Genomic DNA, 72089 nt, shown 5'->3' with positions numbered 1-72089 from the left:
TATTTCATAATTTAATTTTCATTAATAACAATGATAACACATTCGTTCCCAGTCCTGCTTCCCGAGTCCATATATTAAATTCCTTATTAGTAATTACTAATTATTGAACGGGATTTATTGACAAATATGTTCTGTTCAGTGTTTACCAATTTACCATGTTAATCTGTGTTTATCGAATGATAGATAAAAAGTATTTAGTTCATAGTCATGCCCATGTTATGTAAATTTTGTAATAAAATTGTCAAACTATGCCTAAATAGCTATTAATCAACAAGAAAAAAAATTTTAAAATATTCATAGCTTGCAGAAAAAAAAACCTTACTCATTCTAAGTCTGTACTACAATTTTCAAAAAGAAACATGACGTGATACAACTGATACAAGGTAGTTAAAAATTAAAATCAAATTCCGATACAGAAAGATACATTTTTACTGATATAAGACATAAATAGCTTCAAAAGCTTGTAAATGCTTTATATTGAATCAATATATATTGATACACTTAAATTTCTATTTTACATATCTTGATATTGATACATGGTGAGCATTAGGTATTTAATAAAACATAAATTAATTAACATTTGTTAAACATTTTTAATCATACCAATAAATACAATGTTATTTAATTTGAATAATAGTATAATTATAATATTAATGATGCTGAGTAACTAAAAGTATAAAATATATTAATAGGCGGTAGGACTATTATTTACCTAAATAAAAATTAATAAATAATATACACATAAAATTTTAAAAAATATTACCTATATGTTGAATTCATTATTAATTAACTTTAATAAATATATATTAAACCATACAAATGTTAATTTTTTTTTTTTAATCCTATGAATAAGTTCCATAATTTATTAAGTGTAACTTAAATAATATATTTTGAATAATGTATGTAGTGTGTAAACCTACAACACAAATCCAATCAACAGAATTATAATATTTGTATAAGATTATGTTAACTTTAGAAGTTGATAATAATATGTAAACAATATTTCAGAAACAGTATAATTCGTAAAACTTTATAATTATTTTTAATAACTTGAACATAGCACATTTAGTAGTAACATAGAATTGTGTTCAACTCAATACTTATACGACACTTTTAAGCCTCAAGTATGATAATAAGCTATTTAAATTTAATAGGGCGGAGTTTTTAAAAAAAAAATTGTAGAGACCAAACATTCTATTATTTAAAGTAAATAAATAAATAAATAAATAAATAAATAAATAATAAGAAATTACTTGAGGGAACCATAATTTAAATTATCGAAAACAGATTTTCATAACACATTTAATAGGTGAATCAAAAATAACAAAAAGTTGAATGATTAGGCCAAATTTGATTTAATTTAGGCACAGTACTTTTCTATTTCAATAAAAGTAAGTCCAGTATGTTCATAAAAATATTGGAAGATCTTTTTTAATACAATTATTACTAATTACTAGTCGGATTAGTGGAATCTTTTGCATCAGACTTGGTATGTCGCTTCTGTAAGGCAGCAGTTAAATCTTGTCTCAAGGCTTCTTTATTTTCATCGTCGGCATTCAATGGCACTACACTTCGTAAACCATTCATTATGTCACATGTTTTTCCAAAATAAACTTCATTCAGAGTGTTACGCATTTTATTCTCCATGTCCTCAACCATACGTCCAATATTAGCTATTTGTGGTGAAGAATCCGACACTGGACTGTCCATTTCCGTTTGTCTGGTCAAACTACCTGCCAGGCTCATACTACCTGACACAGCTTTATTAGTTTGTAACCACAGCATAACAGTTGATGTGAGTTTATAATGTGCGTTACGTCCAGTATTTTTTTCTTGTACTTCCACTACATGTATAGAATCCCAAGTACCTCGTACTTTCTTAGATCCATCTCCTACCTTTTTAATCAATATAACACCTAAGAGAAAAAAGTATTAATAAATATTTATGTTTTTGTACAAAAATTAAAATATAGCAAGTTGAATTATCAAAGTCTATATTTTTTTTTTAGATTTTTATAAAATTATATGAAAAAGATTGTTAAGGGAGTAGTAATGGTAACCTAATTTTTATTTTTAACACTTTTTTTTTAATTTCCACTATAATAAGGGAAAAATTAGTGAAAAAAACAATTGAAATTTAATTTTAAATTATTAATTAAAGATGTTGTAAACAATTTAAGAAGCTATAAATTCAATCTTTAAATCAAAGTGCTAAGTGATTCTCAAAATATATTTCAAAAAAATAAAATTGTATATCTTAAAATAAGTAAATTTCAGATAAAATAACTAATACTTAAGTATAAATAATAATTTTCCAAATAAATTATTTCACTTTAAAAAGAAAAAAGTTTAAACATGATATGTAATGTTATGAATATTTTACAATTGAATAAAGACATAAAATCATCAGATTTTCAGATAATTTTGTATAATAAACTGTTAATAACTGTATTCCTATATTATATATTGTAATATTTAAATCACTACTATTCATTAATAGTAATTTGATTAAGTAGTTTAAAATCTACTCTATAACATTATAAAATTAATAATACATTTTTATTACCGGCAAAACCCTGATCTAAATCCCATAGGTAAACAGAAGACACACCACCTTCAAAATACATTTCTCTATATTGATCAAAAGCCATATTAGCATCTATTTCAAGCTTGCGTAATTTTTCAGTTGGGACAGCACCATCATCCAGCGGTGGAAAATATGTATTACTCCAGGGTGATCTAAATAGATGACAGAAAAACAATTTTATTTAGTCACTAAGAATATAATATTTAGAAAGTCAATCAATTCACCTATATGAATCTCCATCTCTGTTATAATCACAAAGTAAAAAATCTTTGCCAACTTGCTTGTCTCTTATGATTTTTAGCGGCTGATCAACAGAAGACAATAGGTCTTCACATAAACTCGGAACTAGGTCGATGAGATCACTCAAGTGCTTTTCAATTTTTTGAGGCGGTAAACGCCGCATAAGATCTAGTGCACAGTCCATTTGGATATCAGACTAATATAATAAAATAATGAAATTTTAACATACAATAATCGTTTTAATAGTATAGAAATTGTTAAGTACATGTATTAGATGTGTATCAAAATGTGTTAGGTGAAGTAAATAGACACTTACCATTTTTAAGCAGTAATACAAACAATCAAATGGTAAGTAATTTAATTGGACTATCGACCAAAACCGATCGCTGAACGGCAAAGATAATTATTAAATATTACTAATAAATAATGATAAATATTTATAATTTTTAACACTAGATAGATACTAATAAAGTATACACATTTTTAATAATACAAAATTCTTCGCTTATCACTCGTGTCTGTCTATTAGTATGGAGTAATTATCATAGTCGTTTATTATCTACAACCGTGGTCCATGGTAACCATCTTCAAGACCATAGTGGTAACTTTCTTATTATATTTTATTGTAGGGTACCTAGCACGGTTTAAGATTAGATAAACCGTGGTACCTAGTTAGCATGAACTAAAATATTTTACATGGAACATAGAATACTACAAAATAAAGATAATATAAATATTATAACATTTATAACGTAATATCTTAAATCTTTAAAGGCTATGGAGTATGGACTGAAACTAATATGACGTGGACAATTTATTAAGCTCAGTTCACAGGAAAAATTAATTTACATGAAATACACATATTAGATTATTCTTTGGTGTTCATTGAATATTTTAGCATAAAAAAAAAAACTATATATTCTCATTAATTATAGAACGTGTATGTTTTTTTGGAGAATTAAATACAAATTTCAATTTTTATGGACTTTAGAAATCTGTACGATAGTTACAACCACAAAATAAATGATTTTATAAGAATTCAATATCTCAGAATACTTTGTCCTGATCAACAAAGTTTTTACATACCCAAGAGATAGTATAAGATCACTTTCACTTCCATTATTAATAGATTTAAAAATGAAATTGGGATTCTAAATTCTTATATCGTGGTCCTAGTATGCTGGGCAACCAAATTACCTTAAAATATGATTCATGCCTTCATGGTATAATGTTGTTTAAGCTCTACAATGTGACCAAAGGTCGTAAACTAGTGTCTTCTCTAAAACGCGCCAAAAATAACGCAAATTCTGTAAAGACAATTTTGATATTATTCGGTAATTTGTTTCAATTTATTATTATCTTATTAATCTTTCATTTTAAAACGTATTATTTATTTTATTTTAAAATCAATAAGGATATTTATATTTATGACTTGATTTAACAGATGGCCATCAAGATCAAGGTTGTGAACAACTATGGTTTGTAATTCACAAAATTTTATTACTCAATGAAACAATAGATAGATTAGTACTTAATTATTGTTTTATAATAAATACATTAATTAAAGAGGTTAATAAAATGAGTTAAAAGATACCTCTTAGTTAACATGAGGTACAATTTATACATATTTATAATAAGTACCAAATAACTTGAATACAATAGTTTTAGATGAGATTAAAAAATTACAGTATTGTTAATATATAACATAATATGTATGCAATTCCTCTTTAAATTATGCAGAACAAAATTTTATGTTTTGTGTAATCTTCCAATATGTTTCTTAAGATCGCTGTTAGTATAGAATGATGACCCACAATTTTCACACGAGTATGGTCTTATACCAGTATGGATTCGATGGTGTACATCTAACCCATATTTTTTTGCAAATGATTTCAAACACACATTACACTCATATGGTTTTTCGCCGGTGTGAGTTCTACGGTGAGTCACCAATGCATTTGAATGCTTAAATGATTTTTTACAAAATTCACACATGAAAAGTTTATTATTAGTGTGCGTTTTTTCATGTGAATTTAAGTTTGATTTTTTTGAAAATGTGAGGCCACAAACATTGCATTTAAAAGGTTTACAACCAAAGTGTATTTTTAAGTGATCATCCAAAGACGATTGTTGAGTAAATGAGCTGGCACAAATTATGCATTCAAATGGTTTTTCATTTGTGTGTTTTAAGTTGTGCCTCAATAATAAAGATTGATACTTAAATGTTTTAGAGCAAGTAGAACATTTAAAATTTGTGTGTGCATTTGTTTGTAGATGATTGGATTCAGTATTGTTGGTGACTAGTTGTGTTTGTTCTGTCACATCTTCTTGTATCAATTTTTTTACTTTATATACAGTCTGAAAAATATTCAAATTAAAAATTATATATTATAATTGTTTATTTTATTTTAACATAATATTTATAAAAAACATAACATATTAGGATCACAATTATTAAGTATATAACATTTAAGTAAATAAATTGTTTAAAATCAGTAAATTTATTTTAGAAAATGATTATAAATATAAAACAATAAATATTTTTTCTATATGTTAGAAACGTATAGCAAGTAATTATATAAGTGGTCTTTTTAAGAGAATTTATACTTTCAGTAGTTAAACCCAAAAGTTTTTGGTGCTGCTCGGATATGCGGTCTACCGACATATTTCTGCCCAGATATGGGTCTACATATTATGTAGACCACACACCTATAATACGCAGTAAATAGTAATAGTAGTATATAAATAAATAACCAAATTATTTAAATATTTAAAAAAAAGCAAAAAATATTACTAAGAAAATTAAAAATTATGTAAAAAATATTAAAAATAATTTTATGTATAAAAACCTTAAAGATAAACTGCTTTAATGTCCCTCAAAAATGCAATAAATAAATCAGGTTCTTCTATTCTAGCAACTTTCCAACAATAGTGGTCGAGATAAGATTGCAAAAGTGCAATAAATATAAGTGGAAAATACAAAACTATATCGTAGGTATACATTATATTACAGCAAATTATATTTGGATCAATTTTATCTTTTAATGTTTTTTTTTTTTTTTTATCGCTGCTCAGATATGCGGTCTACATACATGTTTGTAGACTGCATCCCGTCAGTAGACCGCATATCCGAGCGCCAAGTTTTTAACATACTTAAATGAATAAATGTATTATTTTTTTTTAATTGAAATAATATACAAACCTCATCAGTTATTTTTTTCTTTTTTTTTTTAGTTATTTCCTTTAATCTATTTGATCTATAAAACAGAAACATGTTAAATTCAAAATAATGCTCAATATAAAGACAGTTATTAATACAAATAGGGAGGGACCTAGATTTTAGTTTACTTCAACATCCTGTCAAGACTACAAATAAAAATGTGTCCCATTGGCCATTTGTGGCTTGTCTTTAAATACAAGTGAGCCTTAATACACCTAAGATTAAGGACATTAGGGAAATATCATGAAAAACAATAAAATAAAAAAGTTAGGTCAACCTAAAATAAACTAAAACTTTCACTGGAAACAAAATTCTCTTCAACATATAGACTATTTTCTATTTAGAACCTTACATGAGGTGGACTAGCCATATGTATATCAAACATTCTAAATTAATTATTCAGACCTTATTTAATTTATGATTCCAACAGAACTGGACTAAAATTAAATATACTCTCTAAAATACGTGTAATAATAAATATAACAATAACATAAGATACTTATTACGTTTTTTATGGTTGAGCTTGATATTATATTATTAATTAGGTAAGATTAAGTCATTACATATGTATGCTGAAATAAAATGAATCTGACTGCACCTAACTGCTCAATTAAAATTGTATTCAGGATGGGATTTAAAATATTAGGCCCATACAGAGCTATACTCAATACTTTACTAATTTCCATAATAACATAATACAATGAAAATTCTGAAATTAAGAAATTATATAAATGCAAGTAGTAATTTCAGCAAAACTTTTATAAAGTGGACAGCCGCCATGGGGAATTAAAAATTGTTCACTATATGCAGACATTATAAGGAATTGGTTATACATATAACATATATAATACATTGAAATTGATATATATTAAAATATTAATTTATCATTTATTATATATAAAATATGTATGTAGTAAAATGTGGGTATAAAAATATTTAATGTTCATTTATAATCTTTTTTTGTATACATTTTTTTTGCTCTTCACAATGTATTTGCAAATTTTAATAATATTTATTTTCTCTTCTGAGTTTAATCTTTTTCTTTAATTATCGTTCATTTTAAAATAAGTAGATGTTTATACAAGTGCAGCACACGACTGATGATCGAACACATAACCAAATCATTTGTTATTTTTCGAATAGGAAAACCATTAAGATAAAATATGAATGAAATATAAAAAAAGTTAGATAAAAAGTATTTTTTATATGTACTTGTATTATTTCTATATATGAGAGGTAATTTTTAAGTTTGGTATCAGTTTTTAGTGTCCACAATTAAAGAGTTTGTAACTTCTATTATGTGCATACATTTATGTCATGGAATTTAAAAGTATCTACTTTTGGGAAGGGTCCACTATTGAAAAATATGCATTAATAGAGATTTCACTGTAAGACAAATTATAAGATATAAATTCAATTAGTGTGTGTATATTAAACTTTAATTTTGTGGTGTTTAATTGCTGTTTACAAATTTAAATAAACATAAGTATTATACTATTATTGTAAATCAAAATTAATTAGATTTATAAAAAATAAAATTCTTATTATTAAATCTAATATCAAGCATTAAATTAATATTATAAATGAATAACTATGATTTAATTTTCTGTTTAAATTAACATAGCCTAATATCTTACAAAATTATAGTTTTTATTATAATATTATAATACATTAAGACTTATAAATTATAATTATTATTATAGAGATTAAGGACAAATATAGTTTTATATATTTTAATGTAAATATTTTTTGGAGAATCACTAATCATGAAACAAATACAAAAGTAGATCTTAAATTCTAAAGTAATACTGCTGAAAAAAACTACCAAATATATATAACTTGAGTTATTAAATTCTTTTTCATACTTACTCTGATGAATCAACAGCATCATTTAAAGTTTTGGAAGTAACAATATTTACATAAGTATCAGCATCTAAAATTAAAAATTAAATTTAGTAAAATATTTAATATAAAAAACAGTCAAACTTTAGCTCCAGTATTATTATATATTAATATTGATTTTTTATCAATATTAATTTAAAAAGTTATAATTGAATAAAAAAAACTAATCTACAAAACGAACTGTGAATTATAAAAACGTACACACATCTGTAACAATTATTGTAAACTAGCAAATTTATACTTCCTAATCATAAGAATAATATATCAAGTTAAGATAACATGCCTTCTAATGGCTTATGTTTCCCCAGGTATTTATTTTTTTATTAATAAAAGTTATAATTGGAAAAGCTATAAAACTTTAAAAAAATGTAAATTGTATACAACATTTAATTAAGGAAATTACAGAAGGATTGCAATACGTTCTTAAGCAGAATTCAAGATTAAGTTTTTGATAGTTATTATATCCTTATCGAAAATCTAATCATTAAAAAAAGCCAAGACCATCAAACAAAAAAGTTAGCCTATCAAAATAATAATATCTATTGTGGTTAAGTCTACTCTTATTATTAGTCCTCATTTTATGAGGTTAACTACTTCTATAAGCAACAATACATTTTTATTTGAATTGCTCAACAGAATGTTAAGTTTTGTCTTAATGTAAATAAGTCTCAGAATCCACAATTATTACTTGCTGTTTGGTCTACATTGACACTGAATGAATGAATTATTGAATAAGGAACATTTTTTTAACAGTTTGAAATATTGTTTTATGTTTAAATAAATTTACCTTTGACTGTTTTCTTTTTCTCACAAATCCTTGTTTTATTTGTTGCAATATCGTCTTTAATGGCAGCCATATCTTCTCCAATTGTTATTGAATTAAACCTAAATTTGACAAAAATAACTGTATAAATAAATCTGTGATTGAAATAATTAAACTATAATTGCTTACCTATTGTAGAATATTTTTTTATAATTCGAACTTAGTTCTTTGTTCACTTTGTTGTATCGAATATCGATTATTTGATATTTGCGTCTAAAAATATAAAATGCTTATTATGTAATCAATTATTTTGTATTTTAAAGTTTAAACTATTTAAACATTTTCAACCGTGTTTCATAATGCTTATAGCTGATTAGCTATCTTATCATTAATTATTAAGAAGCATAATATTATGTACCATGAATGGACATCGGGTACTTTTCCCGAAATTATGGAAGAAAAGAAACATGTATCAACTTCCAAACACCAAATCTCCCAATAATTAAAATTTAAAATTGAATTTATGTATTTTACGACAATTATAATTATTTATCTTAATATTTAAAAAATTATTGTACAAGTATTGAGTATAAAATAGCACAGATCGCAGTCATTTCTAATCTAACAGTACACATAAGAGTCATAAGTCATAATCGTGGTCATAACTCTTAGGGTAGAACATTACCTCGACCATGTCATAGCATAAAAATATAACAAAATTAATTGAATTTTTAAATTTATAAAAACTAAACAAACTCAGTTACTCACAATTGTTAACACAAACTTATCATTTTTAAAAATCAACAATTTTAAGTATTTATAATATTTATAATATATATTATCTTATGAGTTATGATATTAATAACAAGGTAATAACTAATATAGGGTTAAGCAATGTGAAAACAGTTCGGCCGGCCCTCATGTAGTGATTTTCAATGAAAAAAAAAAAAAAGGTAATAACTAATAATTAATAGGTAAGTATTGAGTAATAACTATATTGTATTTATTTTTATTAGAAATCTACAATAAGATTATAGGATTTCGATTATCTTTACTTAGAGAGCCTAGATAGTTATTATCTAGGCTCTCTAGTCTCTACCTTTACTTATCTATTCAAGTGTGTAATAACGAATTATGTAAAATATAAACAGTATTTTTAACCTGAAATAAATAGTTCAAACCAGTGGTGAAACCAGGGGGGTCATCCCCCTTGATTTATGTCATGGTATTGATTTTTATTTTTTAAAGTTACCTTGAAATGTTCATAAAATTTTATTGATTAGATTGATTATTAGATTTGGTATTACACGTCGAATTTGATGTATAGATTAAATCAATATTAAAACTAATAACTATACCATAATTTAATTGGCATAATAATAATAATAATAATAATAATAATTAATTGGCATAAATGGTAAATATAAATTTAAAAATGTAAAAATATGTATATTAAATAATATAATTTTGTTTATTAAGCAATAAAATGTATTCATTATTTAAGGGAAAAAAAAAGTTGATAAATACATTTTTTTGGACCTCCCCCTTGAATAAATCCTGGTTGCGACTGGTTCAAACTGCTCGCTATATTGACTCTTGTATTATTTATAATATATATATAGCTTATGCACAATCTTTTTTGGGTAGGTCGTAGGTAAGTCATGTTTAAAAATGTCAACGAAAAGTAAATGCCAAATTCTAATCAAACAAATAAATTTTAATGTAAATCCAAGGGAAAACTTCCCAATTTTAAATATCACTCGAACTCAAATTCTTTCAATAAATAATTGTTTATTTGTACCTATACCTTTTTTAATTTGTGCAATTGTAGCACATTATCTTTGATTAATCCTGGACCGCCTAGCATTTATTTGTTGCTCATTGAACGATTTCTGTACAATTGTTTGACCAATTTCAATAAAAATTACTTCTGATACACATAGTTTAATAATTATACATACTTTAGGCTATAGATACTATTTGTATTAAGTGAACGGAGTAGCTGCAGACAAACACTAATCATACTTAGGTATTTGCAGTAAAATATTACGTGCATGATTATGTAAAATGATCATATTATTTTCTTACCATATTTTCTGCCAACAAATAAATTTTCAGTAATTTTAAAATTGTGGAACAAATTATATTTATTTAATTTACTTAGTACTCACTTGATGAAAACTTTATTTGAAGTCTTGAAGGGCTAAGCTTCTCACTACTATCTGGCTTCTACGTCAATGTATAGTATAAACATAATTAATGTTACATAAATATTGCAGTTTTAAAAAGTACCTATCTTACTATATTTATAATGGTATTAGTATACATTTTTAATTTTAAAGTATCGTAATATAATAATAAAGATTCTTAAAATAACCTATAATAATTTCAATTTATTTATTTTTAATCTTATAATAATTAAAGTGGATTGCAGGATAGTATATAATTATATACTTTATTTTCATTATGACGTAGTCTAAGAATAGTCAAAATTCATATCCTCCCCGGGAGAATTTAAATTCTGTTGTATAAACTCCACACAACAATGAATAAGAAAAACCCTTTTATTGGAAAATGAATTATTCTTAAGAGGGCGTCACAGTAGAAAAAAATCGACCGTAAAACATGCTTTCGTACTTCCAATAGTTCTCAGGCCTCGTTGATCGTAGAAACATGATTTTGGTATCAAAATAATCACGAGAAGTTGTACTAAATATTCTTGGAACAGAATTTTAAAATATTTTTTCTAACCAATTTTATTTGTGTTTGAAATTTGTAAAATTTTCATTTTTTTAAAAAATTATATAAAATCGGCAAATTTAGATATCAAAAATCTGTTCCAAGAATATTTAGTACAACTTCTCGTGATTATTTTGATACCAAAATCATGTTTCTACGATCAACGAGGCCTGAGTACTATTGGAAGTACGAAAGCATGTTTTGGCAAAAAAATTATGAATTTGCCGTCGTCATGTGCTGCTAAAACGATTATAGCGGCAGCGTTCTGAAATAATACTTCTTCCACCACCCCGCTTGCATAAGCAGCCATACCGCATCATAGGTCAAAACTGGTTATTTATCGTAGCCGCGCACGGTTTATAAATAGCCAAATACGTCAATACGAAAATAATAATTTTGTCAAAGAATAATATTATTTTATTTTTCGATGTTATATATCGTATTCTTATTACTATCGTATTTTGCGCAAAATGGAACTACATCATATTATATATTTGTCACACATCAGCTAGAAAACATACGATTTAAACAATTTTTTTTTTTAATCATAGACAATTGTTCCATAAAATTAGCGTATTGATATTCAAGACGAATTTTTTAAAATTTAAATTAGTTGAACTGTATAAGTAAAAAAGGTAGCCAAGTGGGTGTCGCTCTGCTTTACAGTAGATTACAAGTGAGTTACTACATACCTACTGGATTGTGTTAAATTTGAATTTAGTGATATAATATTGTATAAGAAATATATTAAATTATTTAGTTTCTATAAAAATTAATTTTATATGGAACTATAAATATTGTTGCAGATGATTTTTTTTTTATTACAACGCAAAATAAATACATAAAATGTTAATTATATAATGTTATGTATTATATTTCATTTTATTATTGTACACATAACTATGCAAATTTTATATAGATAATTTCACGTACATATTATGACATTTTTAAAATTAAAGTATAGGTGTAATATAATATTATAGTAAGTCAGTTATCCATTATCTATATGACCGCTAGCATTAATTTAAGTTATCAATTATTATAAATTGTCATTAATCCAAATGTTGTGTTTTAATTAATTATTATGTGTAAATAAATGTGTTCTGTACATTTGTAAGTACCTACATAATTTAATTTTAATTTATATATATTACATGAACAATAAAAATGTTTAGTTTATACATATTGTTTTTTTTACATATAGGTACTGCAATTGCAATAATATAAATAATTATATTATTACAGTAGGTATTTATTTAATAAATATTATGTACAACAATCAACTTCATATTTTATGTAGGTATTATGTTTAAAATTAAAATAAGTAAATACATCAATATTTACTAATCAGAATTATTTAAAATGTTATTAATAAATAAAAAATTAAATTATCGAACAAAAATTGCTTCATGTCATTTATAAGTTACAACGTAAAATACGTAACACTTTTACTAAAAAATCTATTTAATCGTAATGAAATTATTATTTTATATGTATTTTAAAAAGTAATTGGGTTAGAAATATAAATCGAGTTCTGGTGTATAATAATTTGTATGCTTAATTTATTGGTTAATATTTTTAAGCAAACAGGAGCTTTAATTAAAAAATAGGTATGCGACTTGCTAGCCAGTAGCGAGTCAGCGCACCGTATAGAATTCACGGGCGACAATTTACGTAACGGCCTGTAATGACGTTTGACGCGAAACGTTCTAAACGACAGTCTGTGAAATAATAATGTACCTCTCCCGCAATAACAACACGCGGACCCCGTCGCGTACACGATAGGCGTGGTTACGGCCTACCGCGACGGCGGCGATATGAAATTCAACGCCATCTCTTGAGCGTTGTATACGTTTCACTTTTACTGTGACGCCCTCTTAAGAGGAGATTTCAGACGTAGTCTCAAAGTCTTCTTTTATGGGCCGCCTTTACTCCTCGCGATCTTATATGAAAAAGCTAAGCTCACCTAAATAGTTATATTTTATGACCGGAATCAATAATCGCCTTGTATAGAACGATGTAGCCATTATCCGGTGTTACCCCTCTTTACCCGCTATAAAAATGTTATGTTTTATCATTTCATTAGTTAATGCAATTAATTATAGTTAAATTTGTATCTATGTATACTTGGATAATAAACACGGGAAATTAATAACCTGACAACGTCTTTTTGTTTTAATTATTGACTCACAGTTTGCGTTAGATATCTAATAACATTTTATCTATCGCCTCGATTATAATATTGTACATCAGTACATGTTATTACGACCGAGCTGAAAATGGACAGAAACTCGAATATTGATGTCAGCGGTCAGTGGATGTCGTCATCGAAAAAGTTATTGCTCATGCTCGTGCAGTCTGTACTCACGGCAGTGTTCGTGTTCCTCCTGATGACTGCCGTGTACTTACTGTACTTGTGGTTCAAGTGCACTGCGGTGGAGGTGCAACCGGTTGCGGGTCACTCCTTTTACGACGACTACGATGGCTTAGCCTCCCGCGAATCGACGCCGGTTGTACAGATCGTCAACATTACCGCAAGAGAGTTTTGTTCGGTCGTATCCAGGGACTTGTACTCGTTGAAGCAGATGGGCTACGTAGACGACGATAGTCGGGTGTCCAAGCTGCTGTCTCTGGACCTCGGCGGTGCCCAAGACGTGCACTACGTGTTTGTCAACACCACGCATGTTCCGTGGACGGTCGCTTGTTCGCTTGAGTCGGTGCTGGGTGCTATTGGCCACGTCGGTCGCGTTAATGTGTTTGTCGTCAACGGAATGGAATTTGATCGAACCGATAACAAGTGCGGTCTGACGCAACCGGTAAGATGTTTCGAAATAAAATCTGCCCGCGATATCATACACATTTCACCAGCAGGGCGCAGATTTAAGTGTTTTAAAAATAACCAAAAATGCCTTTTCAATACTAAGAGACTCTTAAAAAACGAGCAAACATTTCTTTCTTTAAGTACAAAAATACGCAAGCAATAAAAAAACGACGCGGTTTAACTGTTGAAAGTTTTTAACACTTTATCTTAATTAAACTATAGCAATAATAAAAAATAAAATACGCACAGACTTGGGCACGTAAAATAAATAAACAATATGCTAAAAAGTAGAAATAGATAAAATAACGACGTATGTCCAATTGAACATGATTAGTTGTTATTATTGTTTGAGTTCCGGTAGACTGTAGCCGGTATAAAATGCACCTCACATCCGATTAGAAATATAGATACAAAAATGTTATTGTAATCGTGTAAAAAAACTATGTTGACATTTAATACAGTTGAAAAATAGATACCTAAACTATTAAAGCAATTATTAAGGTAACAATATTTCTTGATATTATATTTTGGATTTCCTAATTTACACTAAAAGCTCGTAATTCGTATAATGTATCAATTTAATACACACTAAAATTATTTAAAAATTCAATATTTAAGTTTCATAAGTAAAGTATTTGTTACATGAAAATGAAACGAATTAAGTACCTATACTTGTAATTAAAACGTGTATAGTGTATCTTATTAGAGCATCCAAAAAAATAAACACTTTGTATTGAAATCCAGACCTTATATTAATCAATAATCACCACGGTTAAATAATACATAATAATATAATATAACTGATATACATCTGCAAAACGTGACAGTAAAATTTTTACATTTCTATGAGTGTGATTGGTTCTTTAGTGTGAGAATGTCTGATGTGTGGGTGCTGTCATATAACTCGTAAAAAAAAGCTGTAATTAAAATATATTGATAGGTATATAAAAAAATGCAAAATATTAGTTGATAAAATATCAGTGTTGTGCTAACATAGCTTTTCTATTATTATTTTTTTCGGTATTACACTACTACTAATGTTTTAGATTTCTGATCAATAGATATCAAAATATATCAAAACATACCAGTATATATATTATATATACAGTATAATCTATCTAAAAACCACTTAATATTCTTATCAAGACTCCACCTTTCTCAAAAAATAACATAGATGAATCATGAATCCATTAGTCTTATTGAGTTGATGCGATAAATATGATCTACCCATCGGGCCTTACGGACCACATCTCACGTTACTCGTTAGCGTATGTAAAATTAGTTTCTTCATAGGCTAACTGTTCAAGTTCTCACCTTCACCAAATATATTTTGTTCGTTTATTGCATTACAGTTTTTATTTCAATTGTTTATATTTTTATTTTTTCTGTCTCACCAATTACCTGTATATATATATATATTTTTTTTTTTGATTTAAATAACTTATTTTCTACTTATATCCTACATCCGTATCCTGTAATATTCCTATAAAATAATTTCTGCAGTATAATTGTATTAGTAACAGAAATTTAGAAAATAATCTTAAAGGTGCTGAGTATACTTCTATACGATTTTAACATAAAACGAAGTCTAAATAATTACTTATAAACATTACAAATACATATATTTTAGCGATAGTTCATAAACTCCAGAGAGAGAATAGTCCAATCATAAGATGTGGTATCTGTTTTGTCTATAGATAATAGCGATGAGTGTCCAAAATGTTGCTGGCTTTGTACCTACTCATCGTAGGTAAAAATAAGTAAACCACGCCACTGTCTCTCTAATATAATAACAACGATACGATTGCTGCAGGTGTCGCTGTTGTCGAGCCTCGTCGATCTGACAGCCAAGTACGGCAACCACCGGTTGAACGTGTTGCACGTGAACCTGGACGATTTGCTGGAGTTCTCGCCGTTCCAGTGCATGGGCCTCAACAGGCGTCCCGCGCTCGCCAAGTTCGCGGTGCAGCTAGTGCTGCTCTGGCAATTCGGCGGTACCGTGCTCGACGGCGACGTGGTGGCTATCCGAGGTTCCGTGTACCGAGCGACCGACACGGCGGTCGAGTACGGCGACTGGACCGCCAGTTCACCGGCCACCTGTCACCCGTTCGTGTACGACGCCATGGTGTGTACCAAGAGCTACGCGCTACTTTACAGACCATTCATGGCAGACACCAGTGTCAAGATCTTTGACAAGGCGGTCGAATGGTCGGGACGCGGCGTCAGCGACGTCCGGCGCGTCGACGACAGTGTGACGTGTCGGGACGGCCTGGTCGGCGGCCACTGCTATTACGTAGAACGGGCCGACGTCGATTTCATTCACCGTTACTGCCCCACGGTCTAAAAAATAATTCAAAATGCATTAAATATTCTGTCATTGATCATAAAACGAGGGTAAATATTTAAATAAGTATTTTTATTACGGCGATAAATAATAAATATCATATAGGTATACAACCAACAATATTTCGGTTTAAGATAAAATAAATAATTATTCATTACATACAAATTGATACAATGAATATATATATATATATGAGTATAAATATAATGTTTAGATCTCAAATTCGAATGAATAAGGAACCATGTCTAAATGTCTTTCGATGGCCTATTATAATAGTTAATGGCATTTTTTCTTAAATTAATTTTTTCCAGGCCAAGATTTATGCTTAGAAATATAATGTTATCAAAATAATGGATGGACAATAAACATAAACGATGGACGACAAGTATCTAAAGTAAAATTATATTTCTGAATTTTTCAAGCAGTGCACTAGTGCACACAGAAAGAAAACGAACAACGGCAACAAACAGAAAATAGTTTGTAATACTATTATGAGAAAATCGAAATCGAAAATTATATTAACTGTCTTCAAAATTTGCATTCATATATTTTTCACTACTGTTATTCGTCTTCATATCTCTGGCGGAACATCATTCACCGTTACTACGGTGCCACCGAGCTGCCATATAGCTGCATCAATTACAATGAGAACTTAAATAGTGAACACGAGATACTTGTCCAGAAACGGATTAAACTCCATTAAATCCTTCAGTATGACAGTATGACATATATATTATACTTCAAGATCTACGTTATACAACCGATGATGGTTGCGCCGTAAGTACTTTTCCATTAGGTCGGCTATGCTCTACGAAAGTGATACCCGTGGGTTACTCAGTATAGACGAAAGCTCTCGTCATTAATAACATAGGTCTTTTACCCGATAAAAATTAAATCATATTTTTTTTCTTATCTGAAAATTTATCAAAAAAATGGTTTTCTGATGAATTCTGAGTTTGTTGTTGACGTATTATTTGTACGCCAGTATACATTTTTTTTTTCAGATCATTTGCGAATCGTTTGCTAATAAATTATATTGACCAACATTTATACTTATATAGTTATCTGATATAATTTCTGAAAAAATAATATAATTCTTCATGAAATTTCCTTAAACAAGACTATCTTACATTTTTTTTTAAATGCCTCGATCATTGATACAACTTTTAAAACAATTTTTGAAGTTTATATTATAAAAATTGTATAATTCTTATAGATACTTAGATTGGTTTATTACAATTAAAATGTATTATAAAACCATTTCATTTTTTGTATCACTAAAATAATAATCTAAAAAATTATTAAGAATATATTGGTGTAATGACAGTATGATCTCATTATGTAGTTGAGTAGTTTTAACTTTTAAGATTATACATTGTTAAATCTTAAGGAATTTAATTAAATATTAATAGAGATTAATATTATAATAATTTATATTACTTAATTATTATTATATAATATTATGTGATTCCAGGTAGTAATAGCTTTCTAAAGTATCAAGACAGTGAAAGATGAAACCAAAGCCGAAAATATCAAACTAAGTTTAATTCCTGATACTTGAACATAAAAACCATCAGAAATCTTAAATTACATGAAAAATACGTAGACTATGTATGAAAATATTAGTTTGAGTTGTATTCTTTGGTTTTAAATTTAGGCGAAAAGTTACAAATGAAGATTTATAAGTCATAATTATTATTATATTTACTCAAAAAAAATGTTTGGATTCCTTGTGCTCTTTAAATACTATATATACCTAGTCTGTATACATAAAATAAAGTAATATGATAGATAAAATAGGGAGCAAAAAAAAAAAATATATAAAAAATAGATTAATCTATTTTTCCCTTTAAATATTATTTTCATATATTTTGTGTATAATATAATAAAATGTAGTGTATAAGATACCTTTAGATTATAAATGACTGTGTGTATTTCTTTATTTACTAAATAATTGTATACAATATATGTTTTTGATATTTAAAAGTTGCAAAATAAATAAACTTAGTTTTTTATTTTAATGACCAACGATTTAATTATGTAAATTATTTATTTATAATAAAATCATCGGGCATAAGCTCTTTTACAGAATAAATAATAAAGAAATATTGGCACATTAAAATAAAATACAAAAATATAATAATTAAGATAATCACAGAAAACATATAAAAAAAAAAAAACAAAACAAAACAAAAAATAATATAAATATTTTTACAATATAAATAAGAATTATATGAAAATTAGGTTTTATTTTTTAAAAATAAAAAAGTTTTAGCTTTAAAAATATAGCGAGATAAGACAAAATAGTCTAAGACAGCAGAGACTTTATTGGTATTGAAAATAGCTCTCGAGAAAAATGAATTATTGTCACTGTTAGTTTTGAATTTAGGTATGTCGTATGTAGAACAAATTGGAAATACGAGTAATTCTATTGGGGATTCTTTTTGTTGGAAATGTCGTTTAAACTTACACGTCTTCAGGGTTAACTTTGATAGGGACATACACAATCAATATTATTAACCCATTCAACCGAAACCGATCCTGAAAATGTTTTAAATCAGCGGTTCTTAACTTTTTGTAGAACATGGACCCCCGATAAAATATTTTTAGAAATCGCGGACCCCCTACCAATTTTTTGTCGAATACTTTTTTTACAAAACATATCAAGTTATCATAACCAAAATTATAATAACTATTTTATATTGACCCGCCGTGACAGACAATATAAGATTATGATTTTATATGAAACAAAAATAATAATCCAAAAATATTGTAATAATGCATTCATGACACGTATTAACTTATGTTAGGTGGTAATAGGCTGCCGCGGACCCCCGAAATGAGTATTTATAATATTGACCACAGGTTAAGAACCGCTGTTTTAAACCATTAATATATTATAATAAAATTTAAAACTTAAGGTATAATTTAAAAAGCAACTTACTTTACTGTTCATAATGTTCCGTAGATGTCTTAAATCGTTTAAGAGCTGAGAAAATATGTTCTGGGGCCATTGGTAAATACAGGAAATGCCACAATATACCTATCTATTTAATAATAAATGTTTATTAGAGTGCATCTCAAAACTACGTTATGTCATTATGTGAGACAATCAAGTATCAATCTCTGTTTTAGGTAAAATATTTGTTTTGAGTTTGGCTCACCAACATTTTAATTCAGCCATTTCTTTATTTTTGTTCACTTGACGTGAATAAAATTGAATCATCTTCATAAAATGCAATTTTATAGCTTTGGTAAAATTCTCATCATTTGAATACAAGCATTCAAAACCTGACAATAATAATAACCTAATCCTTAAATAATAATCTGTTTCATCTTTTTCATGTATCATAAGCGATTTTGAAAAAATTGTTAAAAATGGTTTTAGCAAAAATCGTACAATATTTACAATAGGCATCATTTTTGTCTTCTGAGTAAGCTAACCAATTAAATTCCAAAACCATATCGAGGGCACAAACATTCATTTAATTTTTCGTTATATTACGAGCTTTCAAATTGGGAACGACAGTTTTATATGTTATATCGAACTTCGTTATACCGTGAGTACTGAGTTGACTTTATATACTAATTTATACAAGATTTCTTGCTCTATATATTTAAACTGTATAAAGTATATTGTATTTTATTATTTTTTTTTAAAGTAAAAATTAAATTTTTATAGCGTCATTATATTTTATTGTTTTATAGTATTGTATAATATGTATTTTTTTTTTTTTTTTTATTAAACTTACCTAGCCCGGTGACTAGGGCTATTAGCTATTATATAATATGTATTATTATAGGTATATATAATTTACTTTTCTGGTAACAAATCGTATGTTTAATATTTTTACGCAAAATTCAGTTTTAAAAAAATCAATTTTGTTGTACCTTAAAAATAAATAATTGCAGTGATTTTGAATTTTGCACAAAATAGGTATTTATATTAGTATTTTCTAAGTATAATATTTCTAAATATTTCTAGTTATTTGTAGGCTTTTGCAGTTTTTCAATTCTTTTTTAAAGTGTCAATTTAAATCTTAACGATTGTTAAAAAAAAGCCTTAACATTTAATACAAAATAACACCTAAGGACAATTTCATGATCATTTAAAAAAATATATTAAAAATGCATAGCCGATTTTTTTGAAGTGTTCGATATTCAAAAGTTGAGGTACATAATTTCATTTAAATTAAAAAAAAATGATTTTACCAATTTTTTTGTGATTCATTGAATATGATCCATAAGGACTTGACATTTACTATAAAAGCTACTAGTATCATACAAATCAATGCATATTGTATAATAAATAATAATATAATATCATAAATAATGACAAATGACAATAATAAGGGGGTATCTTAAGAAGTATTGTGTACCAAAATGTTTTTTTAAATATTATATTTTATCTAATGGCGGCAATGAATTATGGTACACGACCTAGGTATAAAACAGACAGATATAGTGGTTTTTACCAAAAATCTATGATAATATTAATATTATTGTTTGTTATATTTTTAGATGTTGGTTCCAAACTTCCAACAATCCAATCAATCTAAAATTCCATGTGTCCGTTAGACTACCTATGACTTTTTAATTTTTAATAGTTATTAGAATTTTGTTATTTCCTGCCTATAGTTAATATTTATTATAAAAGAAAATAGTATTAGCATTAATAATTTGCTATTACTACAATTATAGTGATTGTTTTTTTTTTTAACTCACCGTTTCTAGAGTTTAGTTTAATATAACAATGTATATTTATTACTTAATTGCATAACTACAAATCTTTACATTACTGAATGACTGTTTTCATATTATAATAATTAATGAGCCAGGTGAGCAAAATTAAATATTAGTAGATGGTTAACTCTTAACATTTATGATGTAAATTTAACTTCAATGTAAACACTGTGGAACTTTTTTATTGTTTAATATTTAGTAAATTAAAGTACTTACATTATGAGTCAACAAATTGAATGTAATGCTGTAAAGAGATGGTTTGGTTTTAAAAGAAAAACAAACTCGTTTTACTTAAAATATTAATACAAATAATAAAAGTTCAATTAATTATAGCAACTTTCAAAATGTAAGTTTTAATTATGTTAATATCAGTGTTAAAGTAATGCATTTTTAATAATATCTGGAAATTGTGCTTTCGCAAACCTGCTTTCATAAAGTGTGCCTTACAAGACAACTTTGTGATAGACTTGTATAATACATGTCAACTAAATGTTGTATGAGTAGTTAAAATATAAATATATTACAATTTACAACATTTCCCTGTTACACTTAATTCATATAATATACTTAATACTTAAATACAAATAGCAATATATCAACTAGCTAGTTTAAAAAATATACCTACTTATGCCATACATAATAAATCAATGTAGAATGTTTGTATACTCTACTAAATGTTTAAAATCTTACTTTATTTTTTGGACATATATTATAGACAATCAAAATTATGACACCTAAGAAAAAGCCGAGGAAAAATCTTTGTACTAAAACATGTGCTAAGTATTACAAGTTTTTCTATAAGAACAAAACAAAGGATTCCAATTCAAAAAAAGGTTTATTTTTTGTTATTATTCAATTAAAATAATTATTTAAGTTAAATTTAACATTTTTAGGTGAATGTAGGACTTCAATTCCTGTTTTAAATACTTTAAAAGATGACAAAAATTGTATGTTGTAAGTATCTATGAATATTAATTTGAGTGAATATACTAATTTATTATTTATTAAATGATTCAAATGATTGAATAATTCATATATTGTATGATTATGATTTTATCGCACGTGTTACTCCCACATCTCACAAATGTACAATATAAATAATTTGACGTTAAGATTATTATATATTATTATCTAAGGCATCTCTGAAGATTCTAGTGATATTTTAATTTTAAAGCAAGTTATGATCATTTAAAATTTTAAAAATATATTAAAGTTTTAAAGTACTTATAAATAATTAAATTATCTAGACAGAGACAAAAGATGATAGTATAGGATCCACCAAACTATTTTTGTTACATTGCATGTAATGTATTTTTATATTTGTTTTCTAAATGATAAATTAGTATACGTTTAAATGTTGTATTTACTTATTTCATATATTATGTATAAAACATAAGTATGTTGTATGTATCATGATATTCAGTAGAACCTCGATTATCTGTCAAGACTGGGCCCTAGACTTACAGTTAAGCAATAGATAATTATTCTTTATTTTTTAATTATTTAATTACTTACTTAAATTAAATTAAATGGTTTGATAGCCATCAATTGTTCAGTAAATCACAAATCATTTTCTCTTAAAACTGCGTGGGGGATTACTAGGAAGCGAGTTGGATGCAAGTTCAACGATTAAAAGATTAAAATGAAACCATAATTTAGAGCAACATTTAAATAGATAATTAAAGGAGTTTTTTTAATATCAATAATAGTTGTTTGGCTAACATCATAAATTTATGCATTGCTTATTGCACTTTCTCCCTTTCATAACACTTAATGTTTTCCAATTTTTGAGAAAAAAGATACTTTTGTGCTATCATTCTTCATTAATTATTTTTAACCTTGCACAATACAATACAAATACATTAATACACATGAAACAAAAAACACATACGTTATAAACACATGTGTAATAAGTAATAACTGACTTTTCAATACAAAGATATGTTCTCAATAACTATAGACTGTTTTTATTTCACCTATAAAACGTACATATAATTTATTTAGTTTATATTGCCTGAAAATTTTGGTTAAATCAGCTTTCACATAAGGTGATAAAATTTTGCTGCAACATGCAAAGTGTGGCAGTTAATTAAGTAATAAAATAGTTAATTGAGAGACACATAAATACATAATCGAGGTTCTACTATATCTATTTTAATATATTATATTTTTGTATAATTATTTTATTAATTGTGTTGTATATTATTATTTCTATATTAAGGTATTTACAAAATTATTGTTTTTTAGATTAAAGAAAGAAAGAAAAAAAAGAAGGAAATTTAAAAAAAAGGTTGTTTTCTTTAAAAAATATAGTTTTAAATATTATATTTTATTTACTAATTTAAAATTGTTGTGTTGTTTATTTTAGATACAAAATAATAAAAATTTAAAAGACAATAAAGCTAAGTTTAATATAGATAATAATTGTAATATTCAGTTAAACAAGGACAATAAATTGTTTTCTTATGGTTTAAATAAATGCAAGAAAAAAGTTTATAAATCTGATAGAAGTTTGTATTTATTTTTTACTGATCAATTTAAATTTATTAATTAACTAATTATATTATTTGATTATATTTTTAGAGTTAGCTATCATTAGAATTGTGATTAATTTAGTGAATGACAGACTTAGTTCATCAATGTATGTATAATAATTATAACTTAAGTTTTTAAAAACTATTGTGATAATTAGTTAAATCTAAATATCAATATTGGTTAATTTTTTTGAATATATTTTAACAATGATGTTATTATAATAATTTTTATTTTATATTATTCATTGTGATACTAAAATTAGTCAACTAATTAGCATAGTTATATTATTAAAATGCATAAACGTGCCTGGGTACTATCTAAACTGAAAATAGTAATTAAAATTTTTTGTTTTTCCAAGAGCTTGGGGGTTTTGCATTCATAAACCGCACAATGTCTTGTAAATTATAACGCAGACACTGCTGCGGAAAGAGTTAAATTAAATATTCTTCCCGTTAAATATTATACTTTTACTTTCTTTATTTTATAAATATTTTTATTAGTTACTTAAAAATAGTGTTATCTAGATAAGAAAAATGTTAAATTTAGCTATTTAGTAAAAATATTATAGTAAAGGGATTTAACTTAAAATATTATTATTAAAAAATTAACTATAATATCTAAATATTATTACAATATCACAATATTTTTATTATTATTATTATTATTTTTTTGTAGATTTATACCACAAGTAAAAATTATTATTAAGAAAAAGGATGAAAAGCCCAAGGTTGTAACTCTTTTGTAAATACAAATTTAAGAGAAAAGTATTTAAAATACATTTTTGTTAACTTTAGATTTCAAGTACAAATATTTTGAAAACTGATAATGTTGAGGTATATACAGATAATAGACATTATAATGAAATGAATAAGCGCTTCAAATGTCCTTTGGCTTGTCATAAGCACAAGAAAAAGACTCGCAAAGCTTTCAAGGGTTAGTATTTATTATCAAATTAAATTTTTTTGAAAATGTTTTATTTATTAAGTTATGATGAATCATAAATATTACCATTGTTTAGAAATATTTTATGCTCTGTAAATTATCAGTTTTTATTTTACAATATTATAAGTATAAAATAGTGATCACGGTCATTAGATATTCACTAATAAATTATTAGTAATAATAATTATTATAGTTTTTACCTTTAGTTATTGTTATCAATGAAGAATAACAATATTGTTTACTACATATTTATAATTATTTAATTATCTACAATATACTAAAGCAGGGGTCTCCAAACTTTTTTTATCCAAGGGCCACATAAAATAAAAAAAAGCTCTTACCGGGCCAAAATGTATGAATACATTTAATTTTCGTATATAATTTATAAATTACAGCTAATACAGCTGATAATTGCTCGTATGCGCGATAACGACTATGAAAACTAAGTACATATATTTTTAGGATATTTTCTGTTATTTGGCGGGCCGGTAAAAACTTATTCGGGGGCCGCATCCGGCCCGCGGGCCATAGTTTGGAGACTCCTGTACTAAAGTAATGTGCAAAATAAGTATAAGTTTCAATCATCTATTTTATTAATTACGAGGCATGTCCACAAAGTAACAGTACAGTTCGGCTTTCGTGCTGTGATAATTTTTTTTTCCAAAAGTTGACAATACTAAGTAGTAGTGGGGATCTCCTGAACTCAACAAACACTGTCAATCCACGTCATTTCCAAAACTTGCCTCGTAATGTTTGTTTCTATGAATAATGTCAATAAGAAATCCCGCCAAATGCAAAGTGTGCTAGAGTTCCTTGAGTGATTTGAATTAAAAGGTGAGAATTTTCTGAGTTCCATTGTGACTAGTGATGAAACATGGGTGGCTCATTACACCCCTGAGACAAAAATACAATCATCACGGTGGCGACACACTGGTTCCCCTTTTTTAGTTTTAAACCATAATTTCGGCCCAAAAAATCATATCAGTTGTGTTTTGGGACTGAAAAGAGGTAATTTTGATTGATTTTTTGCCTCAAGGGGAGACAATTATTACAGCACGATACTGTTAGACCTTACAAAAATTAAAGAGACAATTCATAACAAACAAAGAAGAATGTTTATGAAGGGAATGTGTTTGTTGCACGACAACGCCCGCCCGCATATGGCAAACGTCACCAAGACTCGTTTGAACTCATTTGGTTGGAACATTTTAAACCACTCCATATTCCTCTGATCTAGCGCTTTCAGATTTTCATCTTTTTACCTTCCTGTTGACTTACATGAATAGAATAAAATTTCAAACCAATGAGGAGGTGAAATAAGAATTCTTGAAGTAGACGAAAGAGATGGCGGGAGAGTTCTATGAGAAGGCATCAAAAAGCTTGTGCCACGATTTACGAAATGCATTGAACGGGAAGATGACTATGTGGAAAAATAAATAATATGTATACCTACAATGTCCTATAATTTTTTTTTAAATACAAAAATTGAGTACTCTGTCTTTCTGGATATGCCTCATATAATATGCAATTGAATACATGTATTCAGTTCCACCACTAGCGGAGATGATTGACTTAACATTTTATAGAAGGACCCTCAAATTCTCAGTTGTGTATTGCATGCACTATATAATAATTTAGTTAATTATTTAATTATTTTGGCAAATAACTTTTTATTTTTTTTTAGGTAAAAAGTGCAAGAAAAAAAATATTATGAAAAAAAAATTATATTCTAAGGTTTGTTCTTGATTGAATATTTTTAATTTTATTTAAATTTAAAATAAATTCTTTATTTGTTGACTAGAAAGACATAATAATTTTCTTAATTTTGATATTGTGTGAATTTAGTTATATTTCTATTTTATAATATATAATAACATTCTATAATCAATCTATTTTGTATGACTGTATTCAATGAAAATTATATAAATAAAAAAAAATAATGCGTTAACAAATTTGTTGTATAATATTTTTGTAAGTTTCAATATAGAAGATTCAAATCAAACTTTCTAATTATTATGTCGTTTTGATGAATGTTTTTAGAATGTAATCCAAGAAAAAATATCTTCAAATAAAGCCAAAATAGAACAACAGAAATCGGTTACAACCAGTAAAAAGTATCTGGAAAATGATACTGTTAAAGACTGTGAAGACTCTGATTGTGATATTTTCAAAAAGTATTTTGAATTTCTCTCTGCTCACTCAATTGATGATAAAGGTCTGTTTTTCAACAATTAATTTATTATTAAATATTATAAATGCTTTAAGTTATTCCATGTACAAAATTGTATCAATTGTTATCAAAATACAATATTTGCTAGTAAGACCTAAGTAAAAATAATTGTCAATTCATTATAAGAATAGAATGCATATTTTGAAATATTACTCATATATAGGACTGTGAATTTAATGCACTAAAAAACCTTAAAAAATACCAAAAAAATGCAATGAAATATGCACTTAAAATACCAAAAATTATAATATAAAATTCATTTAAAATGGTTTTTAATTTTATGTCTGAAAGAATGATAGTAGTTTATATAGTTACTAAATTTTTGACATTGAATACTGGAAAAATGTCTGTTGTTTGCAATATTTATTCTGGTATATTTATAGTTAGATCTAAATAGTTTAGAAATTCTTATAAAACACATTACTATAAAATATTGCTCCAGTAATTTGTAGCATTTTATTTTATTTTAAAAAACATGAAATTAATAGTTTAAAACTTTCATAGAAGATTTGTGATTATTCACTTTGTTTTAAATATTTATTGCGTTAGGTATTAACTGAAAATCAATTGTTGCTATCATTAGGATATCTGGTATCCTGTATAATATTAACAAACATTTTGTATTTAAGATTGCGGCTAAAATTACATTTCTTCGAATAATGTTTATATTAAATGAATTGCATACAACTTTTTAATAATCTGTAGAATATTTATTTTTTATCAAAAAATGATCAATAATATATTTTTATTGTATTAAAATTTTAGATGTGAACGCCTTTAAGACTACTTGTTTTTCAAAAAAATTGAAAGATAATGAAGAATTGTGCCATACTAGGTATCTAATAGTTCATAATAAATAATAATGTATACAAATGTATTCTTATTATTTCATATGTAGTAATAATAATTTTAAAATTAATAACTATTTATCTTTGTAGAAATAATACATTGGTTGAAAAATTTAAGGAGCAAAAGATTATTAAGAGTAATAATAATAATTTATCTAAACATTACAGAATGCACACCGGTGAGAAGCCTTATGCGTGTGACGTTTGTAGCCGATGTTTTTCACAGTCATCAAGTTTGGTCCGTCACTACAGAACGCACACCGGCGAGAAACCTTATGCGTGTGACGTTTGTAGCGTTTCGTTTTCGTATAACAGTTCGCTAGTTAAACATTTTAGAAAGCACACCAATGAAAGCCCATCCGTGATAACAAACGTTTTTGATGAATCATCAAATATGCAACAAATTACTTTGGAAAATGTTCATAAAAAGCATGTAAGTGAAAACCTGTATTCTTGCGAGGTTTGCGATAGAAAATTCGCAGATTTAAGTACCTCAATCGTACATTATAGAACGCATGCCAGCGAAAGTATCTACCAGTGTAGTATGTGTGAAAAGTTGTTCTTAACATCCACTGAATGTACGAAGCATATGTGGTTGATACACCGAGACAACTATTTTTAAACGCATTATCAATATGTACGTCGTCTTCCATCTCATAGAAGAATGTCATAACAAATATTTTCTTTTAGAAAAGTCGTGATTCATAAAATATGTGTAAAAAAAATATGTTTTATTCGTATGTAGGTATCTATGTTATTATTTATTTTGTTAAAGTTCATATTTTTTTCATCAATATCTTTCTTTTTTATGATGAATTTTCAAACTATATTAATTTATGTACGAAGTATTAGAAAGAAAAATTTTCAGTGCAACAAAAACAATCGCGTGGAAAACGTTTTCACAATTTTCAAAGTCAATCTTTTAAAAAAATTAATATTTTTTATAAATTTGATTAAATTGTTCATTTATCACATTAATTGTAACCAATAAGTTCAAATACTATAACTTTGGATTCATATTTGTTTTATTTATAATTACTAAATTAATTATAGAAATCAGTTTAACACCATTGATTTTTAACTATTTCAAATATTTCTTAACTGCAGTCATTGTGCTATGATTCTCTATCTGACGTACTTACTTTATTTATTTATTACAAATATAAATTATGTTTTTATTAAATTACATTTATATTATTCCTAAGACTTAAAATAAATACGTTTTAATTAACATTTTTGTTTGCATTTAATTAATAATTTTAGAAAAGTATTCATTAACATATCCTCAAGTTTTATTTTCTTTGTATAGGTACAAAGAATAACATTCATATTATTATGTTAAAAATGCATCTGGAATAATGAATTTAATTTATATGTTAGATTTTAAAAACGGTTTTAAGTACAGCTCAAATGAACGATTCACTGGTGCTTTGTTCAGGGGGCTTTTATTGGCTTCTGCCAAAAGCCGTTCGTATACGTTTCCATCATAGCAGCCTAACGCAGAGTCTAATATTTCGTCTCGAATGTCAAAACTGTCTACTAGACCAACTGCATTGGGTCTAATGCGTTTTAAAGAGTCTTCTAATAAGCATTGTATTGAATGTATGTTACTCGGTTTCAGATTGGAATGCTGAAATTTATGTACATAGTAAATACAATGGTTGTAATAAAATAAAAGCGCAGAACGAGCTGATGAAAAATCATATTTACCTGTAGAAAATCACCAAGTTTATTTAATATCCACTGCGCACAAATTAGCTCACCGAGTTGAGTAAGCACGCTCTTTAATTCTGGTGAAAATTGATTTGTTTCAATCGTTTTTACATAAATATCGATCACAAACGCTCTGCAATGCGCCTATAAAAAAAAAAAAATATTTTTATTTAAAAAAAACTATATATAATTATTTTAATTGAAACAAATTATATTTAATATATGCATTAGTCTATATTTTTTAATGCAAACCCAGTTTTTAACAACATAATAGATTTACTTAATTTTTTTTGTAATTTGACATCTTATATCCAATAACCATAGATACTTAAAGTTTTCCCAAGCATTATCAATCAACATCGTATAATTTTTAAAATATTTTGACTTTTGAGTTATTTATAAACATTTGACATATTTAATTTTTTTGAGTTCTATAGTGAAGCGATGAATGTATAATTTTACAATGGTGTTTTTTTGTTTGTATACTCAATAGAAAGTTGAAAAATTATTCAATTTTCAAAATTGCCTGAACTTTTAAAAATATTCGAATACACAAAACAAAAAAATTAAGGAAAAAGGGATTTTTACACAAATCTAGTTTTTGATAAAATTAAATTTATTTATTTATTGGTATAACTCAAATAACCGTAAATACTTGACATTTTCACCAAATTTATCATTTTCTATGCATAATTATATAATAATTTTCAAAATATAATACTTTTTAAGTTATTTATAGATATTTGAAATTTTCCATTTTTAAAAAAAAATTTATAAATACCTTCCAATAAAAAATTATTTGCTGAGTAAGAATGCTTAAAATTAAAAACAAATTTATTCTGAAACCAACGAATCTTTAAAATAAATAAACACGAATTTTCGTAGATATTTTAGATTCAAATTTGAACGATAGTAATAATAAAATAAATTACTTTACCAATTCTAAAAAAAACGTAGGTATCTTGAAATTACTTAGGTTAAGGTGACAAACCGTTTTCACTCAGAATCGTTCTTTGTATGATTTAGGTAATTCATTGTTAAATTTAAATGTTACGCATACATTACAGTAGTCAGTAACTATTTCTCAATAATTAAGTATACACTTACAGTATTTCAAAGTTTCAAAGCAGTTATCTAGTTTTATACTTTCATTATTTTTTATTTAAAATGCAATTTTAACGTATTTACGTATACTCTATTATAATAATAATTTATGAATTATGGATTTAATATTATATTTATTGGTAATGTTAAGTTTGTTTTAAATAATTTATTTTAACATACTTCGGATGCTTGTGTAAGTTTAATGGATGTTCGATTCCAAGCATCTTCTTGAGTCATTCCAGAATCAATCAGTCGTTTTATTGTGAAGTAACAGTCGTCGATTTTACTACAAAAGAATATTCTTGAGAATTACATATTTTACTTGTACTCGTAACTTGTGTATCATAGTTATATTACTTATATTGTTGCATTTACATATTAAATATAATATAAATTTAAAGCTATATATAGCCCTATTCTGAAATAGGGTGTTATTTAAATAAATTACTATTAATCAAATTAAATTTTACTCTTAATACATTTTAATAACTAATTATTGAACCAATTTTTCAAACATAATTATCAATTGTAGGTACCTACTTGTAAAAAAGTTATTTAAATAACTGTAAATACAATTTTTCTAAATTCTGTCTATAATACGATAATAATATACCTTCCGGCAACTTGGAAAAATGCATTGGTCATACAGTCTAACACCGTTGTCCAAGGTGATTGTTTTAAGTTTTTGTATTTTTCCAAGTAAGATAGTGTTTCTAATGTTGACATGTCGTTTCCCATTTGCACGTTTTCGTACGATTTCATCAAAAATCTGTTTATTTCAAAACACAGCTTTATAAGCTTTAATACATTCGTTTGTAAACTGAAAACAGTAAACCGTAAAACGCCTCACCTAGCTGTTTGCAAAAGTAGTACCGTGTTTTCACCTTCGTAAGTTTCTGTTGCAGTAGAAAGGGAATAGATGTTCGGCAGACTGCTGCAGTTCATATATCCATGACCGCCACACGCCAAACGACAAGACGTTACGCTAGTAGATGCATCGGTTGTGCCGACAGCTTTTAGACAACAGGCCATAGCATGTAGCTGCAGTATATTATATATAAAATGCATATATATGTAATATTTACAAGATTCTGTTTAAAACTTTTATTATTTTTTGTATAGGATATTTCAAAGTGTTATTGATGGCACGTAGCATATTTTCCTAATTAAAAATGTGTTTCGAAAGTCTACGAATATATTTTTAAATATAATAACAGTGCCTATACTTCGCTTGAGCTTATAATTAGACGGCGGACAGCTTAATATTATTTGTGCGTTAAACTTCGTTGTCCAAATTCCTGTACACGACGACGACCACATATTAGATACCTATGCGAGAAGCGGTAGGTATGGCAGAGGAATGTAGTTTTATTTGCGCGTATTTAAAGTCATAATATTAAATTGTATGGAGACGGAGTATACCTACATTTTTTGCCTTATTGATCAATTTTACGATTTATGTAAAGTCCTACAAAACAGATTCTTACAAACTGCCAGATTATTAATCCTATATGTGCCGGGGTGCCTTTACTATTTATATATGATGGCAGGGAATCGAGAAAATTAACGCCAAATCAGTTTTATGATATAATAACAATATGCACATGATATAATTTTTTCTAGTTAATGTTTTTTGGAAATAACCTTTTGTGGTTAAAATTAATTTAGTAATTAATTTATTAATTTTTTTTTTAGTGTTAATTTTCGAGAAATGTTTAGAGAGTAAATTTATAAAAGCTGTATAGGACGTAAGAATTTTCTATATTAGCACCCGTGTAGAGAGATTTCTTACAGTTTAAATAATTAGTAAATCATCGAGCGCTTCAATCCGTTACAAAATGTTACCTACACTAACTTTAACGATTTTTTTTTTTTTTTTGCTACACATAAATTAAACGTTCTGAAATCTTGGGTGAAAGTTTTCTTAACTCAATTGAGACTGGAGATGAAAAATGGATCTTTTTGGACCAGAGAGGAAAATAATTGGTTAATTTCATGTTTAAAGAGACCATTATTAATGTTGTTTATCATACTGAAAGACCCTTAAGAGGTTGAAAAAAAAATAAAAAGAATTTCGGAGCTGATTTGTGATAACGCTTGTAAACCTCATGTCTTCATATCCGCCGGTTGTCGTTTGCGCATCACTATTGTTATTTTTGACCTTTTTTGTAAGACAGTTGCGCATCGTTTATTTTTGGGTTATACATCGTTTGCGCATCGATCGTTTAAAAGGTCGTACATCATTTGCGCATCAATATTATTTAACAATAGAACTGAAAAAAAAGGTGTATACCCGCGGCCGTATATCATTTGCGCATCGTCTGTTTACCTGTGCGAAAATATCTAACTTATTTTCAAATATTGTATAGGTATTTTTGTTTTAAAATATATATAATATAAATATAATAATACGATATAGCATGAGATTAACAACTAAAGTGTACGGGTTTCCATTTTATTATCCATTTTTATCGCATAAGTATATCAAGTTCCGGCAGCGTCGTCGATGCCTCAAAAAAAAAAAAAAAAAAAGATAGTAGATTACTGGATAGTAACACTCGTTAGACGCTGTCGAGACGTACGCGTGACACACGAGACGTAAACGGTTCGGTAATCGGTACATTATAATATTATACAATATTTTTTTGACTTTTGAGTACATGTAAAAATGAATCAATTAAAATTCGTTAATTCAAATCGTGGAAAAGCTGCAGCCATTTTCCAAAAGTATTTTTATACAGAAAGGAAAATTCTGAAAAATGGTGAGATTATATTTATGTGTCCAAAAAAAGATTGCTATGCCTCAATAAAAATTGATGAACACCGAAGTACGGTGTTAGAAATACGCGGAGAACACACACGCCATCTCCAATTGACGGATTCGGAGATAGAAAAACACGAAGTAAGTCAAAATAAGAATTATAAATTAATCAGAAATTGGAAATAACATATTCATAATAATATATAGTATACATGAAATGTTGTTAAAATAATCTAATTTATATAATTAATTAATTTTTTTCAGATTAAAAACACCGTAAAGAGGAAAGCTACTGAAGAAATATCAACAAGACCTAACAAAATTATACGGAAAGCAATATCCGAAGCAGATCATGTGACGCTTAATGATATTTCCAACTACAGACAACATATATATAGAAAACGAAGGAAGGTTTTACCAGTATTGCCGAAATCATATGATGAAGCTATTTCGCAATTAATTTCTCAGGAAACTATTTTAACTTTTAAAAAAGAACAATTTCTTTATATCAATGATAATAAAGTTGTATCTTTAACTTGTAAAACCAATTTAAAAACTTTATGTGACAATTCAGAACTCATTCTAGCAGACGGAACCTTCAGATATTGTCCAAGATATTTTTATCAACTGTACACGATCCATATTTATAAAAACGGGCTATACTTACCCTTAGCTTATTATTTTTTAACCGGAAAAACAACAAACGATTATATTGAAATGTGGCAATCTTTAATCAATTTATGTAATTCGAATAACTTAGTATTCGAACCAAAATCCATCAGAGTGGATTTCGAAAAGAGTGCACATTTAGCAATTCAGCACTGTTTTCCACTATGTGATATATATGGTTGCCGATTCCATCTAGGACAGGCTTGGTATAGAAAGCTTAATCAAGATTTCCCAGCTCTAAGAAATGAATATAAAGCTAATACTGAAGTCGGAAAATGGATTAAATATTTCTTTGGTCTATCTTTTATTTCCCCTGAAGAAGTTTCTGATCAGTTTTGTGAGTTGATCGAAATCGCTCCAAATAGTGACGTATTACATTTTAGTGATTACATATATGACAATTATATTCAAGAAAATTGTTTATTTCCACCAGAGATGTGGGCAGAAATTCCATCAACTTTACCTAAAACTACCAATGGACCTGAGGCATTTCATTCGCATTATAATGCACAATTTTACAGTACTCATCCTTCAATTTGGAAAGTATGACATTTTTATAAATTATTAATTTAATAAATTATTATATTTTGTTTTATATACTTAGGTAATAGAAACGTTGAAGGAAATACAGACAGAGACGTATGTTAAAATTAAAGATATTTCTGGTGGTATCAATCATTTACAACGGGCTCCTGAACGTCAAAAACTTGAATATATTCAAAAACATTGGCTTAAGTATACTACCGGTGAAATAAGCAGGTTTCATTTTGTAAGAATAATGGGACATTACAATATACCAAGTATTTATTTATAATATTATTATTCAACTGAGTTTTTCAACAATTTATTTATTTTATTTTTTAATTTAATTGAATACAATTTATTTTTAAATAATTTTTTCTCAAACTATATGTATATTTGTATTATAATTTATAAAATTGTAATGCTTATTGAATAAAAACTTGTGCCTATATATATTAAAATTTATCATTATCTATATAATATTAAATGTGTGTAGGTACATTTGTATACCCTTCTATTGTTTAGAATTTTGATGCGCATATGATATACGATAATTTGGTGCAGGTAAACAGACGATGCGCAAACGATAATTTTCCGCCGATGCGCAAACGATGTACGATATTTTCGCTCAGGTAAACAGACGATGCGCAAATGATATACGGCCTTCATATCTCTAGCTCACCCAGGTTTTGTGTAATTTGAATGGAATACTCACCCATATACCTACTTGGAATTCTTGGATTATCAAATTTTCATTTAATACTAAATTGAATGAGTTTTCGAGTACAAAATATAATTGTCTAACGATGAGAAAACCAAGAAGGCTGTTAAATATTGGATTCAGAAAGTGAAACAGAAGGTATTATATTATATGACTACTGACGAGGGTACTTAAAAGCTGATGCGTTGCCTTTAGAAATACAATTGCCTTGGGGCTTAGAGGCGATCATGTGAACAAATAATGACATATTTCGCATATATCTTATAAATTTTATTAAAATATATTTACTTTTTGATTAACACGTTTAATTTTAACCGTAGGTACTAAGTAGACATCCATCGTATATATCAACATTTATTTATCGTATTTCTACCACGGAAATTTATCATTCTATTAATTCCCAAATATTAGAATATTTATGTTTCTCTTATATTTATTTTTAAATGTTCTTATTTTTTTTATTTATAATAAATAATAATGTTAGAAATCAATGTAAGCAATGTAATAATTAGCTAGTACCTAATAAATTTTAAAATACAAAGTGTATTGAAGAAAATGAACGACTTACCTGCGGTAATTGATCTAAATCACCTTGTTCTAATTGCGAAGTTACTGCAGAATATTTATTCCATAGCCATTTTGCTGCAAATGTATACATTAAACTTAAAGCAATGACTGGAAACAACTTGTACTGTTGTGTTTGGTAATCTAAAATTTGAGGTTCTCGTTCACTGTTTCATAGTAAAAACACAAATATACATCAACGAGTTTAATAATAAAACATAAGATTTATATTTTCCAATATTAAAAAAAATGTAAAGATTTTAAATTACCCTGATTTAAGTTCTGATTGCCGGCGAACCGCACTATACCTCACTGCAATTGTTGCTGATTTCATTAAATGGCTAGTAACCAAACTCTTAACAATTAATACTCGTACAAATATCATTGTGCCATATGTTAATTTTTCATGAGGTGATTTTTCATAAGTTCCGTCCTAGATGAACAACCGAGAACATTTTTCTTTTTTTATATAGTCATTATAATTTATCAAATAACAATAAAAGTATGATCTTAAGTCTTAAATTTATAAAAGTGGTTAAATTATAGAAAACTAGATTATTTAGTGAAAGAAATAGTATTAATGATTATGATAAGGAAGCAAGAATATTAAGAAAGGGCTACTTTTTTAGAAGACTAATTCGAGAGTAAAAGAAAGAAGATCGTTGTTCTACGAAAGAATGTAATTGAAAGAGAGTATGTTTAAAGTATCAATTACATATAGGTAAATATTTTTATTAAAATAAATAAATAACTTTACTACAATGTAGTAAAGCTTTTACTAGACATATTTATTAAAATCAATTGATAGTTGAATTGTTTATAAATAACCTTATGAACTTTAGAATTTTTCATTAACATGTGCATTCGAGGTAATCTAACGTTGTTAAACGCCAAGTATCCATTGTTCGAGGTGTTCATGCCCATTTTACTGCCGATTTCACCAATTTTGATTCCTGATAATGATTTAAAAAATATATTATAGATACATTGTTAATTACGAAAGAATATAATTTTTAGTCATATTAATTTATAGGTATATCAGTATTACAAATATAGGCTACTTTCGTCTTTCTATTTATTATACCTAATATATTATTGTACATTTATACGCATATATATCTATATATTAGTTTACTATGAAATAAAATTACTCATTTGGACTATGATAAAATATCAATAATATAATACCAGGCATAGGCATCCATGTTTCTGAATCCCTTAATTGAACAATGAACGGATGTATCCCACGATGTATGCCTTGAGTGTAAAGTTGAGCAAGAACAATTGCGTAATTACAACTGTGTCCAACTTAAATTAATTTGAAAATATTTAAGACGAATGATTCATAGAGTAATAAATAATGTTTTTAAGACATACGTCCACCGGGCCACCATTTGTACGATGTCAATGTCGGACTATTTAAAATAAACTCTTCTGTTTCTGGATGATACGTGCATGTAGTTTCTAAGCCCCGAATAAAAGTTCCATGTCCAAGTTCAGTCTAAAATCAAAATATTTACATTTAATTTATACAACAAAAATAATAAATTTATTAGGTATATTTAAATATATAATACATGATAAAGAAATATGTCATAGGTAATAGGTATAACTTTTTAAAGTACATAATATTATAAAACCATGAAAAGCTCTGATCTTTTTCTGGTGAAAATGTTGTGAAATGAAGAATTTTACATTTAGAAAAATTGTCTTTAAAGGTGAGGGGAAATAAATACCTACATTTTCTTTCTGTCAAATATAAACACGTATAAAATTCAAAATTTTGTATATTAAAAAATAAAGAAATGTCATAGGCGAAAATGAATACCTACAAGTATTTAACAAAATATGTAATTGTTAATAAATAATAACTAATATATCTGTACTTTAGCTAACTTTAGTATTAACTACTAATAATATTATTTAACAAGTAAAGAAGCAACCTATGTTTTTACATAGACTTTAGGGTAAATAACTTTTTATGATCCTGTCTATCTGAACCTTAAAATACGAAAACATGAATCAAAAATATATGTAATGTAAGATGGATTGTGAATGTATCTTATTAAACAGGTTAAAAATCAACTAGATGGCCACAATTGGCTACTCTGATTTTGAATAGTTAAGGCTAAATAAATAGTATAAAATGAAAACATATTGTTCAATTAAAATATGTTAATATTACCTGAGCATAAGTACCCAAAATTTCATTTTTAAAGGCACGTCCAACCCACTCATCTTGCTGTTCTGGAGTACCTTGATTAATTAGAGAAGGCAAAAACATAACAGTATGAACACTAAAAGGTACATATTGTTTTATAACTGCTATATCTATTCCGTAAGTCCAAACCGCACTAATTAAAAAATAAACATAGTATAATATTAAAATGTAATTAGGAAATATCAACATTTATATTATTTTTTATTTATGATTTTATTGTCAGCTAAGGACGCTAGAGCTGGGGTATTTAGGTTTTGTAGATTATTACTAAGACTATAATGCAATTTAACAAAAAAAAAAATAATATAAAAATGTGGACTGCAATTGATCGATTTTTTCAACACAGAGTTTATAACCTAAAGTTTTTTTTTTTTTTTAATTTGATAATATTTTAAGAATTAAGAAATATGTAGTTTATTTAGCATATCTTGAAATTGTTTGTTAATTGTGATAAAAAAATACTTTCCTATACAAAGTAATCATTTTATCGAATTTTTCCAGTCAAAAAAAAGACAAAATGTTTAAATATATAATATACTTTAATATTTTTATCGTTGTAATTTTTAAGTTTTTACTTTTTTGAATGACAACATACATTTTTTATTTCATATTTTGAAGCAGAATATTTTTCGATGTAAAAATCGAAATTAGAACAAATAGTTTATTAGTTATAAACATTTAAAGTTTTGATGAGCGGAGTAGTGAGGTAAAGAGATATCCTGCAATATGTTAGTCTACTATCTTGCTCACCTAAATTTTAAATAGTTTTAATTTACGAGTATAAGACGTCTATAAATTATAATTTGTATATTAGGCACTCGTCTGAATAAATGACATTAAAACATTTCAAAAAATAATATCTACTTCAAGAATATGAAAATAAAAGTTAGGTATCTAAGTGAGTACTGCTGTACATTCGGTGTCGAAAAGGTCACTTTTATGGGTCTGTTAAATTGGGCGAGACTATTTTCGACCAAATTTAAAAAAACGCCGATTCCCTTTTCGACCAAAATAAAATTTTATGTAATGTATGTAAGAAAATAAAATAATTGGTATATAATTTTTTATAAAATTAGGGCAATTGTAGGTATAATTATATAATTTTGTTAATGATTAATAAAGTATATTTTCATAAAATGTGAAAAATTATTTAAAATATAAGAATATCTATACATATATTAACATCATTTTTATGTTAATATGTCACAAACCTACTTATGTGGTTTAAATTTTATTTTTTTATATAATATTATACATATTACATACTGGGACATTTAACATAAAAATAATATTAATATATAGATATTCTTATATTTTAAATAATTTTCTACATTTTATTTTACAACATTTTATGCATTTTATACTTTTAATTATTTTCAAAATTATATAATTATATAATTGTCCTAATTTTACTAAAAATATACACCAATTATTTTATTTTGAAATTTATAGGTATACTATTCAAACGCACCTGTTCATCTCTATTATATCGCTGTTCATAATTATTTCACATTCTTTGATCTTCTTGTACAAAATACAAGATTTTCGAATCGCTTGCTCATATTGTTCTTGGTGGCTTAGATATTCTAGAGGCACTTCATCCTTAAATTGTGGATCGCTGAGAAAAAAATCCACTAAAAATCAAAACACATAAATTTATTAATATTATGATGCGAGATGTGAGTTGGAAACTTAGAATAGTGCAACTAATAAGACAGAACTTCGCGTGTTTGAATTTTAAGTATTAATATTATCTGCAAGTAGGTAATACATTTTATTCGGTATGAAAATAAAATTGACTGTTGTTATTGTAATATATTTAATATTAACAATAATATATATAAATTAGTACAAAATAAAAATATTTTTTCCAATAAAACTATGGATTTAAAAAAATATCTGTTGCGCTACCAATAATTAAAATGTATACTACATAATACGAGTAAAACTTAGATATGACATAAAAAGTTATATTTTAACTTTAGATCGGATATATAATATAATATTATGTATTTTATTACTTGTATTAATGTAAATTTAAGTTGATAGGTAATTATAAATTTTTTTTAATACTTCTTATCCAACTTATACAACGATTTGAGGAAAAGTGCAGTTCAATATAAAATTATTGATGTATGTGATATATCTCAAATCTCAGTAGGTACCATTATTCCGGTCAGTCAATGATCAAAATCCACTGTCAAAGGATCAAGGTTTTCTTTTCTATTCTTGTATAACTATAAATACCTATAGATACAAATGTGCGATAAATAGGTATAATTTTATAAATATTATATACCTATTATGCATTTAAAAATTCCATGGTTCCTAATACTATTGCGATAATAAACAAATTCAAATTTTTTATCTGTACATATTATTTTAATTATAAATAATATAAAATATTTCTAAAATACTAAAAACTATAATATAAATAAATTTTATATTAATTCTAGTTGTAAACTCGACTTTACGTGTGAAAAATAAATAAGTGAACATAAGAATTAGAACTATAAGTATTGATTATTGGTGTATATTAGTTTTAGTGTCTCTTAGTTCATGTGAACATAAGTGTACCTTACTTTGTGAACTAATTCGACTGAGATGGATAATGAATATATGTAATTAGGATTGAATATTGCACTTAACATATTTTCAAACGTAATTTAAACTAATCTAAATTTTTCTGATATCTCTATTAATAATATCTAAAATTTTTGTCAGAATCGGTTGAATAGTTTTTGATTCTAAAAGTTACAAACAGAATGGCATTACCTTTAATTGTACCTAAATTTAAATAGCTAACAATAAATTTAATATCTGTAACCAATGTCTAACAGCAAAAACTATTCGATTTCCTTGAACCAAATTAAAATGCATATACAACCAGTGAATCACTCTATTACTTACTATAATATCTTTTTTTTTTTACAAATTTGAACCGACGGCGCCGCTGGGACTGCTTTCGCATTACTTCCGCGACGCCGAATTACTTACTAATACCTACTGGCTACTAACCTAACCTTAAGGATTACTAATATAACTTTTAATCGGTCCAATAGTTTCCGAGATTAGCGCCTTCAAACACATCAACTCTTCAACTTTATTTCAACTTTATAATGGTGAACGGACACTTTATACCTACTATCTATTTTAAAGTTGCATTTGCTTACCGCAAGCACTTTGTATAGAGTATAGATAAACCGAGATATATATTTTACAAGGTAAGATAAAATTGAATTACTCAATACACAATAGTTAAAACTTTAGATCGTGAATCATAATCGCAATCAGTAGGTACCTATGAAACACGAGTTTAGTGACACAGCAGAACAACATAACCTAGGTATAAACTCTAAAATACACTATAAATAAAACCCTTGCACTAGGTGATTACTGATTAATATGAAAAGCCGAACTATTAATAATAGAGTCAGTTAACTATCGTCTATCTGTGTTTTGTAATAACTCATAACTCAGTGAATAGCGGTGAACATTATCCAGTTATTAGTTATAGTTATTACTAATAATTAATAATAAATTATGTGATATGAACCTATAAATTTTTTCTATCTGAAATAGTATAAACTGTCCGCCATATTGACTGTTATTACTATCTAAAATAGAACAAACTATCCGCGATTTAAATTTGTTCTATGTGACCGACGACCGTACGAGGTGTTCAGGTGTTCTAAAATCCATTATAATTTTATAGTATAAAAGTATAGATTAAGTATCGTATTGAAATTATTTGATGAGAAGTACCTACCTATGTAGTAATATCAAGAAAAACTGTTATACGATAATACTCTTAAATTCACTGCATGCTATATCTAAATAATATTATATTTATCCAATGTATCTACTTCTGATTTAACTGTATAAGGTATTAGATAATAATGTGCCCGAGCAAAAGTCAAAACAATAAATATCTACTCATTTGTCCAAACAACAAATATACCTGAGAACTAGGTACTGAGTTTTGGTCAGTTTCGGCTCTTACTGCTCGTAACATAAAATATATTATAATAATGTACTATGTGTAATATAATTACCAATCTTTCGTTTTTTATCGGTGTTCTCCGCGCCACCGTTAATGAAATTCGTCAATTCCTCCATATCGAAAGTGCACGTCGTTCGTTCTCTACGCAAGTCATCATTAACGGTTTGTAGTTCAACCATCGTATCGTCTTCGTTGTTATTCATAGGTACTATGGTTTATAAAGCGAATAAAAATTATTTACACACACTTGTGGAAGTTTTTTTTTTTCAAAGAAACTTTGATCTGTGTATTATTTATGATTTATTATTAAAATTCACGACGCAAGATCTGCAGACTACAGTTCGTAAAGACCAATGACTGTCATGACATCATACAACAAATTTTTATACATCAACCGAAATTCGAATTATATTTTATGCGCTAGTGGGGTAGTGTGTATTTATTATAATAAGAAATTGTTAACAGAAGGTAAATCGGGTAAAACGTGAATTATATTGTACAGGTACGTATACTGAACTTATCGATCGCGTCAATCATTATCATAATTTATATTAAACACTATAAAGCTGTCAACCGTACAGGTGGGTTACTTAAACGAACGATGACGAACTGTTGAGCGACTTCCGCGTTCGATAATCGTATAATAAATTAAATTGAAATATGAATGGCAAAAGGAAATGAGATGGATATATTATCATTTATTATACTTAATGTTTTAACGAAGGGTCAATCGCAAAACGAATATTTAAATAATGAATAAGTAATGAGTGACGAGTGTATTTATTATAATAAAAGAAACCATACTATAACATTGTATAGGTAATAGATATATTTAAATAAGGACAGACAACAGATTTGATTATATAGGTATTTAGTTGAATTACTCAATAAATTGTTTTATCTATTTTCGCACTTTTGTCGCCTATAAAGTCGATTTGCAAGAATGTATGCTTATAGTTATAGTGATGGAAATCGGTAAAAGTGATCTAAAATCTAACGTAAATAGACGATGATAGATTTATCTTTGAATTTAAAAATTGACGTGTATATAATTTGTGGAAGACTTAATCGGCTTAAAAAGATGTCATTTGAAATGAATGATTGTATTTGCAAACATTTTGCAAAAATTTCTTTGAATCGACTGAGTCTTCAGAAAATAATAGTGGATTCAAAATCTTTAACTTCACTTTAACATTTGCGTAGCGCATTCCTGGTTAATTGTCCTTAAATTGTTATACACCGCAATGTCTACGTAAGTACGTTATTAATTTTTCAATAACTACATTTGGATGCAAACTCTAAAAGTAGGTAATTATTATCATATTGAAATGCACAAAGCTCCAAATTAATATGAACTGTTCGTCGATATTGAGCAACTTGTTAACGATCTTCATTCCTTATTCGAGAAACTCGAAAAAACGTTTTAAGTGCACAACAATTTGCAAATTCTTTAGTAGGTTGTAACATAGATTAAATATACTTAATTAATTAGTATAATTAATATAGTAGTAGGTAATAGGTATCTAGTTAAAAATACATAAAATGATCAATTTTATACATAAGATTTGACTATTGAATACAATGTTTCTCATAAGTATTTTTTTTTTAATCAAATGTTCTTCGATTAAAAAAAACCCAGATAAAAATTAAGATCATGTATTAGAAATATTTTGTGTTAGCTTTACTAATGAACACACAGTAGGTATTATATTATACAAGGTTAATGGTTATGTATACAACATACTTCATATGGGTATATGTATCCATATTTACAATATACCATACTCAGCAGTCAGGGATGGTTTGAACATGTAAAATGTCTATATTAAGGGTAGGTAGTTAACTTAAATGATTTGACATTTTTGAAATAGCAATAACTTATTATTTTTCTTGATATTTCTTAATATTTTATATGAACTAACAAGATGTAATGAGATGTTATTTCAATACTGTTACTATTATTACATTTGTCATTTGATAATTTTATTATTATAAATCAACCTAAACGTCTGAATAGACTGAATATATTAAGATTTTATTGTTTTTAGTATACTTAATCGAGGAAATATAAATTAAAAAAATTGGCAAACACATTTGGACCTATCTTATTCAACTAATGTTAACTTGAGTTTTAAAAAAAAAGATTGACAAATTTACCATGGATTCAAATTTACTATGAACTGCTTTATTAAATTAATGAGTAGAACTAGATACTTAATTAACATATTATCTTGTTATGTTTTTATTTTGTTTAATAAATTATAAAACATCTTAGTGTGTAATTTATTATTTCGAGTAAATAAAACTGCCAAACTAGCCAAAATGATTTTTTATTTGGTAAAATATCAAATTTGTGCAATGGTGGATAGGTGGGTGATATAATTTAGATTTATTCAGATTAAATACAATTGTTAAACCACCACTACATATAGTTAGACATATTATTAAAATTGATTATCTAAAATCCATTATACCTAGTCCTATAGTTTAAAATATACTTTAAAAAAATATTTAAAACAGCACCCAGTGCTGTCAGGCACAAATCTAGAAATATTATTTTGGGCGAGCCCTTAAATTTAACCACAAAAGATAATACAGTATAATTATGATTTAGGTAATTAAGAATAATTTTCATTTAGTCATTAATATTTCAATAAATAGTCCAGTACTAATAATAATAATAAAAAATAAATAAATAAAAATATTGAAATACAGTTGCGTGGAAAAATGTAATCCTCTTAACTTATCACGCGCAAATTCATTTAAAACTTCGTCTGAGTTTTGTATTAACTCTTCACTGCTATTAAAATTTATAAATTATAAACACTTTTATTCTAAAATAATAAGGTCTAATATAAAAAGGTTTTTATTTTAAAGACATTTCATAAATTCATAAATATATAAAATACAAATACACTAATAGTATTTATTGATTTTCAAAAATATATATAAAATATAAAAATAAATAAACAATAATTAAGGATAATATTAAAATCCATTTACATTTCAAATCAACTGTTAACAATTTACCATAATAGAATAAATGTGTGTATATAAATTTATGTCATAAATTCATAGTAAACGTAATAATAATAATGATATAAAATAAAACAAATTTAATTTAATGACTTAAAATAATTAATCACCATGAACTGCAGCACACCTACATTAATTACCTTTACTCAAGACCAGCATTAGAGAGGGAGGGCAAGTAGGGAAAAAATGGGATTTGCAATTTGTAATGCTAGCCCAACCTTTACAAAACAATAATAAATTATAAATCATAATGATGAAATTGAGAAAAATAAAATATTAGTGTTGTATACAAATATTTGATTTGTAACAAATTTTGAATTATCTTAGGTGTTATCTACCACTTAATTCACTTAATTTTTTTTCTTATAAATTGGACTTTAAATAAGGTTTTAAATACTTATGAAAAGATTCGTTAACAGGTTCTTGATTTAATGGACTTTTATTTGCGTCTTCTATTAGACGTTCATAGACATTTCCATCGTAAACTCCTAAAGCAGATCCCAGTATTTCATCTCGAACATCAAAACTATCAACCAAACCAACTGCATTGGGTCTAATTTGTTTTAAACATTCTTCTAATAAAGACTGTATAGAAGGGATGTCACTTGGTTTTAGATTTGAATACTAAAAAATAATTGTATAATAAAAATCAGAACTATATACATATAAAAAAAATTAAAAACTATATATTTAGTGAGATTTACTTGAAGAAAATCACCCATCTGATTAATCATCCAGTGAGTGCATACTAATTTACATAGAACTGTTAGTATTTTCATTAATTCTGAAGACAAATTTATCGTCTTAATTGTTGAAATAAAACTTTGTATTACAAAAGCTCTACAGTGGGCCTAAAACAAACAACAATTATTATTAAAATAAAATTAATACAATATTTTTTTTAGAATTGTAAATAAATTATTATTTTTAATTATTCACAAATCAACTTCATCAGATATCCTTTTCTTATTATTTTTGCATTACTATAGTACAATAATATAATTAGCACATACAATAATATAGAAATAAATGATAATAATTTTGTAATAAAGTTATAAACTCACAATTATTTTTAGTTATTGTATCAACCAAATGTTATCAAAATCAATACATAATTATATTTTGTAAAAGATTGATATGAATAGACAATTTTTGTACTAGAATTTCGCTCAAAAATGTATCCAGAGTATATCTGTTTAAAACTATAACTCAATTAAGTATCAGTAAAATTGTACTGATTTAATATATTTTACTGTTTTAAGTATAAGAAAAAAAATTGCAAAACATTTCTAAAAAGCAGTTAATAACTATGCATAGTTAAGTATTACTCCATGTTAAAGGTAAAATAAAATTGATAAATTTTAAAATTAAAATGGCTCTAACATTTAACAAAACAGTTCCACAAATTTACTTCAATATTTTTCATTAAAATATATTATCAGCAAAAAAGATATTTTTACAAGTAGACATATTTTTAGTTAGAATTATTAAAACTTACTTCTGTTGCTTTGGATAATTTGATAGAAGTTTCATTCCAAGCATCTTCTTGAGTCATACCAGAATTGATTAATTGATTAATAGAAAAGTAACAATTCTCAATTTTACTAAAAACAGTTTAATATTATTAAATTATTTTGATTAATCAAAAAACAAAATTTACCTTCCAGCAACTTGTAAAAATGCATTGCCGATACAGTCCAAATCTGTGTTCCATTTGTTACGTTTTAAACTCTTGAAATTATTTAAATACAAAACGGTTTCAGTTAATTTTAATCCTGATTTTGCATCTTGACATGCTTTCATCAAATACCTTCAATATTGAAATGAATTATTTATTAATTTATTCTATTTGTTAAGGAATATAAAATCTAGCTTTTTAAATAAACTAGTTAACTATTTAAAATATAATTGAGTAAATTTAAGGATTAAGTTTAATTATATTCTAATCCAGTGGTTTTCAACCTTTTTAACAATGTAGCACACTTCTTCTTCTACAAAATATTTGCAGCACACCAATTTATATAATACATTGTTCTAATCCAATGAACAATGTAATTTGTTTTAAAATTAATATGTTAAAATTACACAATATATTTATTCAAATTTTTTTCAACATCTAAAAAACATTACCTAGCTGTTTGCAAAAGTAACACAGTGTTCTCTCCTTCATATGTTTCAGTAGCAGATGTCATTGCGTACATATTTGGGAAATTACTACAATTCATATATCCATGACCTCCACATGCTAAACGACATGTTGTAACTGCAACTGCAGCATCAGCTGTACTAACAGCTTTCAAACAGCAAGCCATTGCATGTAACTAAACATATTAAATTAATGTTTTATTTAAAATGTAAAATGTATTTTATTACAGGTTATTTTAGGAGAATTTCAAACAACTACTTAGGATTATCATAATATAATTTAAATACCTCAGGTAATCGTTCTAATTCTCCTTCTTCTAATTGTGAAGTAACATCATTATAAATATTCCAAAGCCACGATGCAGCAAATTTATATGCTAAGCTTATGGCGATAGCTGGAAAAATTTTATATTGTTGTGTTTGATAATCTAAAATTTGAGGTTCACCAGCACTAATAAAATAAATAATTTTTTTTTTATTATCACACAGATAAAATTGAATTAGCTTTAATAAAAAATAATTTATATTTACCCTGGTTTGGGTTCTGATTGTCTTCTAACAGAACTATATCTAGTTGCAATTATTGCAGCTTTTGATATATAACTTGATACTAAATCTCTAACAATTAATACGCGTACAAAAATCATAGTACCGTATGTAAGTTTATCATTTGCTGCTTTTATATATGTACCATCCTTAAAAAAGTGTTAGTAAGTAAATAAATAATTATAATATCAATTTATTATTTATAATTTTTGAAAAACATTTTATTTTCATAAAAATATTTATAGATACATTAATGTACCAAATCATAATATAAAATATTTTTTTTCTCTTTTCATTTTAATTATGTATGCATATTAATATTTATGAATTACTTCTAGGTTACAAAATATTTATGTACATTGTACAAAATAATGGATCTATGAATTAAACTATATTTTACCTTTAGAACTTGTGCATTTTTCATTAACATATTCATTCTAGGTATTCTCACATTATTGAATGCTAAATATCCATTATTAGTTGAGTTCATGCCTAACTTTCCTCCAATTTCACCAATTTTTATACCTATAACACAGTAATAAACAAAATGTAATTATAAAAATCATAACTTATGTCATTTAAATAATTATTATATTATTACCAGGCATTGGTTTCCATGTCTCCTCATCTCTGAGTTGAACTATAAATGGGTGTATACCTTGACATTTTCCTTGGGTGTAAAGCTGAGCTATTACAACTGCATAATTACAGGTATGTCCAACTAAAAATTTAAAATATTAATATTAATAAAATCAGTTAAATTACATTTTTAAATAACTTACGTCCACCAGGCCACCATTTATAGGATGTTAATGTAGGACTATTCAAAACAAATTCTTCTGTAGCTGGATCGTAAGTACAAATTGTTTCTAAGCCACGAATAAATGTTCCATGACCTAATTCAGTCTATAAAAAATATTTTATCAAAAACTTAACATTTCTAGAATAGCAAAAAATTAAATAGCAAAATACCTGAGCATAAGTGCCTATAATTTGATTGCTAAAAGCTCGACCAACCCATTCTCCTTGTTGTTCCAAGGTTCCTTGACCCATAATTGTTGGTATAAACATAACATAATGTACAGCAAAAGGGCTACCATCTTTGATTATTGCACTACCAACTGATCCACCAAGAAGTGATCTAAAATAGTATTCATAATTATAAACCATTATTCTATCTGTTTATTTATTTATTCATACTTATAAACATCCATTGAATTGCTACCATCATCATTTTGTTGCCACTCATTGACTTTTTTGAATAAAATACAACTTTTACGCACAGCTGCTTCATAGCGTTCTTTGTGACTTAGATATTCCATAGGAATTTCATCTTTCAAATTTGGATCGGACAAAAAAAAAGATTCTAAAATTTTTTTTTATTAGAATTTTTTATGTTAAAATTATGTATTTAATAATTAATTAACAACAAACCAAGTTTTCTTCTATTTAATGTTTTATTTGCACCTCCGTCCAAAAAATTTGTTAGTTCCTCAATGTTAAATGTACACTTTTCGCGTTCTTTCTGCAGATCCTTGTTGACATTAAGTTTCATTTTAACTTAAAATTTGAGAATAAAAATAAAAAGTTGTATTATTATTATTTTAAATAGTTAATTTCACAGTGTACGCCGTATGGTTTAAAATTTTACAAACTGAAATTTGGTGTTTAAAAAAAAAAAAACTTAAGTCTTGATTTCATTTGGATGAGAGTAAAAAATACGTTTTATCTTGGAGAGACTCAATGTGAATGTATTGTAAATCTATTCTGTGGTATAACATGACGAAATTGTTGAATGTTCAACATAGAGGGGGGGGGAATAGAAATGTTTATGGAAACATTGCGAAACACGTATCTTCTTAGATTCCTCAACAATATTTAAACGTGTCGAAATGTTGATAACGGTGTTAGTGATCATACACTATACAGTGATGACGATGAAAGATAATATGTGTATACCAATTAATTCTAATTATTGTTTTCGTCTTATATATGAAACATTATGTAAACACGTTTACATTATCAAAATTGAATGAGGTCGACTTCCACTTTCCAGTGGCCTATGTTACCTAACTGGGTTATATTATTATTAGTCTAGTCAGCATCACATAATCGTAAATTGTACGCAGGCAGTCGGTAGATTCGACAAACGAATTAATAATAATTACTTGTAAATACTTTGAAAATATGTAAACTATTAATGAATAATCAAAACTCAGTAATCAGTGATAAAAAATAAACAACGATAAAATACAAATATGTATGTTATCTGAGCAAGCAACAGACAATAAATCAGTAACAGCAGTCAACAGTCAACAATAACAATCTATATTATTATTATTGGTTATCATTGACCATCGTCATCACTCGTAACCCTGCTAATAGTAGCTGACTTCTGTAGATTCAAGATAGTAGTCATAAATTTAGATCTGATAAATAAATAAGTACATTTATAGATTTACTACCAAGTACCAGTAAACAATAATACCTACGTGTTATATGTCTTAGTATGGGTAAATTATTTACCTACCTAATATAGTAATATCTTAACGTCCGCACCTTTGTCCCTTATCTTACGCAATAAACCAAGTTCATTTTTAATTTTTTTTATTAATCTTATTATTACTTTAGAGTCTAGAGTAAAATACAAATTTTAATTTTAAATTCAAATAATAGTAATTAATATTCGATAAATAATTTATAATCTATATTAAAAACAAAGGACGTTAAAAGCGGCAATTGTGAACTGCGCCCAAAATACAGATAAACCCAAAATCACTCATGTAAACTGCATCCGAGTTTTTATCAAGTGTAAAAATATGACATGTAAACTGTTCCCGGGATAAAATTTGAAAAATCGTGTTTTTTTTTTTTTTTAATTTTGGTATTTAAAGGGTTCATTTATACTACTAAGTTTCTATTATATGTTATATATATGTTTCTATTTTAATTTTTTTTAACTTTTCTATGAACATAAAATATTTTGATGGGTTATATAAAAACTAGAATTAAAGTGAGAATGAAAAAACTCGCATGCATTAGTGGTTAAAGTTGATTCTGCTGATGCTTGAGTCTATACTTCAGAATTCAGTCGCTTCAGATGGATACTGAGCTTCTCTTCTTCACTTGTGTACACATCTACACCAAATAATCTGCAAATTATGTCACTCTTTCGTCGTCAGGCTTTGAATTCATTAAATAATTCACAAAATATTCAGATACACTTTCTGTGCTTAAAAATGGTAAACCATAACGTCCGTAACATTGAACATAAAATAACTACAGAAAATTAAATGTCTGTGATATAATTGAAAAAGTACACAATCATAGAGACTTTAACAAGTCAAAAGTTTTGCATATTTTACAAACGGGGCATAGCTTAAGTTGTGGGGCGCAGTTTACTCTGCACCTTTTTAACTTAGATAAAAATTCAGGTGCAGTTTACAAAAGAATAGGTCATTTTGGCGCAGTTTACGTATGCCCGTTAAAAGATATAACTGATAGCTAGTGGTATTGGTTCCAGTTTCTGCAAAATTAAATAAGTAAATTGTACGATAATATAAAATAATATGATTATGTACCTAATTATAATCGATTTATTTAATTTTAATGTAAGAGAAAAATTAATGTAGGTATGCTAAGTTGAAACTTATGTACAAGATCGACCATGCGCCTGCTGGAGTACCGCAAATAAGTGATTTTCCCACTCACGCTTCCTGACTTTTTCCCATATTATATTTATTTATTGTACCTTGTATTTATTCTATACAGATTTAAATTAATATATTTAAATAAAAAAAAGTTGACCATGTTATAAAATAGATTCAGTGATTCAGCTTAAATATAAGCATATACAAATAATAAGTGGATGATACACCATCATTGATAATGAATAATGATATTTTAAAAGTATTTGCTTACGAGAGTACCTATATTATAATTGAAAAAGCATTAATTGATTTTACTATAAATAGAAAATTAACCTGTACGCTTACTCAATAATATATGTTAGCTTTATGTAATGTTCTTTCACTTTTCGGAAATATTTACTGATAAGGCAATAACATTTTAATAGGTACCTACGAAAACATGAAATATATCTAAGGTAATTTTACTATAAATTGATAAATATGTACGTAAATGTTTTAAAAATGTTGATTATGCATGTAATTATCAAAAACAACCAGATATATATGCCAAAAAACTGACATATGACACAAAAGTACCAAAAATGCTTTTATTTACGATTATCATAAGAAAATGCAAAAATACTTTGTATATTTGAATTTTGTGATGCATGAATTGAATTTTGTTTTTGATAAGCTTGGTTCTAGTCGTTCTGGAGTTCTATAAATAAAAAAAAATATGCAAATACTACAAATTCCTGGCTTACTTATAAATTAATTATATTTTATAGTAATATCTGTTTAAATATAGGTATATAGCTGTAAAATTTGTTGTACAGTTGCAAACTATAAAAAATTTCGATCCAGGAAAACTATTTTATTCACTTTAAAATATATTTGTTTTATCCTAGTTATATTTAAGTACCTAATGATTTTATTAGGTGTTATAAATGTACGTTTAATTTAAAGTTTTATGGAACATGTTGGTCTTAAATTAGTAATTACTAAACAAAAAATTTATTCTTTTGCCTCCTTGGGACTCAATGAAAATAGAATATTATATTACATTTAAAAATATATTTTCATTTTTTTAGCTATATAAATCACTATAATTTTATCTAAGCCATAAACGGGAATGTATTTAGGCTGTAGTCACAGATATATAAAAATAATAAATGAATAATATGTTTTTTAAGATATTTACTCATGAATATTTAATGGTATTTTTTTTTTTTTAGATATTCAATCATTAATGCACAGTAGTTATTAATATACACAATAAATTATCTACCTTTTTATAAGCCAAGTTTGTGTTGAAAGTGGAGAGTTACTATTTATTTAAATGCAAATATAAAATAGTTAAAGAAATAATAAAACAACAAATTTTTACATTATTTAATTTATAGATTATGTTCTTATGAAATAATCCTATTTAAAATTTATAAAATTATCAAAACATATTATACATTACAATATTTAAAAATTTTATTTTTTGTACAAAGATTTTGCAAATTTTGGTTGGTTCTGGTTAAAATAGAATAAAATCTCAATCTTATAAATAAGTTTGACAAATATTAATTGGGGAATTTTTTACAGATGTGTTCAAACTTCAAAGTAAATATTTGACATTAGGATTTAAGTATTTGCAAAATAGGTATTTTAAAAAGCTCTATGAATTTGTAATTTTGACTTTCAAATATCAACTAGTTCTAATTAGCAACTAAAAACTACTCTTGGAAGTTGAGTACCTATCCAAGTCTTTTATTCAACATAAAATATGTACACACTATACACATATAGTTTTGACATTTACGCTCCTACAAGCAGTGTTGAATCCAGGTATACTACAGAGGGGGGCATTTGCCCTCTTCTGACATTTTTTTCGCATCTCTTGACAAATACAACTTTCAAAAAAATGTACCTATTTATTAAATGTACAATTCACAATACTCATTACGATTACTGCACATAATGGTGTTTTATAAAATATAATTTATTTATATCAATGTTTTTAAATCATATTACCAGTATAGGTACTATCTACTGATTTTCCCAAAATGTTTAAATAATAAATTTTAATAACTAATAATGGATATAATTCATAATACTAAAATTTATCACCATTCACTAATGAAAAAAAAATGAAGCCCTCAAAGAAATTAACTGGATTCAACATTGCCTACAGAATTATGCTTCAGGCGCTTACCTTAAATAGGATTCTTTATAAATAAGTTTTTATGTCAATGTTAGAATCATAGAATAATTTAGTTATTTATTATATTATGGCAATATCCGCCGTGATTTTTTTTTTTTAAATTGCGGCCATCCACTTTGACGATAAAAGCGTTTCTAGCATCATACTTCATCGTCAAGTTTGTAACATCATTCTTGTCGCTCTAAAATGAAAAAAATATGATGGAAGGGTGAGTGTCGCTTCCAAGCTAATCATGTATTATTACAGCTGTTCTGTGGTTTAATCAGTAGGTAACCATTAACCATCGAAGATTCGAAAAATGGTTTGATTGGTTAGAGACTCACTAATCACATTTAATGTAAAATCTATATAAAAAAAACTATTATATATGATATGATATTAGATAATAATACATAAAATCTTTTTGTCATCTTTTACATTTAAATTTTTCTGCGAAATAGTGGAGTGGACGAGTTGAGTATGGATATTAGATTGTGTTAATTTCGTGACTTCCAGTCTTGGTACCCATGTTAATTAATAATTGTGTACATAATCGTGCTTCCGAATTTTATTGTTACATTTTCATTTAAGTCATATGTGATAATTATTGACTTATGTCGCTATTATAAGTTCTGTTTTCAAACATTTGTAAATATCTTACTTACGTTGTCACAAAAACCAATTCCGTCGATCAATAAAAGTAATATAACATCAACATTAACCTCGGTTATTACAATATAGAGCGTCAAAAATTAGCTTTTATGTAAACGAAGAATCGGTAGTCCGTTTAAAATTGGATACAGAACGCGATTTTGGAGACATGTCTGTCAAGTATGTGTTAGTGTCTGACGAAGAATATGGTGAAGCAGTTGAACTTCCACTTGAGGACAATGGTACATTATTGTTATCCACGTTAACAGCCCAGTTTCCGGGGGCTAGTGGGCTAAAATTTCGCACTGAGAACAACGTTGTCAGAGGTGTTCGTTTAGCTGATGGTCGATTCCATGTGCCTGATAATGAATGGGGAAAGACACCTTACTACTGTGTTTTCCCTAAAGGTAATGCCAGTTAAGCTTAAGTACAATATGATGATTAACAATTTTGGTTAAAATACTTGAAAGTAAATAGTTATAAATTAGGATTCAGACTTAAGAAATGCTAAATAATTTCCAAAAATCTTAAATTAAACTTTAAAATAGAAATTGTATTAGTATTGTATATTAATAGTTTTTAATCTATGATGGTACTTAATATAAGCACTACTGTATAGTTGAGTAGATTATTTTTATTTATTTTTTTAGAAAATATATTCAATATTTTTTATATTTAATGAGTTATAGCTATATTTAAAATTTTTACTTTAAGTAGTACATAAGTTTTGCAAAAACTTAATAATAATAGATTTATATATTAATAAAACAAATTGTATATACAACTGTATACCTTAATACCTTGTACAGTTTTATAATAAATACAAATTATATTTTTAATAACAGAATAACAAAAATCCAATCTATTAATGATTTTTAAATTTTTTATCTAACATTTTTAAGAAAATTTAAAATATTCATATTTTAAAAAATACAACTTTATTAATGTTTATTGATATTATCACCTAGTTGTATATGAAAGGATTTTTACTACTTAAAATAATATTAAGAATAATAATAAAATATTATAACTACCTCTATAAATTACTGGTTAGTTTAAAATTAAAATATAATGTAGTAGATAGGTGTTTGTATAGTATCGGGTTTTTATACTGTTTATGTATTTATTATTTATTTTAAAAATTCTATTTGAGTATTGGATATCGACAAAAATGTGAATGATTAATAATCATTAATATCATTGGCCAACTCTAAATAATGGAATGTTTGTGTATTTAGGGTTGGAAAACATTTGATTAATATTAATTAAATAATTTTTTTAAATCTGATTATTATATTAGAATTATCTGTTTTAGTACCTATTTATAAAGTAAATGCATCATTGGTGTAGAATAATACATTTGTATAATATCAATCATTTTTGTTATTTATTTTAAATTGTGTGAAAATACGTAATATTTTATTACATCAAATATATTATTGTATACCAGTATTTATATACCTTTTTAAAATTTATATTTTATGTTGATGATTTTAGTGGAGAATAAGAGAAAGATTGATGATAGTGTAGAAAATCCAACAGCTAAAACCAAGAAATTAGAAACAAAATTAAAATGTTCAGATTTAGTTGTTTTAAATATACCATACACTTATGATGAACAAAAATTGAAAGAATACTTTGGTCAATTTGGAGAACTACTTATGTTACAGGTAATAATTAAATGTTCTAAAAAACAAATATACGCATGACTTTTTGAAGAAAGAAAAAGCTATTTTGTTTTAAAATTTTAAAATTATACATTTATTTAATAGTACAAAAAGCATAAAATACATTTATTTATAGTGTTTATTGATTTAGATAAGGTGAATAATAGAATTGGAAAACAAGGGACTAAAAATAAATATTAGTAAAACAGAAATAATAGCGAATGATTTTGGAGGAAATGCATGTGATAAAGATGAAATAATGCAGTATTTGAGAAGAATAGATTCAAATACTTAGAATCAGTGATTAAAAAAAATAGTGGCTTATAAAATTATGTAAGAAATATAATTATGAGTGGATGAATGAAATGGAGAAAAGCGTGAGTATTTAATATGAGAAGATGATGATTTTGAAATAAATTAATACTTATAAGATCAGTCAGCATGACTTAAACTTCTATAGATTGCTGATTGAAATGTTGGATTGTGGATAATAAAACAGATTATAGAGTCAGAGCAGGCAGTGTTGCAGATATTAGAATGCTAAGTTAGGTTATATGAAGTTATAAGGAAGGATAAAATAATATATAAATTTAAAAAAAGTTATCAAAGTAGAGATTAATAAATAAAATTAAAAATTACATGAAAATAATGTAAGCAAAGGTGAAGTAAGAAATTGAGCTGTAAGGCTGAAGTGAATGACATTGATGGCTAACCCCACATAGTTGGTAATAATGTATAAAAGAAAATCAGATATAATTCTTGAACAGTATTATACATATAGCATTATAGCTAATAACATTTATCTATTATGGCTATTATTATTATTATTATTAATAGATAAAGAGAGACAAAAATGGACAATCTCGAGGATATGGATTTTTAAGGTATACAAACTTAGAATCACAAGTTAGAGTTCTTTCTCAGCGTCACAAGATTGATGGTCGTAATTGTGAAGTTAAGGTTCCAAAATCTAAGGTAAAATATATTTAGTATATTAAATTAACTTTGTATAAACATAATTATTTGTGTAATTTAGGAAGGTAATGGTTCAGAGCTTTCTGGAAAAGTTTTTGTGGGTCGTGTGACAGAAGATTTAACAGCTGATGATATTCGTGAGTATTTCAGCAAGTTTGGAGAAGTCATCAATGTTTTTGTACCCAAAAATCCATTCCGTGGATTTGCATTTGTGACTTTCCTTGATCCTGAAGTAGCTGCTAGTTTATGTGGTGAAGATCATATTGTTAAAGACGTTTCAGTCCGTGTATCTGAAGCTGCCCCAAAACCGCAAGTTCCCAAAAATCGTCATCAAACTCCCCCACCTAGTGAACCCTGGGAGCGTTCTAATAATCGCCATAATGACAGTTATCGAAATTGGTATCACTCACAACATGATAATCGGGGGAGTGTAGACATGCCTAATCTACAGTCATTGGGGATTAACGGTCAAGACAGCTATAACCCAATGTTGCCTTTAAGCCCGGCTATTGTTGCTGCTGCATTAACACAAGCTGCTGGATGGAGTCTGGCTAATGGTCGTATGATGCCACCACCACCACCTCCTAGTGGAAACAATCAATGGTCTCAACATGGTCTCAACTCTCAACGAAATAACTATAATAACAGGAAACGTTCTAATAATGATTACAATTCATCAGGCAATCGCTAAAAAGAGATAATGGTAATAAAATATAAAGTTAAATGAATAATATCAATAACAATTTACTGTCCTAAAACCTTACTAGTTCTTCTAACTTTTGGATATGTACATTGTACATATATGATTAAAAGTAAAAAATAAACTGGCTTATGTTTTGTAGTTTAAATGTTGTTCTGATTATTCCACTTTATTGTTGGAATAATGTTTTTTTTTTAAATTACAACTTGTTTTGATGTTGAATGTGACATACAAAAAAAAATCTTATTTAATGAAAAATTAACTTGTTAATTAAAATTTAAAAAGTAGATATACATGCAAATTAATAGGTAAATAAATCATTTTTTTATGCATCTGAGTATGTATTAAATATATTTACATACTAATGTATTCTTTATATATAAATTTATTAATTGTTACTGCTTTACAATTGTGAATTTAAGAGTTATATTAATATTAATAGAATACATATTTAAATTATTATGCTTTGGTGGAACGAATGAACTTATGATTGGTATGAATGTAATTTGTATGACATTATTTGATTAGAAATTATACTATCTCATTATTAAAATGTAAAAATTGTGTTTTACTTTGTGGCTTGAACATATGTTTATACAATATTATATATTGAAAAAATAATGGTTATACTTTCAAAATTAGTTTTATTATGTGTCTGTATGTCTACTGTATATACTTAAGACTGGATTTTTTTTTGTTACGTAATGAAATTATGGATGGTATTATGGCTTTCAATTTCCACAATACACTTAATTTTTTTACCTTGCAAAATTATTAATTGTACTACCAGCTAGTTTTTTTTTTTAAATAGTCAACGTATCATGTACTTCTTAGTTTCCTGAAACTTAAAAAATATTTGTTATTTTCTTATATCTAAATTTGCTACTAGTTTTTCAATAAAATTATGTTATATTATACAATCCTGCAAATATTTTAACCTAACCTATTTGAAAAGTAAATTGAGTTTTGAAATACAATGTCATATATATATATTTGTTTTTCTCAATAGTTGACTTAATCAATGTTTTCTATAATAACATGTATGCATAAAATATAATCAACTTCTCAAATAATAATTTTGATTGTTTATTTTGTCAATTAGTTTTATTTCTAATGTTTGACTTGTGTTTACATTTGAATAAAACAAATTGATAATATTATGGTTTTATCTTTGAATAATACTGCATTATAATAGTTATTCTAATAAAATTAATTACACAAATAAAAATCAATAATATAACTTTTGAATTAAAGTATTGTATTTCATTTTGTTTTTTAGGATACCTCATACTTCAATTATAGCAATAGTTAATTAATTTTACTAAGAATATTAATAATTATTAATTGAAAAAAAAAACATGTTTATAGGGTATGAAGTATATTATAAAGCATGATTGCCATAATCCTCCTTGTATTTAATTATTTCTAGTCTGACTGAATGAACAATGATTTAATTATATTTGTTATCATCTTTGGTAAAGACTATTTTGTCTGCTGTCAATGAATAGGTTGTTTTATTTTACTCTATTAAATGTATGAAAAATCATCTGGTTGTATGGAGTGCTCGGCTTAAACTTAAAACATTGAGTTAAATATGTCTTACAATGTCAAAATGGAGTAATGTGATAATTATTTGCTGCTGAAAATATAAAATTGAAAGAAATTTGGTCTATAATATTGTCGAATAGCTGTCAAACTGTGTTGATGAATGTCTTCAGCAAACGGAACATCTTCAATGTTTTGTAAGTATGTATGTTTTCATGTGTGTTAACTCAGATTCTCAATTATGTATAATTTTTGTTTTGTTTATTTTACCAGCATGTATGTTTTATTTTTATCTTTTTTATAAAGTTGAGTATATAGAAAATATTGATCAGCTTACATATAAATTATGGTTTGTTCTGTTTGGTTTACAAATAGGTATTTTTTAATTTATCTAATGTAAAATCATTTTTTAAACATGGATTATTATTATTTAATATTGTATAAATCATGTTTTTTTTTTATTAGTTGGTGTAGTTAACATTATTAATTAATTTCAGTATCGCTTGAAAAATTTGCAAAATTTATCTGACAGCCCAGTCTTATCGAACAAATGCAAGTTCAATCAGAACTGAAAAATATCTTGAAGAATCCAAGAAGTAAATTAATTTTTTTAATTCATTCTTAAGGATAAATTTACTGTTATTAATGTATTAAAGTTTATATAAGTAGGTACTTACAAATCTTTTTTTTTAGGAAATATTGAATTGAAAGAATGGTTATTGTTACCAAAAATCTACGCTATTAACATTTTTTAAAAGGTTGGTATTACTTTTATTTGGTTATTTATTTTATAAAGTCCTTGAATTTTTTTTATGATGTATAAAGATTTAATAATATACTATAATGATTTTAAAATATTTATACTTATTATTTTATTGTGTTGAAAAATTTTGATTATTAAACAATATTTAGTAAAAATAATTGAAAATGCTTTATCCTATCATCACTAGTAAGATTAACATTTAGTGAATAGTTTGGCAGCTTATCTTAAACTATATTTTCATATTTAAAAATCAAAAAGCACCATTGACTCAATAAAATTTTAAGTTGATAGCTACTTTGCTGCTTGCCCTTTGTATGTTTAGTGGATGTTCTCCACAATTCAGGCCTGGAGAAAATCCTATATTACCAACTATGAACACTCAAATAATAATAAATACATAATATTTTAAACTTGTTTTACAGGATATATTATTCATAGAACAATAATAATAAATTGCTCTATTGGTGGACAAGTTCAAGGTTCTAGCAAGCTGGTGAACTTATATATTGGGTATGCACAAGACCGACTCTGAATGATTGTATGATACAGAAACAGTGCATAACTTGAATGAAAAACTAATTTTTTTTTTAAAAGAAATTAAACTGTAAAAGTAATATTTTTGTTTCAATACTGTTAGTGACTAAGAGACAATATAAATATATATTTAACAATTTTTTGACTTGTCTTTAGTTTCAATTCTTTTTTTATCTATTATTCAATTTGTAAGATTCTACCGTAAAACTAACTATTACTGTATCATATTTGCAAGAAATGGAATAAGAAACTGTTGAAACCTTTAATTTTTAATTGACCATGTCAGTGTTATGGGCAAAGTAAACAATTTGGGCGTTTTGTACAATGACCGAGCATTATATAAAATGGTCTTCGTATTTTATATAATATTAGTAAATTATTCAAAATATAATGAATAAAATATATTTATACTATAAAATTTATATTATTAGAAAATATAATAATTTATTTTTATTTTTCTATCACTTATTTTCGCATGTTTCTGTGGCATTATTTTTTTTAACTTGGTAAAAAGTAAATTATTTAAATTTTTTTAACTCTGCATTAAACTTTACCATATTTTAATTATAAGTTAATACGCAATTAAACTACACCATTGATTAAACATACATAGATAGTCCATGCTGAATGAATAATTGGAAATAGTTACTGAATAAATTTGGATTTGAGATATTTTAGTATAGGATTTCTGACAACAGAGTGCGTTTAAATTTTAATAACTTATATTCTTTGCAACTGAGATTCTCTATTAGTATTATTTCTATAAATATCTTATCAATTAAGATTATTTATTTTTTTATTTATATTTTAACTAATGTTTTGTTATTTGTTAATATTAAATAATAAATAGTAAATTTTTGTTTAAATGTAAATGTACGTATTAGGTATTTATTATTTAAGCATATTTATTATAAATTAACTATGTCTCGCGGGAATAAATGTGTGTATTATTTATGTGGAAATAGTCCAAGAAATAATCCAAATTTGAGTTTGTTTGGATTTCCTAAGGATCTTGAAAGATCAAGAATATGGATTAAAAATTCAGGTACAGTCGACTCTCATTAATTAGAAACTTTCGATAATTTAAATCAAATGCTCACTTGAAAATCTTTTGGTAATTCGAATAAAAATCATTCATTTATGTACACTCGGTAATTCGAAATTAAATTTTTAGAAAATTGGCTACTAACACGAGACAATTCGAAATTTCATCTTTTTAACGTTCGGTAATCCGAATTTCAAAGTATATTCTCCAAATGTATTTCTTATAATTTTTTTATTGATAATTTACTATACAGCTATGTAGAAATTTAGTTTATTTTTGATACCTAACTATAGAATTATTATTGTAAAAACTTTATTGTAAGCTTTGTATTTTTTAATCGTCTGTTAATAATAAAAATTTTAATTTATATTTTAAAAACAATAAATAACTCTAATACTGCATAACTTTCTGAAATATTTAATAATTATGTATGTAGGTACAATAATAAAAAAAAAAAAATTTTTTCTTAAATCTTAGTAATTTTAATTTTTTCTTTTTTGCTCTTTCAATATTTTGAACTACTCAGCAATTCAAACTCTTGGTGATTCAAAATTTTACAATAGTCCCGCCAACATTGAATTATTGAGAATCGACTGTATGTTCATTCTTTTTTCCATACTATGTTCATAATTAATAGGAGCAGATATTTATATTCAAAAAAATTGAAATATATGTATGCAATTATGCATTATAAAGTATAAAAATATTCTTAAAATTTATTTTAAATGTACATTAATAAAATTATTTATTTTACCTTATTTGGTCATTAAAAATTAAAAATAGTAAATTTAATGATTCCTAAAATAAAAATGTATAAACTTTTGTTGAATTGTTTGTTAATTTGAAAAAATATAGGTAGGTATATATTGAAAACCAAATACTAACCAAGCATTAAAAAATTTGAAAGAGTTTGAGAAGTTGAACTACATTTATTAATTTCATACGTTTTTTTAATACCTATCTGTAAAGAAACTCTATTATTTTTATGCATAATATCACTTGTTTAAAGATTATTTCTTATATTTTTAATAAGATGTGGAACATCATACACAACAAATATCTTATTACCATTCACTTGAATGGATGGATTTTCTTTTGTAAAACCTAGTTTTTTTAATGCTGATCTATTATTATGTCCTTGATCATATATAGTTGCTATGACATGTAATTTACATCTTATTAACAGATTAATTTGTTCTAAAATTAACTCTGATAATGCTGTAACTTTCATTAAGATAGATAAGAGAAAATGAGAAATTGTTAATTTCCGTGTTGAATATATTCCTCTTATAACTAAAATAACATTTCAACATACAACATGAAAAAAAAATAATAAGAATTTAATTACTATGCTCATTATACAGAGACCAAATTTTATTTTGTTATTTTAAAATTTATTTTTGTAGGAAATATTGATCTTATTCATTTAGAAATTGAGGATTTAAGAAAGAAAAAAATCTGTTCTGATCATTTTTCTCCTGATGATTATGCAAACAATTCTAAAAGACTTTTAAAGCGAACAGCAGTACCTGCACTTTATGAAGCTATTGTACCTTTTCATGTGCGTTCCCCAAGTAAATTATATTACAATACACAGCATAGTAAAGTAAATGACATTAATATACCTTCAACTTCTAATATTATAAAACATAATTCAGAATCACCATCAACACCTAAAAGAAAAATTAAAAAACAAAAGTATCTCAATTCAAATTCTTCACCAAATTATAATAGTAAATATTCTCAACGGCTTAACTTTGATTCACCAAACTCTATCTATTTATCAACACCAACAAAAACTACACAATTCACAATAGGATCAAATGACAATACACCAATTATCACTCCAAAAACTCAATTATGGTTAGATAGTACACTTAATATGCCTGAGTCTTCAAATGTATTAAATGAAAAAATAAAATTGCTAAATAAAACTATAGAAAAACAAGCAATTGATATGAAAAAAATGAAAATGAAAATGGAATATAAACAGAAATTAATTATGTATAAAAATTCAACAATAACAAAGCTTAGGAAAAATTTAAAAAATGCCCGTATTTTATTTAAAACTAAAAATGTTATAAATTCTTTAAATTTTCCATCAATTGATTCTCAAACATTAGTAAAAATGCAAATCCGTCGTAGTATATGTAAAAAACCATGGACTAATCAAGAAAAAAACTTTTCTTTAAGATTCTATTATAAATCTCCATCCGCGTATAAATATTTAAGATCATTACAAATCAATCTACCAGGATTAGCCACAATCAAACGTTGGATTGGAGCTTCCAAATTCAAGCCAGGTTTTAATTCTGGTTTATTTAAACAAATCAAAATGAAAGTTGATTCAATGACTCACGAAGAAACATTTTGCACTTTAATATTTGACGAAATGAAAATTAAACGGTTCCTGGAATACTCAAAAGTCTTAGATGTTGTAGAAGGATATGAAGACTTGGGTACTTTTGGTAGAAGTAGTGCAATGGCAAGTCAAGCAATGGTATTTATGATAAGAGGAATATATTCACCATGGAAATTGCCAATTTCTTATTTTCTCTCATCTACTTCAATGAAAGCTACAACATTGTCAGAATTAATTTTAGAACAGATTAATTTGTTAATAAGTTGTAAACTACATGTTATAGCAATTATATGTGATCAAGGACCTAATAATAGGTCAGCATTAAAAAAACTAGGTTTTACAAAAGAAAATCCATCCATTCAAGTGAATGGTAATAAAATATTTGCTGTGTATGATGTTCCACATCTTATTAAAAATATAAGAAATAACCTTTTATCAAGTGACATTATATTTAAAAATAATAGAGTTTCTTTTCAAGATATAAAAAAAACATATGAAATTGATAAACATAGTCCAACTTCTCGCACTCTTTTAAAAATTACAGACTGTCACATTAATCCTGGCCCATTTAAAAAAATGTCTTGTAAATTAGCCTTACAAGTATTCAGTAAATCAATGTATGTTGCTATGCGTACCTGTATTAATACTAATGAATTAAAATCATCAACTGCTACTCATACTGCTGAATTTGTAAAAGAAATTAACAATCTCTTTGATTGTTTAAATAGTCAAAATCTATATAGTTCCAATCCTTATAAATGTGCCATTTCTGAAGAAAGACCCTTAACACAATTAGTTTTAAAAGAAGCTAAGCAGTGGTGTAAATATTTGAAAAAATGCAAAGGGCATGGTAGACCATATACATTTGATGGTTTATTGTGGACAATAAATGCAATATTGGAAATTTATAAAGAACAAAAGATTATGGGATTCAACTATTTATTAACTGCTCGCTTCAATCAAGATGCAATTGAAAACACATTTTCAGTTTTCCGGCAAAAAGGTGGATATAATAACAACCCAACAGCTAGGACATTTAGAACTGCTTTCAAAATAATGACAAAAATGCAGCTTATGAAACCTTCAACATCATCAAATTGTGAAGCTGATAACGATAATGTTTTAGCACTTAATTCAATTATAAATTTATGGGAAAATAATGATGATTATGATGATCATGATGATCATGATGATGAAGATAATTCAGCTAGTTCATCTTTAACTTATTCGATCCATGAAGACAATTATATTGAAGTTCCTCTTGTGAATCTTTCTGTGTGTTCTGATAGATATTTTAGTGGCTATTTAGGTAAAAAATGTATTGAGAAGTTTAATTGTATTAAATGTCAGGATTACATGTTAACGTCTACACCAGTTGATTTTAATGATAAAGACTATTTAATATTTTGTAAAGCATATGGGTCAAAATCTGGTAATTTTAGTTTAAAAGTTCCAACAGATAACTTTACAGACTATATTTCAAAATGTCAAAAAATATTATCTAAAATTGTTTTAAAGAAACCTTATAAATTAAATATAGGATTAACTATTAAAAATTCTATAATAAAAAATATATGGCCTAATATTGAATTACATTTAGAGTGTAAACCACATTTAGAATTTGTTACAATGCATATTATTCATTGTAAACTGCTTAGAGATTTTAACTGGAAGTCAAGAAATATAAAAAATGCTACATTATCAAAATTAAAAATATTAAAAAATATTTAATATAATAAAACTTTTTATTTTTAAAAATCTCTTAGAAGCTTACAATAAATATTATTTATTAATTTAGGTTTAATAATTTGATTGTATTTAATACATATTATGTTCATTAGTGTTAATTATTAGTATATTAATTAAAAGTTATTAATTTTACAATTTATTTATCTGTTAAATGGTAACTTTTTTTTTTTTAATTAAAAATATATATAGGTATTTAAATTTAAATTTTATATCAATTTACAGCATTTCAGATTTTCTGTTTATCATTAAATAAATTAAAAATGGTTTTCAAATTATGGGTCATTAATTAGTAATTTAAGTTACTTAAAAAAGCTATAATGATTTCATATAACAACAGAATGTCTGATAAGTGGAAGTTATTAAAAAATCGGAATTACAACCTATAATTGAGGACCAATATTATAAATTCATAATATTAATAATATTATTTATTACAATTTAAAATTGTTACCAGTTCTGTTTAAGACATTTTTTGTTTTGTTAATAAAATTTTAATGTATGATATAAAACATTACTACAATCAGCTATATTCTGTAATATCAACAATCTGTATTATTATTTAATATTATATACTTACAAGTTATATTACTTGGTATACTATTTCTTATCGCGGGTTATTTATATAAAAACCGGTATTGTGGAATAAGTGACAGCAAATATGACCCTTATGATTGTCAATAATGTGTCTCATATTTACTAAATAATTATTTCTAATAATTAATATAACTACGCTATCTATTGACATACTTCCTCTACTAAAATACCTATTTCCAAATCGCACATAGCTATGGACTATCTATGTATGTTTAATCAATGCCTTTAGATAATTTTAGTGCATTTAAGTATGAAAATTACCTCCAATTTCTGAAAAAATCTATGAAATGTTGTAAATACCCCCTTTCAGAAATAAAAAATAAAATTATTGCATCTGAAAAAGAAGAACTATTAAATATTTCTACTGATAATAATAATATATTAAAGTCATTTAAAATTAATGAAAAAATTTCAAATTTTAGTTTTATTCATTATAATCAAATAAATCTCAAATCTAATAATTTTGTTTTGAGCTGTAGCAATTCCAAAGATAAATGTATCATTTTAAAAAATAATGATATTGTTTTTATTAAAAGTATTTATAAAATAAATTCAAAAATTGATAATATAATAAAACTTTCAGTCATTAAAATACTAACAGTAGAAAATTTATTTTCAGAACCAATACATAGTATGAATATTGGAATTTATTTAGTAAATAATAATCATGTGTCAAACCCTTATCAAATCCTTTTAAGTGATGTGAAATTCAAATGTTTTTTTCTCAACTCCTTCATAACCAAGCTGTTATTATTTCATTATGTCACAGTGTCTGATACATTAAATGTTACATTTTTAGTTCTATTACATTTTACACGTTTTAATAATATATTTAAACTAAATTTATTGTATGTTTCAAATAAGTTGGTTAAAATAGAAATATTTGTATATAATAATTCTGTTATAATGTACTTTTATGTGTTTTTTTGTATATCTTGCACAATTTTGTTTTAATTATATTTAATGTTTAATTGTAATCATGTATAATGTATTTTTGACTTATACAAATAAATATATAACGTATGACAATTATTTACCTGTTTTGTTTCAACTTTATTTTATTACCTATATTATATTTTTGTTGAGTGGACTATGGTAATATAGTAGAATCAGTTGAAGTATCCTCAACTATAGTAAAAGAAAATTAAATCAGTTTCAGCATTATCACTCAGCGGCGTGTGCATAGAAAATATTTGATTGAAAAGGCAATGACTAATGAGTTAAATAATTTTAAAATAATTTTTATGTTTTACTGGATTTTTTTTTTTTTTTTGGGGGGGGAGGGTCCCAGTAAGGATAGTGTTGGAGTTACCAACATTAATGTAATGTTTAATGTGATTATGTTAGGAATGTTTTTTATTAACTCTATTGAAATGTTTCAGAAAAATATTTATGGAACATTTCTATATAATAGTTCAGTATTGTATACAATTTAGTCTCAAGAAACACGGCATAAAGCGTTTCTGCCATGTTTTAGTAACTGCTATGGAAGTTCCACAGAAACGTTTCAGAGTTCCTAATGAATGTTTTTTTTATATAACAGTAACATAACTTTGCACAGTTATATAATCTATGTGTTAGTAAAAATGCACAACATTTATATTTATATTTAATATCTTTTGTAAAAGAAATTGAATGATAATGTTTACATTTAAAAAATTACTTTTACAGTAATATTATCTACAAAAATTATTCTTAATTTTTATAGCTCCATACATTTTATCTTTGTACAAATTTATTTTCAAAATTTGTTAGATTAATAAGTCAATATCTTATTTAGCAGATAATTATTATTCTTCAGGTTGATTGACTATACTTAAAATAGTGTTTAATAGACAATTTTACATTAAACAAATTATTATTATAATTTCATGTAATTATGGATAAATGTATATTTTAATACCAAGGCGGAGTAATCATTTATTTAAACAAAAATCGTAAAAAAAATGTATTTTGTATGTACATAATAATATATAATATATATATATATATATAATATATGTATCTAATTTAAATTCACGTACTAGCTCATCAACCGCAGTCATTTTTATATGGTACTAATTAAAAAAATCTTCTGTGTATGCCCTCATGAGCCTCAAAGTTAAAAAATAAACATTTTAGTTTTTATTTTTAATTTTTTTTTTTATTCAAATGATACAAAATAACAACAATTTTATCAAATTTTAATTCTGATGATATAATTTTGGAATTGTGATTATAAATTTGTATGAATTTTATAAAATTTACTGATTAGGTTTTTGAGTTGAATTTTAAACTTGTGGGTGTCAGCGTACTGGTAATTGGACGTTTTACAATCCCGGTGTTATGCGTTGTACCTATTTAAATCACTTTAGCACGCGCATTGGAAATACGAGTTTGGTCGGGTTTGTAGGGAGAAGGATGTACTAAATTTTGTTTTACTTATACAAAATTGTATAAAAAAAGTACATAATACTGTAAAGGTTTGATATTAAAATTTGAAAGTGGCAGTGCTATCGTGACGGACCTGTAGTGATTTGGTGTTAGATTACTGAAAACAATTAAGCACTCCACAGTTATACATTTGTACGATAGAAATTACTCATTAAATTATTTAATTGTTTATTGAAAATGTATTCTAAGACGCATTTAAAATATAATTTGTTTATTATATACGTTATTGGAAATAGTTGTAAAAATGTAAATTTTGCATTTTTTAATTTAAATGATAAAAATTACACCAAGTTATATAATATTATATAAGTATATATATAATATAGTGATATATATATTATATTTTCGAAAAAGTTTTTGGGTTTTTACAGTAATAATATGATAATTTAACTGCGAGGTCTTCATTAGAATTATTCTTTATATTTTAATATATTTATCCTGAAAGAGTTTTGTTTTTTCAAAGGCATGATTCACTATTATTTAAGTGAATTTAATTCAATACCTTTTATGCTATATACTTTGTAAAATATTGTTAGGTATCGTTGTACAAAGTATAATATGAGTTCCAAAGTATTATTAACATTATGTTTAAAATAATTACTATGTTAAAGTTTTACATTTCTATATGTACACGATATGCGTACTATATGCGTATAGGCATTTATCGAAAGATTTATATACTCCAATTTGATTGAACTACGAATAAAATAATATCCATTAAACAATAGTGTTAGCATGGCGTTTTCTATTCAATCTAGGATAATTAATAATAAATAATAATTAATAATAGGAGGAAAATTATTTTAGAGTTCTAAAAATTCTCCTGGGCGTTTGAATGAAATTTGCATAACACATTAAAGGGACTGTAGACGATGCAAAAAATCACGTAAAACAGGCCATAACCTAGACAAAACTGTGAGACTTGGGTTTGATGGATTTTAATTTTTAAAACAAATTGATAATTTTTAACATCTTTACTAAAGCATGATCGAAGAAATTTTCATTATTACAAAAATTAATGGCGTACTTAAATACATAAAATACATAAATTGTCAATATCTTATTGATTGATTAAAATATATAAAATTGCTTTAGTAATTCCCTAGTTAACACGATGACTTAATTAAATCTGTTTTCAACATTTAAATCCATCAATCCCAAAAATGTTTTTTTTTTTATTATTTTTAACGCGCACAGACACACAAGTACACTAGCTTAATATTTGTATACTCTTTTCTTCCGCGACTATTGTGCAAATTTGAATAAGTATTCGTATAATTTATAACAATATATACAGGATGTCTCTTCGTGTGAAGTTATGAAACACAACCTGAATCTACATATGAGACGGGAATATAATATTCGACCATCTACTTCCGGATAATAATTATAAGACTTTAATTTATACATAAATGTCAGTATGTTATATGTATGTCAAAATATAATTGCTTATTGGCTTCTAAAGTATAATTATAAATTGACATTACAAGCTATTTTTTAAGATTGATATATGTGAATGTGATAACTAGAAGTTTTACGTTATTGACGAAGGAAACACATATAGTGAGTAACTCTGTATCCCTGTAACGAGAGTCACGTTTTTATTAGGTAATATTCTTTAATTTAGATTAATACGTCCATAATATTTAACATCGTAATAGAATAAAATAAACTATTTTACACGATGGCGTATACCTAAATTTATTTGATTATTCCTCTAAATTATGACATAATATTATTATTACTGTATATATTATTAATTCTTAAGTTCTATATTAACTCATTTTTAAGTTATAACAAAATAAAGAAATTTACTTTTATGAACATTGCAGGCCTAGTGTTAAAATGAAAAATGGCTTAAAGTTAGTAAAATTATTTTGAGAATTAAATTATCTTTAAAAAAAATTAAGACTTTCGTATTTACCCGTACTATTTTTTTTTTAACATTATTTAATTCTCAAAATAATTTTACTAAATTTAAGTAATCTTGTTATATCATGAACTATTATAAACTATATTTACATCGTCCGTGATGTATTTTTTTTTTTTACAAAAAACCATCAACATATAAATAATATCTATGCAATTTTATAAAACTTTCTCATAAGCTTTTATATTTAAGCTTTGACGTGACCTAATTATTAAAAGCATTAAATGAAAAAATGTCAAGAATTTTAAATACTTATTACACTTAAGGAGATAATTGCATAACTACATGACGCGATGTATTGATTTTTTTATACAAACTTGGCAATAAAATAAAATAAATTTCAATATTAGTCAAACAATTACTAAAAAATATAAATGTATATTATATTTCAATACATTTTTATAACCGTTCTATTGAGATGTAATAAGTGTATAAAATGTGTAAAAAATTAAAGACAAAGAAAATTGCACATGAAGTAGATATATACGTATATTTAATATATATTCTCCTTGGAAAAAAACAATAGGGTTACGAAACACATATTGCAGTTTCCTCGTCGTCTAGGAAATATTTAAAGAATTGTTTATACCTTTGAATATTTGCGAGAAAATAATTTTTTTGCAGTACAACTTTTGACTTCATAGCGGTCAGTTATTCTCTCGTACAAATATAAAGATTTAAATAATTTTACTTTATAAAAACAACTGTTAAACCGCTATAGTCAAATCACCAATTTATCAAAAACCGTTTTAACTAAACTGGAATATCAGTAAGTATTATTATTTATTAATATTATTGATTTATTTAAAAGTCATTACACTGTGATCGCGTTCTATCGTATCTTCGACTCAAAGACTAATATCCGTTTTCAGTTCATCATCAGTATTCAGTTCAGCAGACAAACAGATTAGACACTATGGCATACATCAGAGCATTAAAAATGATTATGTCCAAGATCCCAGCGTGGACTAAAGTGAAAACTGGTGGAATTCAGCCAACACGCTTCCCCTCATCACCACACGTATATGCCGCAAACAAAGTAGCTATGAGCAAGTTTGGTACCAAGCTCTTGCCATACGAAATCCTTGAAAAGCGTATCAAAATTATTAATGACAGAATAGGAAAGCCATTGTCATTGACAGAAAAAGTGCTTTATTCTCACTTGGATGATCCTGTTAATCAAGATATTGAGCGTGGTGTCTCTTACTTAAAGTTGAGGCCTGATCGTGTTGCAATGCAAGATGCTACTGCACAAATGGCTATGTTGCAATTCATCTCTTCAGGTCTGCCAAAGGTTGCTGTTCCTTCCACGATTCATTGTGATCATTTGATTGAAGCTCAATTAGGTGGAGTCGAAGATTTGAAAGAGAAGAAATGAATGAAGAAGTTTATAACTTGAAAA

The 72089-nt window shown here is 26.0% G+C and overlaps 9 protein-coding genes across 11 annotated transcripts; 5 read left to right on the top strand and 4 right to left on the bottom strand.

Annotated features, from left to right (window-relative positions):
- Positions 1–1379: 1379 nt before the first annotated feature.
- LOC112600541 (F-actin-capping protein subunit beta) lies at positions 1380–3293 on the bottom strand. Its single transcript, XM_025347794.1, has 4 exons — positions 3144–3293; positions 2812–3023; positions 2567–2739; positions 1380–1916 (listed from the first exon to the last, which is right to left on the bottom strand). Exons 1-4 carry the CDS (start codon positions 3144–3146, stop codon positions 1447–1449), a joined length of 858 nt encoding a protein of 285 aa, XP_025203579.1. The 5' UTR covers positions 3147–3293; the 3' UTR covers positions 1380–1446.
- Positions 3294–4540: 1247 nt separating this feature from the next.
- LOC112600552 (gastrula zinc finger protein XlCGF49.1-like) lies at positions 4541–10919 on the bottom strand. Of its 2 annotated transcripts, XM_025347809.1 has the most exons (7): positions 10884–10919; positions 10801–10808; positions 8902–8985; positions 8737–8834; positions 7917–7980; positions 6030–6084; positions 4541–5185 (listed from the first exon to the last, which is right to left on the bottom strand). In XM_025347809.1, the coding sequence occupies exons 4-7, from the start codon at positions 8804–8806 to the stop codon at positions 4577–4579; spliced, it is 798 nt and encodes a 265-aa protein (XP_025203594.1). In that variant the 5' UTR covers positions 8807–8834; positions 8902–8985; positions 10801–10808; positions 10884–10919; the 3' UTR covers positions 4541–4576. The 2 variants fall into 2 exon arrangements, with proteins under 2 accessions (XP_025203594.1, XP_025203595.1); XM_025347810.1 differs by lacking the exons at positions 10801–10808; positions 10884–10919 and adding an exon at positions 9131–9148.
- A 2131-nt stretch (positions 10920–13050) lies between these two features.
- On the top strand, positions 13051–16616 carry LOC112600551. Its single transcript, XM_025347808.1, has 2 exons — positions 13051–14267; positions 16086–16616. Exons 1-2 carry the CDS (start codon positions 13731–13733, stop codon positions 16614–16616), a joined length of 1068 nt encoding a protein of 355 aa, XP_025203593.1. The 5' UTR covers positions 13051–13730.
- A 7970-nt stretch (positions 16617–24586) lies between these two features.
- Positions 24587–28556, top strand: LOC112600588 (zinc finger protein 28-like). Its single transcript, XM_025347856.1, has 7 exons — positions 24587–24621; positions 24689–24827; positions 26521–26570; positions 26877–27051; positions 27832–27901; positions 28083–28347; positions 28425–28556. The coding sequence occupies exons 2-7, from the start codon at positions 24758–24760 to the stop codon at positions 28455–28457; spliced, it is 663 nt and encodes a 220-aa protein (XP_025203641.1). The 5' UTR covers positions 24587–24621; positions 24689–24757; the 3' UTR covers positions 28458–28556.
- Positions 28557–29233: 677 nt separating this feature from the next.
- LOC112600570 (probable peroxisomal acyl-coenzyme A oxidase 1) lies at positions 29234–42807 on the bottom strand. Its single transcript, XM_025347832.1, has 13 exons — positions 42245–42807; positions 39661–39823; positions 38154–38322; positions 37346–37469; positions 37157–37276; positions 36797–36921; positions 36238–36401; positions 35973–36135; positions 31582–31772; positions 31345–31500; positions 30912–31017; positions 29625–29771; positions 29234–29544 (listed from the first exon to the last, which is right to left on the bottom strand). The coding sequence occupies exons 1-13, from the start codon at positions 42393–42395 to the stop codon at positions 29284–29286; spliced, it is 2040 nt and encodes a 679-aa protein (XP_025203617.1). The 5' UTR covers positions 42396–42807; the 3' UTR covers positions 29234–29283.
- On the top strand, positions 32374–34977 carry LOC112600571. Its single transcript, XM_025347833.1, has 3 exons — positions 32374–33633; positions 33757–34704; positions 34766–34977. Exons 1-3 carry the CDS (start codon positions 33400–33402, stop codon positions 34973–34975), a joined length of 1392 nt encoding a protein of 463 aa, XP_025203618.1. The 5' UTR covers positions 32374–33399; the 3' UTR covers positions 34976–34977.
- Positions 42808–45293: 2486 nt separating the features above from the next.
- Positions 45294–49474, bottom strand: LOC112600585 (probable peroxisomal acyl-coenzyme A oxidase 1). The gene is made up of 13 exons (XM_025347853.1): positions 49354–49474; positions 49120–49285; positions 48892–49060; positions 48702–48825; positions 48521–48640; positions 48320–48444; positions 47905–48068; positions 47662–47824; positions 47359–47549; positions 46889–47038; positions 46727–46832; positions 45933–46079; positions 45294–45852 (listed from the first exon to the last, which is right to left on the bottom strand). The coding sequence occupies exons 1-13, from the start codon at positions 49472–49474 to the stop codon at positions 45592–45594; spliced, it is 2007 nt and encodes a 668-aa protein (XP_025203638.1). The 3' UTR covers positions 45294–45591.
- Positions 49475–54124: 4650 nt separating this feature from the next.
- On the top strand, positions 54125–60686 carry LOC112600575 (TAR DNA-binding protein 43-like). Of its 2 annotated transcripts, XR_003115007.1 has the most exons (7): positions 54125–54797; positions 55888–56060; positions 56895–57032; positions 57094–57735; positions 59775–59873; positions 59971–60035; positions 60463–60686. XR_003115007.1 is itself a non-coding variant. In XM_025347841.1 (4 exons), exons 1-4 carry the CDS (start codon positions 54560–54562, stop codon positions 57721–57723), a joined length of 1179 nt encoding a protein of 392 aa, XP_025203626.1. In that variant the 5' UTR covers positions 54126–54559; the 3' UTR covers positions 57724–57969. The 2 variants fall into 2 exon arrangements, 1 of the variants encoding a protein (XP_025203626.1); XM_025347841.1 differs by lacking the exons at positions 59775–59873; positions 59971–60035; positions 60463–60686 and having other exon boundaries at positions 54126–54797; positions 57094–57969.
- Positions 60687–71555: 10869 nt separating this feature from the next.
- Positions 71556–72065, top strand: LOC112600603 (probable aconitate hydratase, mitochondrial). Its single transcript, XM_025347874.1, has one exon. The coding sequence runs from the start codon at positions 71604–71606 to the stop codon at positions 72063–72065; it is 462 nt and encodes a 153-aa protein (XP_025203659.1). The 5' UTR covers positions 71556–71603.
- The last annotated feature ends 24 nt before the right edge of the window (positions 72066–72089 follow it).

This window comes from Melanaphis sacchari, unplaced genomic scaffold, assembly GCF_002803265.2.
Source record: "Melanaphis sacchari strain LSU unplaced genomic scaffold, SCAv2.0 Contig65_pilon_pilon, whole genome shotgun sequence".
NCBI classification, from domain to species: Eukaryota; Metazoa; Arthropoda; class Insecta; order Hemiptera; family Aphididae; genus Melanaphis; species Melanaphis sacchari.
Note: the sequence above shows the minus strand (reverse complement) of the source record. Positions and strands in the feature narration are given on the sequence as shown.

Bases quoted from the DNA above. Each gene is read 5' to 3' on its own strand.
- LOC112600603 (XM_025347874.1), top strand. From the start codon at position 71,604: ATGGCATACATCAGAGCATTAAAAATGATTATGTCCAAGATCCCAGCG.
- LOC112600575 (XM_025347841.1), top strand. From the start codon at position 54,560: ATGTCTGTCAAGTATGTGTTAGTGTCTGACGAAGAATATGGTGAAGCA. The intron at 54,798-55,887 runs GTAATGCCAGTT...TGATGATTTTAG, and splicing joins CTACTGTGTTTTCCCTAAAG to TGGAGAATAAGAGAAAGATT. The intron at 57,033-57,093 runs GTAAAATATATT...TGTGTAATTTAG, and splicing joins TTAAGGTTCCAAAATCTAAG to GAAGGTAATGGTTCAGAGCT.
- LOC112600571 (XM_025347833.1), top strand. From the start codon at position 33,400: ATGAATCAATTAAAATTCGTTAATTCAAATCGTGGAAAAGCTGCAGCC. The intron at 33,634-33,756 runs GTAAGTCAAAAT...AATTTTTTTCAG, and splicing joins CGGAGATAGAAAAACACGAA to ATTAAAAACACCGTAAAGAG. The intron at 34,705-34,765 runs GTATGACATTTT...TTATATACTTAG, and splicing joins CTCATCCTTCAATTTGGAAA to GTAATAGAAACGTTGAAGGA.
- LOC112600541 (XM_025347794.1), bottom strand. The intron at 2,740-2,811 runs GTGAATTGATTG...TCATCTATTTAG, and splicing joins AGAGATGGAGATTCATATAG to ATCACCCTGGAGTAATACAT. The intron at 1,917-2,566 runs GTAATAAAAATG...TTTTTCTCTTAG, and splicing joins TTTAGATCAGGGTTTTGCCG to GTGTTATATTGATTAAAAAG.
- LOC112600570 (XM_025347832.1), bottom strand. From the start codon at position 42,395: ATGAATAACAACGAAGACGATACGATGGTTGAACTACAAACCGTTAAT. The intron at 37,277-37,345 runs GTATGTCTTAAA...AATTAATTTAAG, and splicing joins CAAATGGTGGCCCGGTGGAC to TTGGACACAGTTGTAATTAC. The intron at 31,018-31,344 runs GTATATTATTAT...ATTCTTTTGTAG, and splicing joins TTTTTCCAAGTTGCCGGAAG to TAAAATCGACGACTGTTACT.
- LOC112600551 (XM_025347808.1), top strand. From the start codon at position 13,731: ATGGACAGAAACTCGAATATTGATGTCAGCGGTCAGTGGATGTCGTCA. The intron at 14,268-16,085 runs GTAAGATGTTTC...CGATTGCTGCAG, and splicing joins AGTGCGGTCTGACGCAACCG to GTGTCGCTGTTGTCGAGCCT.
- LOC112600588 (XM_025347856.1), top strand. From the start codon at position 24,758: ATGAATAAGCGCTTCAAATGTCCTTTGGCTTGTCATAAGCACAAGAAA. The intron at 26,571-26,876 runs GTTTGTTCTTGA...GAATGTTTTTAG, and splicing joins AAAAAAAATTATATTCTAAG to AATGTAATCCAAGAAAAAAT. The intron at 27,902-28,082 runs GTATCTAATAGT...TAAACATTACAG, and splicing joins GAAGAATTGTGCCATACTAG to AATGCACACCGGTGAGAAGC.
- LOC112600585 (XM_025347853.1), bottom strand. From the start codon at position 49,474: ATGAAACTTAATGTCAACAAGGATCTGCAGAAAGAACGCGAAAAGTGT. The intron at 49,061-49,119 runs GTATGAATAAAT...ATACTATTTTAG, and splicing joins AATTCAATGGATGTTTATAA to ATCACTTCTTGGTGGATCAG. The intron at 47,550-47,661 runs GTATTTAAATTA...TAATATGTTTAG, and splicing joins AATTAGAACGATTACCTGAG to TTACATGCAATGGCTTGCTG.
- LOC112600552 (XM_025347809.1), bottom strand. From the start codon at position 8,806: ATGGCTGCCATTAAAGACGATATTGCAACAAATAAAACAAGGATTTGT. The intron at 7,981-8,736 runs GTAAATTTATTT...TTTTAATTTTAG, and splicing joins GAAAAAGAAAACAGTCAAAG to ATGCTGATACTTATGTAAAT. The intron at 6,085-7,916 runs GTAAGTATGAAA...TCTGTTTTATAG, and splicing joins GATGCTGTTGATTCATCAGA to ATCAAATAGATTAAAGGAAA.